The 53,499-nt window shown below is 34.3% G+C and overlaps 6 protein-coding genes across 10 annotated transcripts; 3 read left to right on the top strand and 3 right to left on the bottom strand.

Annotated features, from left to right (window-relative positions):
• Positions 1–3,342: 3,342 nt before the first annotated feature.
• Positions 3,343–20,473, bottom strand: Diap2 (Death-associated inhibitor of apoptosis 2). Of its 4 annotated transcripts, none has more exons than XM_090109661.1 (11): positions 19,918–20,473; positions 19,540–19,685; positions 18,332–18,457; positions 17,968–18,178; positions 17,227–17,394; positions 16,504–16,569; positions 11,845–11,947; positions 6,886–7,033; positions 6,106–6,352; positions 5,102–5,243; positions 3,343–3,585 (listed from the first exon to the last, which is right to left on the bottom strand). In XM_090109661.1, exons 1-10 carry the CDS (start codon positions 20,323–20,325, stop codon positions 5,121–5,123), a joined length of 1,746 nt encoding a protein of 581 aa, XP_089965787.1. In that variant the 5' UTR covers positions 20,326–20,473; the 3' UTR covers positions 3,343–3,585; positions 5,102–5,120. The 4 variants fall into 4 exon arrangements, with proteins under 4 accessions (XP_089965787.1, XP_089965786.1, XP_089965788.1 ...); XM_090109660.1 differs by having other exon boundaries at positions 5,111–5,243; XM_090109662.1 differs by having other exon boundaries at positions 5,111–5,243; positions 17,968–18,166.
• Positions 20,474–22,137: 1,664 nt separating this feature from the next.
• Positions 22,138–24,388, top strand: Kdsr (3-ketodihydrosphingosine reductase). Its single transcript, XM_090109399.1, has 3 exons — positions 22,138–22,805; positions 23,059–23,300; positions 23,942–24,388. The coding sequence occupies exons 1-3, from the start codon at positions 22,259–22,261 to the stop codon at positions 24,152–24,154; spliced, it is 1,002 nt and encodes a 333-aa protein (XP_089965525.1). The 5' UTR covers positions 22,138–22,258; the 3' UTR covers positions 24,155–24,388.
• A 1,977-nt stretch (positions 24,389–26,365) lies between these two features.
• Positions 26,366–30,771, bottom strand: LOC149902852 (uncharacterized). Its single transcript, XM_090109606.1, has 8 exons — positions 30,126–30,771; positions 29,885–30,042; positions 29,693–29,801; positions 29,196–29,281; positions 28,790–28,930; positions 28,500–28,599; positions 26,897–27,049; positions 26,366–26,536 (listed from the first exon to the last, which is right to left on the bottom strand). The coding sequence occupies exons 1-8, from the start codon at positions 30,679–30,681 to the stop codon at positions 26,430–26,432; spliced, it is 1,410 nt and encodes a 469-aa protein (XP_089965732.1). The 5' UTR covers positions 30,682–30,771; the 3' UTR covers positions 26,366–26,429.
• A 1,168-nt stretch (positions 30,772–31,939) lies between these two features.
• On the top strand, positions 31,940–33,899 carry LOC149902851 (cuticle protein 76-like). Its single transcript, XM_090109644.1, has 4 exons — positions 31,940–32,176; positions 32,493–32,672; positions 32,964–33,119; positions 33,633–33,899. The coding sequence occupies exons 1-4, from the start codon at positions 32,165–32,167 to the stop codon at positions 33,726–33,728; spliced, it is 444 nt and encodes a 147-aa protein (XP_089965770.1). The 5' UTR covers positions 31,940–32,164; the 3' UTR covers positions 33,729–33,899.
• A 5,408-nt stretch (positions 33,900–39,307) lies between these two features.
• Positions 39,308–45,328, top strand: SCCRO4 (DCN1-like protein SCCRO4). 2 transcript variants are annotated; one of them, XM_090109481.1, is made up of 9 exons: positions 39,308–39,574; positions 39,665–39,781; positions 40,593–40,708; positions 41,278–41,378; positions 41,535–41,663; positions 41,776–41,900; positions 42,802–43,009; positions 44,078–44,167; positions 44,526–45,328. In XM_090109481.1, the coding sequence occupies exons 3-8, from the start codon at positions 40,605–40,607 to the stop codon at positions 44,149–44,151; spliced, it is 741 nt and encodes a 246-aa protein (XP_089965607.1). In that variant the 5' UTR covers positions 39,308–39,574; positions 39,665–39,781; positions 40,593–40,604; the 3' UTR covers positions 44,152–44,167; positions 44,526–45,328. The 2 variants fall into 2 exon arrangements, with proteins under 2 accessions (XP_089965607.1, XP_089965608.1); XM_090109482.1 differs by having other exon boundaries at positions 39,665–39,785.
• A 4,540-nt stretch (positions 45,329–49,868) lies between these two features.
• Positions 49,869–51,407, bottom strand: FRG1 (FSHD region gene 1). The gene is made up of 4 exons (XM_090109450.1): positions 51,215–51,407; positions 50,619–50,989; positions 50,281–50,473; positions 49,869–50,070 (listed from the first exon to the last, which is right to left on the bottom strand). The coding sequence occupies exons 1-4, from the start codon at positions 51,274–51,276 to the stop codon at positions 50,058–50,060; spliced, it is 639 nt and encodes a 212-aa protein (XP_089965576.1). The 5' UTR covers positions 51,277–51,407; the 3' UTR covers positions 49,869–50,057.
• Positions 51,408–53,499: the final 2,092 nt, after the last annotated feature.

Raw genomic sequence — 53,499 nt, 5'->3', positions numbered from 1 at the left:
ATCGTGTACAAAGGTCTTATGTTGAGACCATGACGCATAATATAATAAATACATGCCCTATTTTGATAGCCTCTTTAGACTTTACAATGTTCATGTTTACTAAGAAGAAGACAACATTAATTTCATTTTGAAGAAATACTGAGTTCATTGGCTATTTTGAGAATTGCTAGTCATGCCAGAGCTTATCTCAACCAATTCGTGGTAAAATAAAATGTTGAAGTTTGAAAGAACTAGTTGTATTCACCGATTAGTAATAACTAATAATAATTAATTAGACGTGAGATCATTCCTAAAACTTATATTTTGTTACTAAGTATCAGAAACTTCCATTACATCAGGCATTCCATACAGCCATGAGTATTATACAATAGCCAATCCATCAACAAAATCTTCAATCCTAATTGTAAACAGAGGCAATAAAAATTCTTCCCATATGAATGAATGATTTTATTATCTTAGCGAAGTCTAGCTTTTCCGCGTGAAGCATTTGCATATAAATATGATTCCAAAAGTATCCCTGTGGGCGCCGACGTCTGAGATATTTCTGAAGTCGGCGTTCGTTTATTCTCGGCCAGACGGGGCGCCTCTATATAGCTGAGCTTACGACACACCACCTTTCCAAAATTCGCTTTGATCTAACGACTAACCAGCTATCGAAACCAATTTCCTTTAATCACTCACCTTTGATGATAAGTGTTTGAAGTTTCGTTTTTCCTAATTTAAGTACCTACCTATTACGTATTTTACAGGCATTTCACAAACGCTGATGGAATTTGTAGCTTATCTGTAAGCTTTTACCTGAACATTACACTTAAAATTGTCTTAAATTAATACATATTTGCTCAAATAAACAAAGCGTATATCAAAACATAGTTTTAATTGGATATTAAAGACGATCATGAGAATGAAGAGGTTCAAAAGCTATACATAAATTATTTATAGTTTTGAAATTAATACAATGTTACGTAATAACGTATTATACCAAATACATAATAACGTATTATTCAAAAAACAAACGCACCGTGTCAATATTCATAACGCACCACGGATCCTTTATACGTACAATGATAATCAAAGCAAGAGTGCACGACTTTTCCTTTTTACTTCCTGCGATGGTCACGACCTTATTCCATCCATATTCATTAACACTCACATTACTTTGACTCAATTTAACCGACATTATTTTAATAATGTCAAACGAAAAATATATTAAAAGTAAGGTAAATAAAACACCTGTTTAACTAAGTAAGCCATGGGCCTACCATAATATATTAGATCAAATCAGATCCAACTTATACACATAACAATTATATACTACACAGTACACACCTATTTGAAATTTTCGGCTTTGTTATGCCGTTATTTGTCAAAACAGACGGAAAAAAAGATGTGATATACATATAACAGCCAAGCCATTGTGATACTTGTATGATATTTTTTCATTATCTAATTTCGTTTCTTTTTTTTCAAAAGATCTTTGGAGTTCTGATTTCACGGTTAATATTTAAATTTAGACTAAATTCGAAATATTTAGACTAAATATTGCATTTTGAATAATTACTCTAAGTAGTATTAATCTAATAATGTACAAAATTCTGAAAGTATATAAACATATAATAAATAAGGCATTGTAATTAAGTCAGGCAATTCCGTACAATCTCAGAAGACGATCAGTTTCTTTCAGCCGAATAAGTTAACTTATAGTACAATCTCGTATTTTCAAATTCCAGATTTTAAATGAAATGCATATAACGGGAATGTATGAAAATTTTTACAAAATAACATAAAAAGTGCGCTTTGTTATTATTTCATAGGATGTCTTTAACTGTTTGTCACCAAGATTGTACCATAGTTTACATAAAAATAATTCTCATTCTCCATTTTAATTTCATTTAGCAAGATATTGTATCGTCTTTTATAAAATAATGGTGTTAAACAATATATTTGATTGGCCAAAATATTTCATTATTTATATTTTCTTTCATAAATTAAATGCAATAACTAATTCCTTTCAAACTATTAATTTTTTAAGCTTGTTTCTTTCCTTCCATCTTACCCATGATAGCTTATTCTATCCTTTTACTACTTAATTGTAGGTAAATATAGTTAAGCATATGTAATTAGATGATAAAAGTTGATCTTAGTTCTTACTTAGTTTATGGACATTTTGTTAATTGTATGGCATACTTACGAAATATTCGAAACTGACAACAATAAAGTTTATGAACAAACAAATAAACTATTAATTATCTCATAAATGAGTTCACTTCGATAATTAAATGGTCAATGTGCTAAACATTAATTATATTGCGAAGTAATAAATATTGAACGGAAATTTCCACAAAAAATCAATAACTTTTTATTTTCTTAGAATAACCGTTATTTTTTCTCGTTTCATTTCTCGAGTCACTCTTTGTGCAAATAATATCGGTGTATATTTAAAAATTACATCTATGATGCTTAACACTTCAATAAATTTAATCGTAATTAAAATTAACAATTTTCAAAGTCGAAATTGAATTAAAATACTTTTACAACACATGAACACGAATTTATAGGATAATAATTTAGAAAATATTAATACTTAATTAATGAATTCATTAAATAAATAATTAATATATTAGTATATACTCCATTTAAGGTATTAACGAAATAGGAATAAAAAAACTAAATTCAACCATTTGTGGATTGTGTGATTTTAAGAATCATAGACAGACATGTCTATGAGTACATTAATAAGTTTACCAAAAAGAGCACCTATTAACAAACCATAATTTTTTTAATACACCCCACTATCTGAAATTACCCCTGTGTACTACACACATTCACTTATTTTATTTAAAGAACACACGTTTTTAAAATTTTTAGTTTTTTTTTTTAATTAATTTATAAAGTCGTGGCAGGTAACTTAGCGTATGCGAAATTAGGTAAAGATTGTCTAATCTAAAAATGAACGCCCCTCCACTGTGTTTACGCTCACATTCAAAGTACGTGTATAGACGCAATACACACAAATTGGTCTGCCTCATTGGTCGTTCAGTCCTCCAGTCCCGTCCATGCCCGAACGACAGGACCAGTTGGCCAACTAGTGCATAAATGACGCGATGCAAGACAGAACGGACGTGTCATTCCGTACATAGCGCGCTCTCCCCGCCATACAATGCTAGGCACCTGAACTGATCGCCCGATTAGTTGACAAATCAGTGCGCGAGTGTCAAAGTTTGCAGTAGAATCGACGCGCGCACACATATAAAGTGGTTCAATAATTATTTGTCCTCACACATTGAAACAATTAAGTTTAGTGGAGGGGCGTTCATTTTTAGATTAGACAATCTCTACCTGCGCGACCTTCTTTTATATTTTTTATTCTTTTTCGTATTCCATAAGAGCAAAGAGTATAGAATGCCATTATTATATTAATTTGAAAGTAAATGTGTGTCATTGAAATAATAATAGTGTTAAGGCCTAAAGGATACTTCCGTATACCATATCTGTAACTATTTGTTATTTATAATAATATATTAATCATAGGAAGGTAGATGATGTTATCACTTTGTAGCTGATGACTGCAACGCGACGTAATTTCTGAAATAAAATATTTCATAAGATTTCATGATATAATACACATATAAGTAATATTAAACACAGAAAAAGATAATTTCAGAACAAAAAGGTAAGGACATACTTATATATCAATTCTAATTGAATCTAATTGCCAGTTATATCTTTGCAATACCTTACGGCTTACAATATTAATCAATCACAGGGATTTCATTTCACTTAGTCCATTGAAATGTTACATTTTTTAGGCCGGCGTTTCATAGAGAACGAAATTTTTTTGCTGGAAGTTTAGGGGGGTTAGTAGAAGCATAACTTCAAGTTTGCAAGAAAGAAAGAATTGTCTCGCGGCCGCCATTTTGAAAAAAAGCATTTCATCTCCTAACAGAAGAAAGAAGGAGGTTGCACTATTCAGCTTGTTTAAATTAAAGCAACCTCTTCTCTCTACGAGATACAGAAATGTATTTGTCTTTATTTTATTTTTATCTACCTGTATATTAGAAGCCAGTCTATTTTAATTTTTAGTCCCAGTGTAATGCATCACAGTCGGTTTACGGAGGTATGTTTAACCTTACCGTTCTTACTAGTATGTTGGTACTTGAGTAAGTATCACACGGCATCAGTTACATTGGATTTCACACCAGATTTTATGTCAGTCCTACTAATATTATAAATGCGAAAGTTTGTGAGGATGGATGTATGTGTATGTTTGTTACTCTTTCACGCAAATACTACTGAACCGATTACAATGAAATTAAGCACATATATAGAAGGTATCTTGGATTAACACATAGAATAAGTTTTATCCCGGCAATCCCAATTCCCACGGGAACGTGAACTATGCGTTTTTCTTTGAAAATGCGGTCGAAGACGAGGGCGGAAATCTAGTTAACTATAAAGTACAAAATATAATCCCACTTTATCGATTTCAAATATCTCCTTTATTTTTCTGCATCAAATCAATTGCTAGTGTATTCCCTAATTTAGCGACCCACTTAAAATAACAAGTATTTTCACCACAGAAACGTTTACCTGGCTGCTGGAGCGCCATAGCACTTTGCGAATTAGCCTTTATGCTTTGCTTTTGTCTTAACTCTTAACTTGTCTGGTACGAGAACTCCGCGCACACAGCAGGCTTTTTTTGTGTCGTGTCTTTCAATGTTAGCCAGAAGTTTTTAGGTTTAAGTTAAGGTTAAGTTTTAGGAAGGTTAGGGTTTCTACACCTTAACGCGGACGCGTGGGTGAACTGAAGGTTCACCCTGGTAGCGACAGTCGGACGAGGCACAGCAGGTGCCGCCCGCCTTCACGCCGCCATGAGGTTAAAGCTGGTTGGCTCACAGTTTGTTTTGACCTGGTGACGGGCAGCCGCTGATGGAGTCACGGACGAATTCTACCATACCCGTTGCCCCGTCTTTGATGCGGCTTGACGGAACACAGTGGGGTTTTAGTCGGTAAGAATCCGACATAACCCACGACCCTTTCCCGGAGGCCGTGGGTATCTATGCAATATTTCCCAACTTAATAAAAAAGGCACCGCACTCACCCCGCTCACCTGCGCGGCATCACGCGAAGTACGCGCGCACGAGCGCCTTGACGGCGGCGCGGCACAGCGGGCACGCCGCCAGCGCCGCGCTGCACTCCGCGCACGACACCAGGTGCCCGCACGGCAGGAACACCATGCTCACCTGCCACAACACCAAAAATTATTATTTTTGACGTGACAACGTCTTATAATTCGATAGAGACGGCTGCACGCACGAAAAAACATGACTCATGCGGCGTTACCTCCGATATATTAAAAATCAACAGCCTAATAAGGAAATTATACAAGACTAGCTGTGCCACGCGGTTTCACCCGCATTACTCCTCTCCTGTTGGTCTTAGCATGATGATATATCCCTACTTATATTATAAATGCGAAAGTAACTCTGTCTGTCTGTCTGTTACTCAATCACGCCTACACTATTGAACCAATTTGCATGAAATTTGGTATGGAGATATTTTGATACCCGAGAAAGGACATAGGCTACCTTTTATTGCGAAATATGTACCACAGGCGAAGCCGGGGCGGACCGCTAGTAGTCTATATATTACTCGTGGATAATGTAGCTTTCGAATGGTGAAAGAATTTTTAAAATCGGTCTAGTAGTTTATGCGCCTATTCATTACAATCAAACAAACAAAGTTTTCCTCTTTATAATAGTGTAGATTAATGATTAATTAGCGTAGCCCTTCGACAACTAATTATTTAGTGCTAGTTACTATGCGTTCATTGTGACTTGACACCATACCCAAAAGCGCGCTCAATGTCACATGTTATGAAATTATTTTAGAACATAAATCGAGCCATTATACTATACGATGCGATTTATATTGTACACCAATTTCGCCACTAAATAAATCATTTATTTGCACCATTATATCTTACAAAAATTTAATGACCCAGGCTCCTAATATAGTTGTAAACTGTTTTTCAAGAGCCTGAAATAAAATCAATCAAAAACAAAAAATGAAAAAAATACAATCATTAAAATAAAATATCCTCACCTCACTATCCATACACACTTTGCACAGTCTGGCCTCTTTCAACTGTCTATTCTCTTCTTCTAGCGTCAACTCTTTCTTCTCTACTGGTACGGGAGTCTTCGATTTCTCCGGTCTCTTGTCGGATTTCACCAAAGCAGTGCACACTTGAACACTTTGCCCGGTCGCTTCGGGCGGCATTGGTGATGAAGACTGACTATCTGAACTGGATATTCTATTGTCCGTGTTTTCGCTTGGTAACATAAATACCCTGAAAGAAAAATAGAGTTAAAAAATAACGTGTGTGCCGAGCACAAGTGTCAGAAGTGAAACTTTTTTGGCAAGATTCAAAGATATCAAAATCGTATCCTTACTCCATTAAGTAGAAGATATTGTCATGACGCGACCTAGAAATTTTACTCTTAACGCGCCCAAAGAAGTTTCACTTCAACAATTGCAGATTAAACGAACGACTTCGAAACATGGACCGACTCCACGAGAAAACTGCTGGCTAAATTTGGATATTAATACGAGTATAATTTGTCATATAACCTAGCAGGAAACTGTTTAGAACGTCTATCGGACCATAAAATAATGGCATTCAGTATTATTTCATGCTTATGTTTTCACTTTGCTTTTGTGCGGCATACCGTGTCATCGATAGATCGATGAAAAATAAATGTGCAAAATCACACAAAACTAAAGAGCACATTCAGTTTGTAAGCTACGAAGTAACAAATATAAATAACCATAAAACAGCCATTAACAAAATTTACAAACATAACTAGTCTAAAAAAATCTCACCCAGCGGTATTTTCAAATATCCTAAGCGTCTCGGTAAGTATGTCCCTCGCGTACCGGTGACTGCGCGGCGACATGCTCCACGGCTCTTCGTCTAGCTGCTCGTCCAATATGGCGTCTATTAACCCATCCGATGTGGGGTAGGGAAGACCTGGAATATGAAATTTATATGTTTGGTTTTATGGCATTCAAAATCTAATATTCTAATATATATTATAAAGGCGAAAGTTTGTAAGGATGTATGGATGTATGGATGTTTGTTACTCTTTCACGTAAAAACTACTGAACCGATTACAATGAAATTTAGCACACATATAGAGGGTAACTTGGATTAACACATAGGATAGTTTTTATCCCGGAAATCCCACGGGAACGGGAACTATGCGGGTTTTCCTTTGCAAACGCGGGCGAAGCCGCGGGCGGAAATCTAGTGCTTTATAAATATAAATTTATAAAGAATAGAAAAAATTCGATCACGAGGCGGGACTCGAACCCGCATCCTTTCGCGCCATTCCGGGGCCTGACCAATTCAGCCACTCGTGATCCGCCAGAGCAATCGAATTTATTCTATTCTTTCAGTTTTATGTGTCTAAGGGACACACCGCGCGCCGTATATTGAGACCTGGAATATGTTTGCATTGACTCTATAAAGTACAATGGCAGAATGGAAATAGGAGATTTTCAAAGCGAAATATCTTTTTTGTAGGCCTGCAAAGATATTTTTTTTCACAAAGTTTTTCACGAGACTATAGCGCAAAGATATTTTTGACGTATAGATGCTACAATTTTTTCTCAACTAATTTCGCATGAAAGTCTGTCTTTGTTCTTTCTAAGTATCAGACTGATATACAATGACGTGACTGAAGCGAAATCGCCATATGCCATCTCACTATTGACACTTTGAAACTCGATAAAGGCCATGGAACTATAGTCATACTGGAACCCAAACTCCTAAGAATAAATAAAAAACTGATAAAATGACCGCAAGTAACCCCTGTTTACCCCATAGGGTAGCCAGCGTGATTGTAAATTTTTCCCCTATTGACGTGCATTAAAAAATCGACTGTCAGTAATAATAGTCTATATGACATAAATCATTAATAAAATCCGCTAAAAAAATGAAATTTAAACGAGATTCATGCAGGTTTGCTTTTCCATTGAAATAACAAAGGTTTACAACTTTTAAAATGGACTGCTTATCGAACACGCTCATAATTTTTTTCCCATATTTTGAATTATGTTATGAAAATCGTTGCGCGGCAGCCCCAATTCTAGGTGTCAAATAATGTTTACTGCAAAATGGCGGATGTTTATGTTCATTTCGTGAGTTTGTTCTTGTATTTTGGAATTATTCTGAGCCAAAATTAATAGAAATGGTTGTAAATATATTGTGCGCGGTTGCAAAAGTGAATGGCATCCAGGATGTGATATTATATTTCATTCGTAAGTACAAAAAACCATGCATAAACTACGCTTCATGTAAAATTGTAGTTTAGTAATATTTCTACTTTAATTGTTGTTAAATCTGGAATAATAGATCGAAGTTGTGATTATAATGTTAATTTTGATTAGGTTTTTTTCATTTAACATCGTTATTTGCTTATTATTAAATGTTTCATGATTGTAATAAATATTAGACTAGGGTGTCCATACTTTATAAAATTGTGTACATATATTTCGGTATGGTATTTTATATGAGGAGAAGTCTTTCTCCACTTGAGTTAGTTCAATTGGCGTGAAAGTTAATGGTATAAAAACGTTGTTTACTACTTTTATATATAATGATATATTGTAAAATCAAAAACTCAAAGTACATACATATATGGTACCTACTGAAATAGAAGCACAAGACAACAGCACAAATTTTGTGTTATCTGTATCTAAATGACATTTTTTTTTTTATATTTTGCAAATAATCTTCTTTTCTCTTTACAGGTTTCCGTCCAATCTAGCGGAACGTAATACATGGCTAAATATAGTAGAATTAAAAATATCCTGTTTTGAAAAAGTGAAGATATGCAACATTCATTTTAAACCCGCACTTGGCCAGTGTGGTGGATGTGGCTGTAACCTCATAGGAGGCCATGTCCCAGCAGTGGGAACGTAATATATACGTTACGGGAAATAAAATGTATGGGAGGGTTTAAAGTTACATTTTTAGATATTTCTTGTTATATTTAAAAAAAGTTATTATTGTTATTTTACTCATTAGGTAAAGTATCATATCAGTATCATATCGATATCAGTTTAAAGTTTTTTGATACCTGCAATAGTTACGGAATAATCACCTGTGCACACTGCACACTTAACGATTACACCCTGAATATATTATATTTTGTTTTTTATTGTATGATAGGGAAGCGCTAGACCACGATCTCATATTTCAAGTACTCTTAAAACTATTTAAATACTTAAGGGTATGGAATGATAAAAATATTTTCAGTGAACCGATTTCGTTACTTTTTATTGTTATTATCTTATAATTTGCAAATTTGTAAAGGCAGTTGGCATTGTAATGATAAATAAATATTATAAAAACACATTGATATTTTACTTCATTAATTCCTCAAATGACTGGACGTAACGCCAAATTATACAGCAAAATGTTGTCATAATTTATAGCGGTCCTGTGTTCTGAAGATGCAAGACGGAAGACGCAAACATGAAAAAACGCTGAAAGGAACATTACAATTTTCCAATGTTAAATACTTGAACATCTATTTTTTATCTATTTGCAAAAATTCTACAGTAACTACATATATTAGAATAATAAATGCAATTGCGTAATTTATTTCCGCCGTAAATCATCAACCATCAATCAATCAATAAATATAAAACTCTCCCGTTACTTAGTGACTGACAGACAACGCACAGCCTAAAATCACTGGACCTAAAGACATGAAATTTGGCACACTCTGTATATCTAGAGTATCCTAAAGGTGCACTTAGAAAGGCTATTCCGAAATCCCCACGGGATAAATGGGATTTTATGTTTTATGACTTCAACGAGGACGAAGTCGCGGGCAAAATCTAGTATTATAGTAAAATTTTAATACGAATAAAATTGATGTATCCGTTATTTTTTTCCTTAATATCCTGAATTTTTTACATTTATACTCACCCCACGGAAATATAGACATACTATATATATTATGACTCACCGTAACTAGAAAGAGACGGAGGGGAAACGATAAGATTCAAGGTCAAATTTTTTGACTTTACTTTTTCTTAGGGAGTGTGGGTTCCACGTAGTATATATAGTTCCATGATAAAGGCTTTGTCAGACAGGACGCGTACTTAGCGCGCGTCAGAGCGTTAAGTTGACGCCGCGATATGACGCTAAGATGTGTTCTACTACCATCGTAGAATACCGTCAAACAGAGCGCCGGCGCTAGCAGTACGCAACGCTCTGTCGCGGCGTTAGGACGCTTTAACGTCGGGTGTTGTATTTTTTTACAAATTTTATTTTAGCGTCGGCGTTAATAGACGTAAAATAATAATAAAAAACTGCATAATGACCGAAAATTTGATAGAATTGGTTAGAAAATATCCATGCTTATATAATACGAAGGATAGTTCATATAAACTATAAAGATATATCAATGAAGGCAAAATTGTGGGCACAAATCGGAGAAGAAATTAATGAAACTGGTAAGTAAAAAATTCTTCCGACTCCGGAGTCAATATCGCTGTACCTTGTTTTGTTCGTAAGTAATAATTATTTAAACAACATGCAGCTTTAATAATATCAATTACTGTGTCCTAACGCGCGCTAAAGCGTTCTGTTTGACGAAGCCTCGCGCGACGTTAAAACAGGACGCTGCAGCGCTATTACGCAGCGCTAAAATACGCGTCCTATCTGACAAAGCCTTAAAGAATATTACTTTTCGTTTAAAGCCTTATACATTTTCAAGTTCAAATATCTCAGTTTAGTGGTTTAGGCGAGAAAACATAACATAAAAATAATATAAGTTAAATTACTTTTTTATAATATTCGTCTAAAGTCTAAACTAATATTATAATGATGTAAGTTTATAAGCCGGGTCCCCTGCAACGTGTTATCGTGTTAGCTAACACGATAACATGTTTTGCTAACCGAATAGGGGCGTGGCCTAACAGTTTTGTTAGCAAAATCACAATAACATGTTTGCCGAGACGAATGGATAACATCCCCCGCGTTCGCCTGCGGGGAGGGGAAGGAACGCATTTTATGTTCGCACTCACGAGAAGAAGACGTCCGTCCTAATTTATCTATGGTCCGTCCGCCTATATTCTCTTTGACGTCCGCCATAATTGTGTTGATTTTGTGTGACAATTCTCTTTGTTTTGTTTCTGTTGTGTGTGATGGAGTGGAATGGAGTGAAATCGCTTTCTGAACATCTAAAAAAATTTTTTATACCGAACCTATCATCAATTTTTAGTTCTTGATAAATATTGAAGGAACGAGGTTGCAGGTAGGGTCGGACCCGGAACCTATTTTTATTATTTCTTTGGAGAACTAAATCAACTATTGCTAAAACAACTTCCACGTCTTCTTCGTCGGAACTCATTTTTGAAATGAAATAAAAACAATAACAAAAATAGGCGCAGCGGACGAGCGGTTTTGCAAACATGTTTTGGTAACATGTTTCGATAACATGTTTTGTTAGAAAATTGTCGCTGCGGGCCCGGCTATATAAGCTCCAAATGTACTGGACCGTATTTTATAATTTTTAAGCTATTGCATAGCTTCTATCGGGGGCCTTGAGCGCGGGGACCGAATCGAGAAATTCCATTACGAAAAAACCTCACGCTCCCCACTCCGACGAGCTCGGAGGTGTGGCTTGAAGGCATGCTATGCAATAGCTTTACCGCGGCAGTCCCCGAGTGTCACACGTCTTTTTTTCACTTATAAAAAGGTACATTGATCGGAAGAACGGGTCGGTTTTAGTAATTTATATAGCAATTTTTCGGCACACATACCGGTAGAGCGCAGTCTGCGCAGTATGGCCCTCCGCACGCGCGCCACGTCGAGCCCCGCGCCCAGCGCCGCCACCGCCGCTTCACTCTCCATTGCTGCTTCTATCTATACATTAGATAAATAAAAAAATTAAGTCGGAACTGTTGATAAAAAAAAGACGGGTTGCACTCCGGGAGTGCCGGCAGAAGTGAAAACTTGATTATTAACGTTGAGCATGTTTGATATTTTGGAATGGTATCCGTCTTACGCTTTTTCGATCAGGTCACGTGTCCAGACGCGAGTTTAAGATTTTATACCCAACGCCGCGCCGCTAAAGAAGTTTTCACTTCAAAATTGGTTGTCTGTAAAGTCGGTTTACTGACGATAGTTGAACGTGACAACGTCCGATTGTGCTTCTTTGTCGTTCGTTCCGCGCTCTCGCTCGCACTTCAAGTCTTACATAGATCGCCTCAGAGCCAGGTAACGCCGCATGAGCCATGTTTTTTCGTACGTGCAGCCGGCTCTATCGAATTATAAGACGTTGTCACGTCAAAAATTAAGTCGGAACTGTTGATAAAAATAATGAAATTTTAGCATTAAACGAAATTACGAAATATTAGTTAATAGCATTCCAATGCTTTATAAATATAATTTTAAAGAATAGAAAAAATTCGATCACGAGGCGGGATTCGAACCCGCGTCTTTCCACCAATCCGGGGAGCACGCCTGACCAATTCAACCACCTGTGATCCCACCTGCACCTGCACCAGAGCAATCGAATTTATTCTACTCTTCAGTTTTATGTAACGAAGTCTAAAAATTAAAATGAATTTTAATTTTTAGATTTTTAGACTAATTTTTAGACCTCTATGAATACCACCTTGACTGCCTTGAGCGCCTTCAAAATTTTTGCATAAGATTTGTGTTTGGCTTGCGCAAATACGATCATGTCTCCGAATTTCGTTCTAAGCTCAAATGGCTTCCCATTCGTCTTCGCCGAAATACTCATATCCTTCACCTCCTGTACTGTGTTCTGTTTGATCCGAAAACACCGCAATATTTAAAAGTGAGATTTGAGTTCCTTGTGTCTAATTTACACCCAATTCGATCATCAAATAAGTCTCGCCTGGTCGTACCGGGGCATGTAAATCATATTTTTAATTCTTCCTTTACTGTGCGTGCCATCAGGCTATGGAATGATCTACCATTAGACATAAGAGAAGCTCAATCTCTACTCACATTCAAAACACTGCTGAAGCGATTTTACCTGTCCAAGTCATGAACTCTGATCTACCTGTTTCATTTAAGTTAAATATTGCTGTATTGGTGCTGTCACCGTATGTGTCTGTTTTTCAACTAGTAAGTAGCTTATTTCTATGTGTATGTATATATGTATGTGTATGTATGTGTATATATGTATGTATATAATAGGGATGTATATATGTACTTTGTATTTATATTATTTTATCTACGTATACTACTTTTATGTATGTATATATGTGTATGTAGGTTTATGTAAGTATATGTATGTAGGTATATTATGGATGTATATATGTTCGCTGTGTTTATACTATTTTATTTATGTATTTTAAACTTTATAAATGCACCTCTTGCCCATAAACTAATACTTACACTGTTTTTCCTTGACCACCAGGTTGTCTGGAAGAGATCGCTGTCTTAGCGATAAGACCGCCTGTTGTGCTCAACTGTGTCTTTTATTTTATATGTTTACTTTTGTAATTTTTATTTATTGGTGCACAATAAAGTATTTTTGTTTGTTGTTTGTTTGTTTGAATTATAAGTTTTTCTTCAACTAAAAATGCAGTTAGCGCTTGGTTAAGTTAGTTGGCGGTTTAAGTTTTCACTTCAATAGTTCAAAAAATAGTCAAATAATAAATCACTGATTGGCTTTGTTAAGAATGTTATTAAATGATTTTTTTCACACAATAATTAACTTTAGTAATTATTGTGTGAAAAAAAAACAAAAACAATATATGTAGTTTATGTAGTATGTAGGCATTTTTTAAATATGTATATTCTTTCTTTTATTTCTTTTTTGCGCTATCCTTAGACCTTATTCTTCTTACATTTTCTTTCCTACCAGGTTGCCTGGCAGAGATTGCTGTGTAGCAATAAGGCCGCCTATTGTGCAAAATTATTGTACCTCATTAATTTGTATCTACCACATTTCCTATATTGTTTTGTACAATGAAGTGTTATAAATAAATAAATAAATAAATGAACTTTTATTATAGCTAAACAGAACGTTTTATTATGATGTAAAGAAGAAGCCAAAGCAGTCAAAGCTTTGGTGCGTAACCTTATATATTCATATTGTCAATAATCGGAATGTTCTATTTATTATTTTTATTTAGGGCCGATTTTTCAATCCCGAGATAAACAGTCTAATAACTACCCCTCGAATAGATTTATTCAATTATTTATCTAACTCATAACGGCTCGCCTATTTTTCAATCGTGATTTATTTGATGAATAACTATCTGACCAAATATTTCCATATTGGCAGCTCTGCTCTCGGAGTGGCGAAACAAACATATTAAATTAGTCAGGTTAGAGCGGGATAGAGTAACTCTTGCAATTTGTCAACAACCGTCATTATGACTCACGTCAGGAGTGCATTTTAAGTTGGTCTTGTATTGCTCTTGTCTTCTATGATTGTTGATTGTTTTGATTCGAGTAAAGAGTTTGGTTAAATTTGTGTTTCAATTTATATATTTTACGATGGAAACGACATACTTACTTAAAGGCAGCATTCGGCAAATTTTCAATGGCATGGTCATCAGTACTATCAAAAACATCAATTTCAATATGATTTTAATGATAATAATTATATAGAAAGAGGTTTAATCTATATATATAAAAGAAAGTCTGTATGTTCCAACACTTATAACTCGAGTTCTACTGAACCAATTTTCATGGTTTTAGATTCGTTGGATTTGTCTCCGTCCAGAATAGAAGAATAAATCATAAAAACAACAAAAACTAGACGAATAAATATTTTCCCAAAATTTTGATTTTCGTACATGTCAATCATTAGTTGTCAATCCTGTCAAATACGGAAAATAATGTTTGACGTTCATGCGTTCAAAAATGTATTATGTGTAAAATAATAAAAAATTAAAAAGGGTGAATAAATATTGTTTGTATTTATTTTAAAATCAATTATTAAAAAGTGCAATAAAAGCAGATACATAAAAATTCCTCAAATGTTTGTGTTTACGCGTGTTTTCAGAAATTAATAAGGTATTTTTGGTGGGGAAACTAACCAAGACGTTTAGTTCGATTAATAATTATTAAAAAAATTCTATAAAAATGTAAAAATTCTGACAATTATTTGTTGCGATTTCGTCGACTGCGTCAACAATATTGCTATCAAATTGCTATAAACAAGCTAAATTGCGTTTTGAAGATGGATGTACCATTTATGCGATGCAATTAGCACAGAAGAAGGTGCAGAAAATGTTGGTCTATTGATTATTTTACCGGCGACATACACAGGTAGCCCAAGTGAATATGCGCAAGATGCAATGACATAATAATATGTTCGTCATTATGGTCGGCCAGATTTATTCATTATATTTATATGTAATCCGAAATGGATGGAAATTATTCAACTGCTGCTTCCCGGACAAATATCAAGTAATCGGCACGACATCACCACACGTGTTTTCAAGCAAAAAATCCGATCACTGATGAGTTACATTAATGGAACACATCTTTGGGATTATTCAATGATGGATGTATTCAATCGAATGACAACAATCTGGCTTGCAGCATGCACACATTTTAATTTAGTTAGTCGAAAGGATTCGGGCAGATAAAATATATGAGTGTGCGGGGATTGCTAATCCTGAAACCGATCTAGACCGACATAACGTTGTTATCACGAATTTATGATTCATGGACCGTGTGACACCATCAACCACCAATCACCATGCATGGTTGACAGTGAGTGTACCAAAAGGTATCCACGAAAATTGATGGCAGAGACCATCACAGGCAACGATGGTTACCCACTGTATCAGCGTCGATCGCCCAATGATAATGGTAAAATTATTTATCACAACTAAAGTGAATAGAAACGATGGCGTGGTCGATAACAGTTAAAGAATGAAAAGAGTTAATCCATGCTGCACAAATTATTAAAATTCAGTCATTTTTCTCTGAGACGTGTTTGAAGTAATAAAATAAAATACTATTACATATCAATCCATATAAATATTTATTTTGTATCATTGTATTACGTTCATCAAAGCCTAAATTAGTTCAGCTAAAAGGTAACACAACATTCATTGACAGGGCGGTACAAAGTTCGCCGGGACAGCTAGTTGTTAATAATTCTACGCTCTATGTTATGATATACGAAAATATCCCAAATTTGACGCGTCAGTTGTCAACTCAAACGCCTAACCGTCGAATAGCGCGCTATCTGGCCGTTGGAGCGGCAAATAGATTTATTCCTCAAATAACGTAGTTATTCGATAGATAAGTCCTATTCGTCTAATGAAAAATTGAATATTTTGTTAACTGAAGAATAAAGTCTATCTAGCTGTTTGTCTGGGCATTGAAAAATCGGCCCTTAGCTACATAGTTGAATAAAGTAAGTAGTCTTTATTTAAGACAATTATAGAATTAATCTAATAAATAAAATATCATTTTACCTGGGCTTCTGTAACTGGATAAGAATTAGACGAATTTCTAACTCTAGAATTTCGATCCGACGTGAGCTGCAATTGAGAAACGTACAAATTATAAACCATTTTGCTATAAAATCCTTTTTTTTCTGTATTATACCTTATTGTAACTTTTCGCCGCAAAGTTCCCGTTTCCGTGGGATTTCCGGGATAAAACCTGTCCTATGTGGTACCCGCTATATCATTGTAATCGCTTCAGTAGTATTTGCGTGAAAGAGTAACAAACAAATATACATCCATCCTCACAAACTTTCACATTTATAATATTAGTAGGAATGATAGGATAGGATAGGATAGGATAGCATAGCATAGAATAGCATAGCATAGTATAGTATAGGATAGTGTACTTATTTGGCAAGATTCAAAGATACCATAATCGTCGCATTACTCCATGACGTTTTTTTTTTTTTTTTGTTTGATAGGAAAGCGCTTGACCACTATCTCGCCTGATGGAAAGCTGAGATGTGGCCTAAGATGGAGCGCACTTTCCTAGAAGGTACCTATTCACTCTTTTCTTGAAGACCTGAGATTATTGTACTCGTCGGGGAACACAGACTCAGGAAGCATGTTCCAGTCCCTCGTGGTTCAAATGAAGAATGTCGATCCGACCCGCTTTGTCCTGGTACATGGAACGTCCATCATATGGCGGTATTGCCATGATCTCAACGTTTACAAAAAAAATGATCTCACCATCTTGTGTCCCAACAGTGGCGCTGGCCGCTGCGCCGAGTCGACGAACTGCTGGCCCTTCAGCAGCAGCACGTACCCGCACTGCGGGAACCAGCGCGCGTGCTCCCGCCACGGCACGTCGCCCGCCTCCCACTTGCCGAGACCGCCGTCGCAGTAGAAACACCGGACCTGGTAGTTACAATATACAGAAACGTGGCAAAAAAGGAGGGCTACGTTACGAATTAGTCCCATTTGTAAGAATGGTACATGAATAAAAGAATTATTTAGACTTTTTGGAGTGAAACTTCTTTATCGTGGGTGGAAAAAAATTTAGTGTAACATTTTTTCGTTACGCGTGACATTTTTCCGTTACGCGTGACATTTTTCCGTTACGCGCCATCTTTTTCTTATCCCTACCACGCGTGATTCGACGTATTGCTGTAAAGTTGCATATAGTAAATTATTTTTTGAAAAATAAATTTCACTTCTTACGTGTGTACAGTAGTACACGCACAAATTTTTTTAGTGGGAACGTATATGGGCTGATTATGAAATTGTTATTAAAACTTCATAATCAGACCATATACGTTCCCACTGCTGGAACACGGGCCTCTTTTGAGGATACAGGTCATAATAGTAAATAGAATAAGAACCATAACTTCTTATTCCTTCTTACTTTTACAAATGTTCATTACCATTTTTAACACAATATTTAAAAAGACTGTTCTATCCAAATACCGAAAAGTATTTTTTTTTACAAACCTGATCCTCAACGCCCGTATAAAAGAACCCCGCTTCAGCAAGCGACTGTGGTGCCTGCGGTCTATCATACGGCCATCTATCAAATGTAGCGAGTCTCGCTGGTAAAGAGGCCTTAGTGGGATGTCTCGCGCCCCCGCTAACCACGCCCAACTCTCGCCACGCACTACCAGCCGCGACCACTTGTTCATTCTGTCCATTTCTGGAAGATTCACTGATAATTGTTCACTCATTATTTCATGGTTTTTAAATGTGAATTACTCACTAAGTTGGGAATTAAAATATACAAATAATTCTCATATATTACCAATTAATTTATTTCAAAGCCACTCATAATTTTTCAAAGAATATTATAATATTGACTCACGTTTGTGGCGCAGCTTCGCTTGTTGGCGGCGGAGAATACGACGACGAATGACTGGGCGATAACGAATTAGTACTTTCATTATCTCGCCTCTCCACTTGTATAGCAAATTCACAATTTGGGAAGTACCTGTAAAAAAAGATTATTTTTCACATTTAATGCATTATTATAATGTAGCTTTTTCCACAATTTACAGACGACTCTCTAATTTATTTTATAATCACTATCAACATGGGTATCTTAAAAAATCAACCTAATTCTAGTAGAGATTGTCTAATCTAAAAATGAACGCCCCTCCACTGTGTTTACGCTCACATTCAAAGTACGTGTATAGATGCAATACACACAAATTGGTCTGCCTCATTGGTCGTTCAGTCCTCCAGTCCCGTCCATGCCCGAACGACAGGACCAGTTGGCCAACTAGTGCATAAATGACGCGATGCACGACAGAACGGACGTGTCATTCCGTACATAGCGCGCTCTCCCCGCCATACAATGCTAGGCACCTGAACTGATCGCCCGATTAGTTGACAAATCAGTGCGCGAGTGTCAAAGTTTGCAGTAGAATCGACGCGCGCACACATATAAAGTGGTTCAATAATTATTTGTCCTCACACATTGAAACAATTAAGTTTAGTGGAGGGGCGTTCATTTTTAGATTAGACAATCTCTACATATATATTTTTGTATAGATTATTCCACATACATAATATTAAATCAAAATGTATGAAGTTATTATTTTTTTCATGAATGTTAGTGATGTGTTGCAATCTTGTGTATACACATTTGACAGTTGTCATACACATTTATTTAGAAACCTGTTATCAAAATGGTATACAATATTATATTATGTCTTATTTGACTAGTGGAAGTGATAAATATATTACAATGAAAAGAAGTGTTACATTGAAAAGGGATTTTCCCTTGATAACCCTTTTTAATAATATCTTCCTTCTACGTACTAAAAAATGTTCTGATTTTAATATCTTAAATTACAAAAGTTATCTTTCTTGTCAAAGTATATTTATAGAAAAATTTATTTCTTGCTCAGAGTAGTTAGTAACTGTGTTTAAAAAAAATTCATTAAAAGTAAGTTTTGTACAAAAGAATTAAATAATTATGGCTAGTTTCATCATATTATGTTCTATTAATCTATGTTTCATTTAAAGGCATAAAATGTATAAAGATTGCTAAGATTTGTATACATTCACCTTCTATGAATTTCCAGAGGGGATCCCAAAGAACCCAAGTTTCTAAATGGAGCAAGTTCTCCACCACACCATGCACATCTCAAACGTCCTCCGCCTGCATGGTAAAACCCAGCATTTACTAATGCTTCTCGGGAAATTGAACTGTCCTGTAATATTGTATAATATTTTAAAACTATGCTATTGCTATGTTATCTATATATGGAAGATGTTAATAGATTTGACACTGACATATGACCAAAATATAGTATTGATACTTAAGGTCACGAAACATGTGCAAGCATCAACAAAGTAAATGATGTAATATTGTGTCAATTAAGGGAATTCATCTCTAAGTCTATTTCAAAGTTAAGTAAGTAAGACATTATGCACAAAACTTACATTCCAATTGTTCACATAAGAGAGTAATCTCAGTGCATCACTTCTATACATTTGGTCTTCGGTTGTAACTCCATACTCCTCTGGCACATATGACTGTTCGTCACCGCTTTCAGAGGCAACATGAGGCGCATCATTCACAGAAACACAGCCTTGATTAGGCACCGAAGGAATATTACCAGATAATTGAGGTGTCAAAACAAATGAGCAGTTAGGTGATAGCAAACGATGTCGCCACATAACTTGATCACCATAATTCCACTCCGATATCTTTCCTCTACAACTGAAACATTCAACTTCGCAACCGTTTCCTGTATAAAAAAACCCAGCTCGTGCAATTCGTATAGGATCAACTGGAGCTGAAGCGGGCCAGTTTGTAAAAGTATTCAGCCTATTGCTTTCTATATTCATAGTTATTATTACAATAACGGAATTGCGAATATATATTCGATAAATAGTTCAAATGCGCAGTGCACTATTGTTCAGAAATAATAAACATCTCGATTATTTGGAATAATACTAATCCCAATTCCCAGAAACTGAAATTCTGATTTCTGAATCAATATTGATATGTCAGATTGACAGCGATGAGCGATGGCCGAGGAGACAATTTTTTTTGGTTTGACAAGCACAGGCAAAAAATATTTGGCATGTGCATTTAAATGAAAATCATATTGTATATTCCTTATTGCTAATTTTATTACATCGATTGTGGATGTTATTGCAGAAGCCTGAAATGGAAGCATTGACGTGCCTACATTAAACTTGAACAACAGTGTACGTCAATAGCGGAACAACAAGACATACCTAAAGATGTTAAACGTTATGACGTACTAGGCCTGCCAAAAAATAATAATAATCCCCAAAATATAGGGAAAATAAGGGGAAAATGATTACAAACAAATATTATACGCGTTGCTGAAATAATTCTGCAAAGACAATATGGTCAACATAAAAGGGGTTTTCTTTATTTACCATTATGTCCAAACGTGTTTACTATCTTCACTACTATTCTAAAGAGTACGATTATTTTTGTGTGAAAAAAGGAAAAAAGGGGAAAATTCTTTAGCCGCTTTAATCACTTCGTTTCGTCAGGTTACGTCAGCGATTCCGTTGCTTATTTCTTCTTAATTGAAGTGAAACTTCTTTATCGGGGTTGGAAAAAAATTTAGTGTACCATTTTTTCGTTACGCGTGACATTTTTCCGTTATGCGCCATCTTTTTCTTATACCCTACCACGCGTGATTCGACGTATTTCTCTAAAGTTGCTTAAGTAATTAATAGTAAATTATTTTTTTTAAAATAAGGTCATAAAGAAGTTTCACTTCTTACGTGTGTACTAGTACATGCACACATTTTTTTTAGTTCTCCATTTTTTTCGAGTGAAAATTACCTCTCGTTGAAATAAAGTCAAGTCAGTATAAGTAAATAACAAAATTCAACGATCATCTTGCTCAAATATCAATGAGCTTAAACTACCTACAAACATCTGATAAAACATGTGAATCGCGCCATTTTTATTTCGAATTTTTATACATTCTTGCGATAAAGTCGCTTTCTCTGTCCTTATTTCCCTATGTCCCTTTGTATGCTTAAATCTTAGAAACTACGCAACGGATTTTGATGCGGTTTTTTTAATAGATAGAGTGATTCAAGAGGAAGGTTTATAAGTATAATAACATCCATTAAATAGTGGAGAAATACTGTTATTTTTGAGGTTCATAATGTGATGTCGTAAATAATTAAGTACATTTTTTCCGCTTACATTGCCAACGCAGGCTGAACCCTACGAGTTTTATCAAAATAATGTACAGTATTGTACACATTGAAAAGGTCAACAGAAAAGTCCGTGATGGTACCTATATATGTCTATCTCTTATGGATAATCCACAATAACTTTTTTTGTCATTTACTGTTTACGACAAATAATGGTTAATTTTCGAAGCGATTTTAACCAATACAGCATTAATCCTTAACTAATTAAATACCTTGAATACATTGTTCATTTAATATAGATCTATATGGCCCTTTACACCGTATGATTTAAGTGAATATTTTCGAAGATATTACAGATTTAAAAATTGCGGGACGTAGCGTTTGCGGAGGTACCGGGCACCGGCCGGCCGCCATTGCACCCGTGGGCCGTGAAAACAGGGCGGGTCGCTAGTTTTAAATATAAACTGGAAACCCAATCATTACTGTCATTGTCAGTTGACTGCAGACTGGCGTTGACTTGTGCACTGCTGTTTTGCTCTCAAAGTTTTGAATATATCTATGAACTTTAATTTCGGCTCGGAGCAATTAACTTTCGGAGTCTCGGAGTTCGGAGTAAATCACAGATAAAATGTTTTTAACTTTAAGTGGTGTTCTACTTGTTGTATTATGTATATTTCTATTAGTGTTACATTTCTATTTAGAGAAAAAAATAGTTTACAAGGACTTAAATCACAAACATGTTGTGGTCACCGGCGGGTCTAGTGGAATTGGCAAAGCGGTTGCTATAGAGGCCGCAAAATTAGGAGCGAATGTAACAATCATCGGTCGAGATGTTAACAAGCTTACTACGGTGGTAAATGAAATATCAAATGATCATGTTATTCGAAAAGATCAAAAAATACAATACGCATCATTGGACGTTACATCTGATTACGATTCGATAAAAAAATGCCTTTCCGAGTTAGAAGAAAAAATTAGCCCCATATTTATGCTTATCAATTGTGCTGGAATGTGCATTTGCGGACAGTTTGAGAAAATGAAAGTAGAAGATATAAAACAAATGATCGATCTCAATTATTTTGGAACAGCTTACCCAACTAGATACGTATTAGAAGGAATGAAAGAACGAAATGAAGGATTGATAGTTTTCGTTTCAACAGAAGCAGCACTTTTGGGTAAGTACTAATTATTACACAAGGTGCAAAGGAAGCTGGTTCTTTGCACCCACTTATTTCTTAAACGCTGACTTGTTCTAAAATTAAAAATAATATAGGTTCTAATAACTTTTTTGAGAACCATGCTATCCATTGGTAAAAATGGAATGAAAAACAGTGCAATAGTTTTTCATTTATAGACAGATTCAGTGGAAGACTTGTTTTTATAACATGTAATATAATGGTAAATCACATAAAATGTATGTTATTCCAGGTATTTATGGGTATAGTGCATACGGTGCAGCTAAGTGGGCAGTAAGAGGTCTTGCAGAATCAGTATTCATGGAATTAGTTGGAACAAATGTTCGACTCACACTAGCTTTTCCACCTGACACAGACACACCTGGCTTCAAATGTGAAGAACTTACTAAACCTAAGGAGACAAAACTAATATCTGGTTCAGGGGGACTCCATAGTCCTTCTGAAGTTGGAAAGAAAATGATTCAAGATGCTTTGGTAAGTTTCTATAAGCTATAAGGAACTGTTGATATCTAAATAAACAATATTGTTAATGTTGCACAATCTCGTCTTTGTCAAAAAATATGAAGCCCTAAAAATTATTTATCTCCAGACATAAATATATGAATGTCCAAAATGTATTAAAAATAACCAAAAATGATTACCTTACCTGAAGGTAAACCACTTTTGATTTAAAATAAATACTGAAATTCCAAGCATGCACAACATTATATTATTACATTTTCAAGGATTTTAAATGTCATTTGCGATTATAAAGTATGTTGTGTGTGAGATTTACCTATTTTATCCAATAGAAGTTCTCAATGGATAACTTTTTTTTTAAACAACTAGCGGTCCGCCCCGGCTTCGCCCGTGGTACATACTTACGTTTTCTCTACATAAGAACCATCCTCGTACTTCAAGGAATATAATAAAAAAAGAATTATCGAAATCGGTTCAGCCGTTCTCGAGTTATGCGCTTACCAACACATTTTGCGATTCATTATTATATATAAGAAGATTAATAATTTAACTGCAAAAGACCTGATAGCAAGTCATGAAATAATGTAAAGCATAATATGACTATTATTAACTAGAGAAGCCAGGATTTATTTAAATATGTTTTTTTTTCCTTTCAGCGTGGAAAATCATACTCAGTTTTTGGATTCACCGGTCATATACTTTCTCTTTTATACTGTGGAACAATAGACAGTGTGGGCCAAGTATTACTTCAATTATTAAGTATGGGGATTTTAAGAGCTATTTTTGTTGTTATAATATTGTCCTTCCATAAAATTGTTAAAGATGGTGTAAAAGAAAAATGTAATGAACAAAAACAGAAGGTGAAATAATTAAAAGTATTTCTTACTCATTCATTTTATTATACATGAATTTTAGAAAATAAACTTATTTTCTTTACTTTTCAAGTATAGGATTAGGAATTGCAGTTTTAATTTACTTCACGTTTAAACTTTTCTTTGTCTTAAACTAAGTGGATTTTTTGTAAATAAATCTTAATTATCTTTTTGCATTTATTGATTTAGTTGTACATATATTGTTATATGAAATACATTTTTTTAATGTTTTTTGATTAAATAAAGATGTAAGTACATAAGTGTAATGGTTATTTAATATTTTCTTAAATTTAAATTGTCTCTTGTCTATATTGGTATGGGGTCATTATAAGCGACGATTAGTAATTAGTTTACACTTTTCAAGAGCTGTCATTTTTTTTTATTAATAAATCGATCATAATATGTTGTACTGTCGATTTATTAATTAAAAAGATTGCGACACGCGAAACGTAAAAAGAATGCTGGAAGAAAGTCGTGGGTGTATGTTTGCGCTTGGGTAAAGTTTCGCATGAAAGTTAAGTGCCTATTATTTTATTTTTGAGCTAAGCTCATGAGCCGTGGCTTGCCACCTACTTATTTGTTATTTGTATACCACCTCATAGTCATACTTCTAAATAGAGCGATAAATCACCTTTGCGCAGCTTGAACGTCAGCGATCTTTTTACACGCGAGATGGCGTAGAATATCCAGGAACATATATGTTATTAATTTATTTACTAAAACATATCAAATATCCTGTGTCTACAGTAAATAAAAACAATAAAACCAAATTTCGGCAGTGTGCGTTATGGCTGGTTCACACTTTGATTAGTGCGAGTGCAGGTGATGAGTAGTACTACGTGTGGACAGCGACTGTTTAGTGCGAGTGTTTAGTAGGCTGTGTAGTAAAGTGAATAGAAGCGTATTCTATTTTTTTGCGAGTGGACTGCGAGTAGCCACGTCCCGCGCGCCCTCCCTTCCCCCTCACTCGCAGTGTGCCTGCCTAAACACGTCTGGACAGGAGTGTTTAGTGTTTAGTGTTTAGCGTAGTGTGTAGCGTCGCGAATTTCACCATTGTCCTGCACTCGCACTAATCACCTGCACTCGCAGTTGAATTGGACACTACTCGCACTACACACCTGCACTCGCAGTTGAATTGGACACTACTCGCACTACACACCTGCACTCGCACTAATCACCTGCACTCGCACTAATCAAAGTGTGAACCAGCCATTATGCTTAGCGTTATGAATTGAGAGGCGCGTATTATTTAAATATTCAGTATCGTTCTATGTTTTCGAATACTCAAGCGAATACTTATTGATTAAGTATAGTCTACTTGATAAGTTGAAAATGGCGTCTTAAAAATACGTGCGATAGCTCATTTGATTCGGAATGACGTCTAGAAAAATGTATCGGAAATGTGTATTAGCACACAAAAAATTGCAAAAGTTATAAACAAATTAAGTTGCAAAAAAAAGGTATTTCGTTTATTGTTAATAACTCCGAAATTATTAACATTTCAGAAATTTTGAAAAAAGATTCTTAAAGAGGAGGAAATTTCCAACGAAAATCTCCCGACTCCCGGCATTCTATCTCCATTTTATTTATAATTTTAATTTAACGCTGAAAGTAGGCCTCCGCGCGGCATTTTTTGTTAGCCCGCGCGGCTTCAAAACCGAGCACGTCACACTAATTATTTTTTTTAAGGTATTAAATATTAATTTAAAAATTTAAAAAAATTATGGTGTATTCCGAACACTTCAAAGAATTTGCTCCCGTTGGAAATTTTACTTAAAGTTAATTTTTCAACAAATTAGACAAATGTTAACTAACGAAATTTTTTCGAACTTCCGTCCTTATTGCACATTAAAAAAATGTTTAAATAATTGTCGGTAAAATTTTTCACTTCGTGGAGCCCTTCATATAAATATAAGTACTTAACAAGATCGCGCCATAAAAGTTTAAAAATGTTAATACTTTGTTTATAATAATTTTTTTCAAGATAAGTAACTTGAACAAAAAACTAGAAATTTCTAGTTATTAAAAGTTCATGGCCCATGAACATGAATCATGAGGATCTTTTAAAAGATTAATAAGAACAAAATTTATGGGAATGAACTGCGTATTATATTATTTAACATTACTGTATCCTGTACCGAAAAACTATAAAAATGTATAAATTACGAGATGAAGTAGTTAAGTAATAAAAACAAGGTGTTACAAAACATCATTAAATAGTTATATATTTATTATTTTCAATAATAATAATTATTATTTATTAGCTGCTGACTTATGAAGGAATTGAGCAAGAATTTTGTTGGAAATGCAGCTTGAAACCCCGGCCTGTATAAACACTGTCAGATCTAAACCATACGACGATTGGGCCCACTCCATCATCTGAAAGAGAAATTTTGTAAGCAGGAAATTTGTTTTGGCGTTAGCCCGAACCTGCGCAGAAGTCAATAATAAGGTATCTGAGTAATAATAGTATGATGGGCGCGACAGTAACCAAGCGCAGTAATATCCTCCACATTACACTTGCGGCTACAGTTACTTGTCGCTTATAGTTCATGACATTACCATACTTGCGTAGCGGCCGCCCCGTTTTCGCTCTCGGGAACTATACCGAGAAAACTCCGTGTATGAAAAAGAGGTTTCCCGTAAAAATAAGTAAGGATAGGTCCTTTGAAGCTAGATATAGAAGTGGTAAAAAGTGGCATTATGATGATACTATACGCATTAAAAATATTAACCAACCTGTCACAGGAGCGTCTAAAGAGAAATCCTGAAGTACGGAACCATCATTGAGTCGCTCTCCACACAACCTCACGGCTGATATAAGCAACCAATCCGATGGACAGTTAAATATTTCGACACCCGCTTGTCTGGGAGGAATAATTGGTAATCCATCTAAGAAATATTTTAGTTATTATTAATACTTACATTGATATTTAGGAGATCTATAGTAGATACATGACTAATATTATTACTAGAGATGAAACGGATATCCGGTAACTATCCGGTATCCGGCCTATCCTGCCCCCATAATACTATCCGGCCGAATGCCGGATAGCTACTATTCGGCCGGATATACATCCGGCCGATTAAAAAAAAATAGCTGGATAAAAGAAACATATTTTTGAGTAATTATTTGCTTTATTTAGCAAGAATCACATTTCCCCGAAATCAATAATTATTGAATATTTGAATATATTGAATATATATTATAAAGGCGAAAGTTTGTAAGGATGTATGGATGTATGGATGTTTGTTACTCTTTCACGTAAAAACTACTGAACCGATTACAATGAAATTTAGCACACATATATTAACTTGGATTAACACATAGGATAGGTTTTATCCCGGAAATCCCACGGGAACGGGAACTATGCGGGTTTTTCTTTGAAAACGCGGGCGAAGCCGCGGGCGGAAATCTAGTTATTGAATACGTTACGAAATTTGCAAGATATTATTTTACTTGATAGGTATTAAAATTATTGCAATTAGATTATTTATTATTAGATACATTACCTGCTTTTTTCGCTTCGCCGCCACGAGAAATATTAACATTGCATAATAAACAAAGAGCTAACTTTTTATTTTCACTGCTTATAGTAGGGGAGGCCAAGAGGGGATTTTGGGATTTACTCGAGCGCGTCAGATTACTATAAGGGACGGTACCTTAGCTATTCATTAGTACCTCTAGTCAATATGAGCAGTTATGGTTGGTGGGTGCGCTCAGGGGCCCCGCTGGAAAATTTGAATAATCCATAATTCCCTAAGGTTGAGCTCGAATCGTCAGATTAGCGAAATGGGGACTTCTAATATTGTAATTAACCCCCCCATATATTAATCTGACGCGCTCGAATAATATTACTTTAATTTTTTACCCTTTCTTCATAGCGATTAAATCGCCACTTAAATCGTCAGATTAACGTATACTTTTTTTCAGTGACGTCCTGGAGCATGCAAAATATCAATATCTAACGCGCTTGAGTATTTCCAAGCCAATTTTTTTCTTTTTTAAATTAAAAAAAATCAAAAAACCCTTCCCCACCGCTAAAAGTGAAAACATTATAGGACCTTTTTTTCTCGCTATGGTCTAATCTACCAATTCTAATAGGTTCCCGTGACGCTCGAGTAAATCCACATTTAGCATCCTGGGCTCCCCTACTATTATGTCAAAGTATTCCCATAAAGACGATCTATCGTTCGCGCGACGCCTACGCAAACGGCTAAGTTTCGCCGGATATTCGGCTATCCGGCCACTTGGTCGGCCGAATATCCGGTATCCGGCCAAACTGCTATCCGTTTCATCTCTAATTATTACCTACAAGAAATATTACGAGAAAGTACATACCAGTGTCATAATTTAAAATTTGCATTTTTCCTACGTTGGTATATGTTACGCTGCATGCATCTGGTTGTCGCTCTATGCACATGGCGTAATTAAGATTATTCTATAATCAAAATGGGTATCAAAATTTAAGCATTCAGTTAAATAAGTTGTGGCTTGGCTTAATTATTTTATTCTTTATCAAGATTATTGAGGTATACCTATTAATCCACACTAATGACAGAAGCAAAGTTGTGAGGATGGAACCTCGTGTATAAAAATCAATCATGCAACAAAATATAGTAACTATATACCAAATAACTAGGTGTGTTTCCAACCGCAATTTCATATCGGTCCCGATAGTTAAATGATTCCAAATGACCTTGACTGCCTTTAAAATATTGAAGACATCCTGTAGGTGCTGATAATTCATGATTTATTGTTATTTGGGTCACCTTAAAAGTAAAATATTTATTAACCTTACTTAATTATCTAAGAATTAACCAATGTAATATATATCTAATGCTTGGAAGACAGTCAGCCTATTTCGGTTTATTTAAGCTTCTCATAATTTTTTACCGTTTGATAGTAAAGTAACTATTCTCTTATCTGTGGTAAAGTGACCGGAAAACAAGATGTTAACTCTACAGGCAATGAACCAGGTTTGTTCTTATTGGGGAATTAATTATCTGCATTTACCTACATATATGTCCTTATTACCTTTATAGAAAACAGCCGACTGTCTGCTGTAACGGTTTGAAAAGACAGACTCACTGGGCCCTTTACATTACCAACTTCAATATAAACTGAAACAATTTCTCGTTTATTAAAAGCTATCTCAAGTCTAACTTTTATAATATTATTATATTTTGGTACAATTATGGAGCTGTATCTCGTGCGATCATGATATTACAGGCAGATAGATACAAATTAAAATAGTGTATTGACTGAGTAGCCTAGATTGTACAATAAACTACATATTGTAAACTCGTTTTAAAAATATTATTAACATATCGTATCGTTCCCACTGCACTGACAAATGCCTTCCATCATATGAGGGTTTTCGGTGAAAGTTTACAAATATGATTACTTAGTTAAGTACTTAATTTTCGTAAGATGTTCAAAGTAATGTATTTGGTTCTGGGACACAGATGAAAAAAATTCATTGTTTTTTTTTTTATAAATTTAGTGTTTATACAAATCGCCTTATTACCAACCATGTTGCCCTGTATTAATGCCGCATAATATTGGTATAACATTATTAACGTTTTGTCCCGTAACTATGAATTGGTCTTGCTCGCAATTTCCGGCCGTGGGTGGAAGAACCTGTTAAAATTTAATCGAGGAATCAGTCAGTCCATTCAGAACTTTAATCAACTTAATAACGAATATAATATAAAGTGGCTTACCTCAAAATTTAAAAAATCAAGTCTTATCTGTTGGATTTCCACTGACGATTTATGTAATGTGACTGTACATGATAATCGATCGGTATTTGGCAAAGGAAACTCGGAGTTAGTAAACCATCCAGACGGCGCCGCGGATTCCATGTCGCATCCAAATTGAACTGCATACATATTGTAAAATAATATGATAATAAAATCGTATATTAAGTACTAGATCTACATATTTATTTATATTTCTACATACCTATACAGCAAGTTCCATATCCATCAGCGCAGATACCCATATTTTTCCCACCTGTCTTATTACAGTCATATTCATGAAGGCAAGTTCCCTCCAATCCATTGATAGATGTGCAGGGTACATGATCAAACTCTACTACTTCAAAAACTTCTAAGAATCGACTCTGTGCTGATTTATTCGAATATGCGCCAACATGCTGCAAATTCTGTCCTGTTTTACACCTCCTGGATATCTTTCGCTTATGACGAAACTGTTTGAGACCAGCCGTTGTGGTGTTTCGTAATGTTGTATTTCTTACTCTCCATTGATTCAATGATGGATAGTCTTCAATTTTAACATTTACTCTCCTATTCTGAAGATCTGTTTTATTTTTTTCTGTATATTTCGGAGACTTTTCGATTTTATTGAATATTGCTCCACTATAATTAATTTCAAATAAAGGCATTTTCGTTGTATATTCTACTTTTAAATTTTTATCACTGAATTCAGAAGCAGGGTACCATCGCTCACCACTACTTAATGATATAAGAAAGTATATAAAGGGAGTATTTTGAATCATAGTAAAATATAAAAGATACAATTCAAATATGTGTAGTGCACAGTTAGTTGAAGTAGACTGAATAGAAAACGTTGTTTTAAATAATTATTGACTGCGTTCGCTCTTCCCTGGCAGGCTGACGGATCTAATTAAACGTTTACCTACGTTCTAGAAATCTGTATGCTTTTACTTCGTCGCTTCACTGACCTTATTTTTATAATATTACACTTACCTATGATTATTAAATTATCTCTATGCGTATAATGACGATTGAAGAAGTTTCGAATTCTATGTAGAATTGTAGATAGATGAGGGGTACCTAAAGATAGAGAGTAGAGACCAACATGCATCTTCATAAAAGATATTAAAAATAAGTTAAAATACTAGTCAACAATATATTATTGAATACATATACCCTCTAGGACCCTGGACCGAGGTAATATAGATAAGAACAAGGTGTCCGTGCGATAGGTATAAAGCGGATTTTGGAATGCATAATTTGTAATAGCACGCCCTTTCTCGACATATACATATTATAATAATATGATATCTAGGTACTATAACCATTGACCCAGTAAAAGCTAGATTATAGATTAATAATCCATACTAATATTATAAATGCGAAAGTAACTCTGTCTGTCTGTCTGTTACTCAATCACGCCTAAACTACTGAACCAATTTGCATGAAATTTGGTATGGAGATATTTTGATACCCGAGGAAGGACATATACTCTAGAGCTACCTTTTATTGCGAAATATGTACCACGGGCGAAGCCGGGGCGGACCTCTAGTAATAAATATAAATAACTATATAGTATTTTTATGTGAATAACTGGATAGTATCTACTCTTATATAAATTATCCGGTACCGCGGTAGGTATATTTTTATGTATGTCGTCCGCTTCTTAGTAAGTATTTCATGATTTTGTCAAGTTACTGAGTCTTCTTCATGTTTTATATTTTCGAGAAAAAAGAAATTATCTTCAACAAAAATGTAAGTCAAGACTTTATAAAAAATGAGATCTATAAAATCACCCATTTTCAAAACTGCCGGCAACATTACTTATCATCTTTTTACCTGATTAACTGATTTTTTTACCTGAAGAAAGATGACTGAATTAAAACGAGTTGCCGACTTACTGCGCATTTATAACAGTTTTCGTGAACTTGAGTTTGAGTTGGTTTTATAATTAAAAGCATGTGATGTCTCTGAATCAAACTCACCTATGATATAATTTGACACAAATGGAACAGAATGCATTTATTGTTATGCGTATACGCAGTAATGCAGTTTTATCATGACCCAATCATGCGTTGTCCTTGCACGACCACACCTGGGCTTTTAGAAGCTCTACACTCGTATACAATGACATGTTACCTACATTATGTTAAAATCAAGTTATATCAGGCTCCTTGTAGTAATACTTGAACAATAGTATAAAAGCCTGCCGCGGTTTATGTGACACCACACCACTATCAAACCTGGTAGCGTTAAAGACTCGCCATGATTGCAAAGGTAAGGGTGAATTCAAAACAATTTCATCTAATAAAGAGTTATATAAGGAATAATTGGTAAGAGGTATGCGCCTCATGATTTGCCTCTACAAATAGGCCTCTATTATAGGGGCTTTTTGATTCAAATTTCGTAGCGCCACCCCAAGCTCATGGCAACGATAAAACGGGATTTTTCGAAAGCTACAAGAATGCTGAATTTTTGTGTATTCTTTTCCTTAAACTTTTATTTATATATTTTTAATGTACTCACGTTATATTAAAATTTATTACTCTACTCTGTTTTTAAGGCAATATATGAAAATTAAATTTGTTTGCAGGTACTTTTATTTGTTTGTTTGGCGGCAACCGTCAAGGCTGGAGGGCTTCTTGCTCCCGCGGTTTATGGAGCACCTGCGTACTCCTATGGAGCATGGAACCCTTATAGCTCATACCCCGCTCAGCCAGCCATTTCTTCACAACATTCGAACATATTAAGATCGCCTTTTAATTTGGGACAGGTATGGTTAAAACAAATGCATTGGTATAATTACTAATGTACTTATATAATATAAGTATTCTTTCATAAAACATCTCTATATAATATTCATGTTTCATTTCTGTTTTTTTTTCACTTATAGAGTCATAGGCGATGAGCCTTTTAATTCAATATGTTTTACATTCCCGTATTTCTACTCTCGATTCACATATAGGTACCTACTGTTGGTTTTGCAATCACATTTAGTACCGGTAAATAGTTATGTAATATTTACGTTAATTTATTAATTATTCCTTTTTTTTCTTTATTATAGATCTCCACCTACAGCAAAGCGATCGATACTCCATTTTCAAGTGTGCGCAAAGCTGACATTCGTGTAAGCAACCCTGGCTTGGCCGTAGCACCTGCATACCACAGTTATGCTGCACCTATAGTATCGCATGTTGCTGCTCCTGTTGCTACAGCTAGAGTAAGAAGTTGTTTATGTAAAAAATATTAGATCTTTATTAGACAATAATATTATAATATTTCTCATGCGGATTCAATCTATCCAATCTTTGGATATTATCATGGATCCAATATATATTTGTCCTTGATTTTATTAAAGGGCAATTTATAAGTTCTAAGATAATTTTCCTAAGAACGTAACTAGTAAGTTTGGAATTCTGGGTGGTCATCAATGTAGCATGATATATAATTAAAAAAATGTGTGCGTGTACTAGTGTACACACGTAAGAAGTGAAACTTCTTTATGACCTTATTTTTCAAAAAATAATTTACTATATGCAACTTTACAGAAATACGTCAATCACGCGTGAAAAACAAGATGGCGCGTAACGAAAAAATATTACACTAAATTTTTTTCTAACCCCGATAAAGAAGTTTCACTTCAAAAATGTTAGCAGTGAATTATCAATTAGTCAGTTACTAGATGCTGTCTTGTAAATATTGACAAATATGTAATAATATTGCGTTTTTTCAGGTAGCTGGAGGTTTATTAGGTGTTGCCTACTCAGCAGCCCCTGCTGTGTCCCACATGACGTACACGAACGGTCTTGGCCTGGCTTACGCTTGGTAAAACGTCTTCAATTGTTGGACATTTTATGACGTTATATACTTCACCTCTTAGGTCTAGATACCGATCATGCCTTACGTTTAAGTATTTTGTAATATAATTCAGATTCCTCATCGTTTATTACCTTGTAAGTGTTGACATTATTTATTGTGTTTGTTTAATGAAATATACATCGAGAAGAAATGTTTGCATTCTTTATTTCAATCTCTTTACATCTCCAGTTAATACTTTCATTAATAAAATTGTTATTGTACGTCGTACGAACTGTCCTAGCAGGCGTTGTTCTGCCCAATTGCTTTTTTTTCTCTCTTTCTTTGTTGCCTTAGCAAAACGTAAAAAAATGAAACGTTAAAATCTTTACTATCGTAAACTAAGTCTATTACGTCTATTATCTCTTGTGCTACCTAAATCACTGATACTCAACGATCGTCACCAACCGACTAACGTCATAAAATTCCAGCTAGCAATTTAGCCGCACAGTTTGAACTTTAATATATTATGAAATGGATTATCCAAACACAACCCATTTTTTTTCGGTTAAGAACTCAAATTCACTGCCATGCCAGGTAAGTTGATTTTTTATTGCTCAATCCATACTAATATTATAAATGCGAAAGTAACTCTGTCTGTCTGTCTGTTACATGCTGTTACTCAATCACACCTTAACTACTGAACCAATTTGCATGAAATTTGGTATAGAGATATTTTGATACCCGAGAAAGGACATACACTACACACTACAGTGTAGTGTAGTGACTACACTATACACTTTTTACCCCGGGACATAGGATTGGTTTTATCACTGAAATCCCACGGGAACGGGAACTACGCGGGTATTTCTTTGACTGCACGGGCGAAGCCGCGGACGGAAAGCTAGTTTATAATAATTACCCTTGGAAAAATACGTTTTACTTCATTATGCATTTCAATCACTGGTAATTTTGTTTTGCCTTATGTCTATAAACCATTTTTTTTCTATGGTACTTAGATTATTAATTCTAACACTTTGGCGCCCTCAAAATGGCGCAGAATCGATCCTATTCTCGATTGGATGGCATACATTAAAAATTAAAATATTAGGAAAAAATATTCCGGACCCTTAAAATGTGTTGAAATGAACTAAAAGTGGTAAATATTGGACATAATTATATAAGAAACTAAATTACATTTTTTACATCGATGTTACGTAACAATGTGCCTAGATTACATATCCGACTCGAACCATAGCAGTCTGAACTCTGAATATGTTATGTTATGTTCATTGAGATATACATATGGAGACGACACTGCCTACATCACTTATGTTTTTTTAATGGTTTTAAAGTGAAACGCATCAAATATGCCTTCGTGTGTGTTACGATATTGCACAAATAATACAAATAATACGGAAAAGTGCAAAGGATAACTTTCATCGGTAAGTACCTAACTAGATTATAATAATTTTTAAAACTTAGTTAGAGCAAAAAAATGGCGCACAGATTTTGTTCGTGGTGTCTCCTCCATACGTAGTAATATTATCTCAATGGTTATGTTACATTATTATATACAGGGTTACTTATTGTAAAACACCAGCAACCGCGCAGGATAAGATAGCTAACATCATAAGTAACTACATTAATTGTCCTACGACTTTTGATCATTTGTTAGATTTTATATTCATACAAAAATAAATATTCTTTTAATTTTCCGTTTGAATATTATAAACTCTACGCGCATCCCAAAAATTACGTTATCAAGAAGCGAACGAGAGGGGGAAGGGGGCGTTGCGTCGTCCTTTCGATAATGAATAGAACATAGACTTACAAATGTTATGAGAGTACAATAAAAGTTTAAAAAAACAAATTAGAAATAATTTATTGCGTTATGCCAATAGTCGTAGAACAAATGTTGTTACATAGGAATTAGGATTAGCTTAGCTTAGGATTAGCTTAGCTATCTTGCCCTTTTTTTTGTAAGTGGGGAAATCTTGCATAGATATTAGATACCCACGTTGGATTTGTTGGATTTCTACCGACCGCGACCAAAACCCCACTGTGTTCCGTCAAGCAGTGTTGCCAACAGAACTGGCCCTAATGTCGCCGTTTTTCATGCATGAAGTAGCCTAATATCGCCGAATTTCAGTTGTAGTAGCCTAAAGTAGCCCAAACACCAAAATATCAATATGAATAAAATAAAATGTAGTTTTCATCAATTTATCTATACTTACTAATATTATAAAGCTGAAGAGTTTGTTTGTTTGAACGCGCTTATCTCAGAAACTACTGGTCCTATTTGAAAAATTCTTTCGGTGTTAGATAGCCCATTCATCGAGGAAGGCTATAGGCTATATATCATCACGCTAAAGCCTAACACTAACAGGAGCGGAGCCACGGGGGTGAAACCGCGGAGCGCAGCTAGTTTATAATATGTTTTAGTGTGATAAATAGACATAAGCCATCTTTAGAACACGCTATGAGCGTGGCGTTACTCCCGTTCAACGCGTACCTACCGGCCGCGGCCACAGACATGCGGACATGCCACAGAGCAAGAATAATATAGGTAGTACCAGCCGGCCGTTCGCGTCACTGAGCGCGAGCGCAGTATTATGATAATGTATATTGTAATACTGTGGCGCGAGTTCATTTTAAGCTTAAGTTCATTTTTTATCCGAACCGCGAGGGACTGTACTGCTTCCTGTGTTCTGTGTTCCCCGACGAGTACAATAAGGGGGTCTTGAAGTGAATAGTGAAGGTACCTTCTAGGGAAGCGCGTTCCATCTCAGACCACAACTCAGCTTAACATCAGGCGAGGTTGTGGTCAAGCGCTTCCCTAGTCCCAATAAAAAAAAAGCTGTATTTAGAGCAATTTAAAAAAAAATCTACAAAAATATGCGTGTTTGAGTGGATTGTTTTTGAATGAAAATTAAATATATTGGAGTATTTTTTTCAGCCAAGTACTAGTAAATTAATCGGAATTGAAATACAACGTCAAAATAGACGGGAGTCAAATAATTTTACTAATATCTGGCGTCTGCGTAAAGCTTCGACCATAAATTCCAAAATTCCAAAAACGGCCTGTGTCCGATTCTAGGACATGAACTCTCTTATTGAAATGAACGTAAACATTTTAAAAACTACATATTTTTTTTTATTTTTGAAGTGAAACTTCTTTATCGGGGTTGGAAAAAAATTTAGTGTAACATTTTTTCGTTACGCGTGACATTTTTCCGTTACGCGCCATCTTTTTCTTATCCCTACCACGCGTGATTCGACGTATTTCTGTAAAGTTGCATATAGTAAATTATTTTTTGAAAAATAAGGTCATAAAGAAGTTTCACTTCTTACGTGTGTACACTAGCACACGCACACATTTTTTTTAATTTGTTTATATAATAGACCTAACACGTACAATTTGTTTATATTAGGCCATCATTTTAAACGACGTATAATCTAGTTTCAAAATGAGTTAGTAAAAGTGAAGTCGAGGGCATAAATTTGTGGTAATAGAATTAAATTTCCAGAAAATCCGTCCAAAAAAAGTACAATTAAGTATTTTTTTTTATTATATTAAATTACTAGCGACCCGCCCCGGCTTCGCACGGGTGCAATGCTGATACTAAATACACTACAGAAAAATTGTGAACTTTGTATAGGTATAAAAATATAGCGGCCCGCTCCGGCCTCCGGCATCGCACGGGTATAAAATACATAGCCGGGCGGCCGCAAACGCTACGTCCTGCAATTTTTAAATCTGTAATATCTTCGAAAATATTCACTTAAATCATACGGTGTAAAGGGCCATATAGATCTATATTAAATGAACAATGTATCCATGGTATTTAATTGGTTAAGGATTAAGAGCTAGCGCGCACCACGACTTTATGCAGCGTGATTATTTTATCGCAGAAATACAACGTAGGAGTTACTATGACAATGCGCGCACATGCGAATAAATAATCGCAGCGATTTTAAAATTGTGATTTGTCACATTTTGCTGCGACTGCTCGCGACGCGATTGTCGCGAAAATGAAATGCAGAATATGAAATTGTATGGTACCGCGCGCACTGCGATCATAAAATCGTACACTCGGGCCCGGCCGGCACTTCACTTGTGTTTCGTCTGTCCAACAGTAAACATCATAGTGTTATAGGTATTGTTTGGTAAACATAAACTCAGTAATCTGTCAAAAGTTTGAATTTATTTATTTATTTAACACTTTATTATGCAAGAAACAAAATATACATAAAGGTTACAATAATAAAAAAAAAATAAAAAAAGCACAAAGGGTGGCCTTTTGGCGGAATTTTCATTCTATAATAGCCAAAGAATTTTTTGGGATACATCCATATCAGAAATATATACCATACATGGAAGTTCATTGTATTTCTGATAAAAGAAACCTTTGACAATTTTATCTGCTGTAAAAGGATGAGTCTAATATTGACGAATTTTCTTTTTTTTTCTTCTTATCCTCCGAAGTAGTAAATAAAGACAAGCAACTTGTACGAAATCCATGATGAAAATGAGTAATGATCACTATTAAATTATCGCTGTGCGCGCACCGTACTCTCTGCGATTTTCTACAGCGCGATTTTGAAATCGTGTCGCAAAAATTAAAATCGTGGTGCGCGCTTGGTCTAATGCTGTATTGGTTAAAATCGCTTCGAAAATTAGCCATTATTTGTCGTAAAAAGTAAATGACAAAAAAAGTTATTGTGGGTTATCCATAAGAGATAGACATATACCATCGCGGACTTTTCTGTAGACCTTTTCAATGTGTATAATACTTAGTACATTATTTTGATAAAACTCGTAGGGTTCAGCCTGCGTTTGCAATGTAAGCGGAATAAATGTAATTTTTTACGACATCACATTAGAAACCTCAAAAATAACAGTACTTCTCCACTACTTAATGGATCTTATTATACATATAAACCTTCCTCTTGAATCACTCCATCTATTAAAAAAAACCGCATCAAAAACCGTTGCGTAGTTTCAAAGATTTAAGCGTACAAAGGGACATAGGGACATAGGGACATAGGGACAGGGAAAGCGACTTTGTTTTATACTATGTATTGATAATAATAATAACCGTGCGGCGTGACCTGTCCCGATAAAAACGTTCTATTTAAAATCTAAATTTTTTTCTAACCCCGATAAAGAAGTTTCACTTCAAAAATTTTTCCCTAGAGTAGCCTGATCGGCGACCAGTCGCCTTTTAGATTTTTTCGTCGCCGATTCTCGTTCTGAGTAGCCTAAATGGCGAAAATTCGCCTACGTTGGCAACACTGCCGTCAAGCCGCATCAACGACAGGGCCACGGGTATCTAGCCCTGTGAGGTTGCTGGTGTTTTACAAGTAACCTTGTATATAAAATATAGAATATTTATAAAGTACATATTAAATATTACCCACTCATTCACAGCACTCATTAGTTTATTAAAAGGTTTTTACGTCATAAAAAGTTGAACGAGTTTTGCATTGGAAATATATTAAAAAATATATGGTAACCCTAAAAATTCTTTTTCTATCTGTGATTTAAGAAGTTAAATGTCTGTGTCTAAGGTCTGTGTTAAATGTAAATCTATATTATAATCTGTGGTTTGAAAAAAAGTTGCATCGAATTTGAGTTTTCCATTTCTCTGCCGCTGTGTTTGCACTTTAATTTTTTTATTATTACTATTATTTACTTAGATCAATATGTTTTATGTTCAATTGAATTATTAAAAAGAAACTTCTATTATTGTATACTTTAAATATTATCAGATAGATACCCATTACGTTGGTATAATACATACAATAAGTTAATAATATTTAGAACAAATCAAGTCGTTTATTTGTTCCTTGTGTTGTTATTCTTTATTTTTTAAGGTATAATACAAAGCCAAATATCTTCACAGTACTGACGTTCATTTCATTGCTCTATATATCATTATAAGCACATTGATTTTTTTATTTCAGGTTATTATCGACCTGTCAAGAGGACATTTTTTCGTCAAGCTGTCTCCGCAAATTCGCAAAATAGGAGACGAAAATCCGTTCAAGTTCCCTAATTTCTTGACAAATCTACCACCGATTGTACGTAAGCTTCTTATTTGCTAATAATTCTTCCAGCAATCGATCTGTATTGAGTGTTTTGAGTACTTTTAAAATGTTCGAATTCCTGCTTAGTATTCAATACTTATGTTGTTCTTCGACTTTACTTGCGTGGGTGTCAATATTCAGGCATTTAAATTGTTGTTAAATATAGATGAACTATTTGTGGTTGTAAGTACTAGTCTCATAATATGTAATATTATACAAAAGTAATAAGATTGTATCCACTGTTGAAATTGTCTATCTACTTAACTTATTTCGTTCATATAACGTTTTTAAATACCTTAGTGTATAGTTTATATTTACATTATTATATATTTACACTCTTATCTATACTTTTAATGTCTTTGAGGATAAAAATGTGTAGTTTAAACAAACATTTGTCATTAAGTTTGTCCATGTCATTATTTACATTTTACACCATTCAAATACATGCATCTATATGATTTACTAAACCAATACAGCTTCCATTTAGTTTCTTGTATGATGAATTTGCTTTTGTTTATATCCTAAACAAAATGACAACTTATTTAAAGTAAAACAAAACATTAACAATAAATCTAAATTGCGCTTTTATACACTTGAATATACATTAAAAATGATTTATTATTATGAATTATGTATTACTAGTGGTCCGCCCCGGCTTCGCCCGTGGTACATATTTCGCAATAAAAGGTAGCCTATGTCCTTTCTCGGGTAGCAAAATATCTTCATACCAAATTTCATGCAAATTGGTTCAGGATTATTCATTTAAAATATAATAATTTAGACACTATATGTTTACATATTCCAGGGTGGTAGAGCAATGCCGCGATGCAGCAAACGCACGCGTGGTGCAGCGGCAGACCTGCTGCCTGGCACCACAGCCCTCGAAGACCACCATCATCACAAGAGATCAAGAAATACTAGGTGAAATGTGCCTTCTATCAACATTTACACTTTTATAATGATAAAAAATAAAATAAAATAAAATTCATTAGCAACTTCAAATATAACAATACAATATTGCTCTGCCTTCTGAACTATCTCAGAAGGCTGAATGATGTTTTCTATAATTTGAGGTTTAAACTTACTTGTAACCAATTTTTAAGATCTATTACGCACTGTCGACCAGTCGCCGCGACTGGACTTACTCCTGGACGACTGACGACTAAGTGCGCAAGCCCCTATTTAAACTATAGTAAGTCACAGTCGCCGGCGACTGAGTCGCCAGCGACTGGTCGACAGTGCGTAATAGCTCTAAGTGTTTATTAATAGCAAGGCTAATTGTTTTAAATGTAATTAACTGTGCTTTGTTCATCGTAGATGGTGGTGGCTGTTATTTAAAAAATAAAGCAATAAAATTCTTAAATATGTACATTTTGATTGTAAAGAGAAGATTATCTGAATAAGCTAAACTAGTTGCGATTAATGTTAGATTGTTTGGGGACTTACTTTAAAGATAATTGTATATATCTATTAATTTTATTTTCTTCCAGTTCGAGAAGACATTCCAAATCAGAAGACACTAGTTTTAGTGCAAAGAAATGTTTAGCATGGTTTAAAGAATACACAACGGTTTCAGAGCCGGATGTTTTAGGTTAGTATTTAACATAATGAATGCTGAGTATTATTCTTTCATACATAAATCTAAAATGTATTTCATTCACATATTTAAAAAGGTACAGTAAATATGGTTGGTTGTATAAAAATTACAATATTTAAGGCAATATAATTAATTTTTTTTTTACCTTAGGTCCTGAAGGTATGGAAAAATTTTGTGAAGACTTAGGAGTAGATCCAGAAAATGTAGTAATGCTGGTCATTGCCTATAAAATGGGGGCTAAACAAATGGGATATTTTACACAAGAAGAATGGTTAAAAGGTAACTGATGTTTTAAATATTTTACCAAATTATAACCTACCTAATTTTTATTTTATTTCTTTGAGACATGAGGTCATAGCAATATTAATTTAAAACTTTTATTCTCAAACAGGTTTAACGGAGCTACAATGTGACAGTGTACACAAATTGCAGTCTAAATTAGAATACCTGCGCAGTTTACTCAATGATCCATATATGTTTAAGGCTATTTATAGATATTCATATGATTTTGCTAGGGTGAGTTATATTTTTTCTTTTTAATAAATGTGATTACTAAGATGCCATTCTATTGTGGTTCATATTTAAATGCACACTGTTGATAATACAGTTTCTTGGCTGACCTAACAGCGGGGGCACACGATGCGTTGCGGCGCCGCACCGCAAAGATTTCACCGTGTGTGGGCACACGAGTGGTGCGGCGCGGTAACGTTGTTATGTCGCAGCGGCATCGTAGCAGCGTTGCACAGCGTGTCCTTCCTTGTGATGCAAAACAACTGAGCGGTGCCGCTCCGACGTCGCACCGCATTCACCCCTCCCCGCCTCGTCTTGGTGGTTACAAGTCCGGTGCGGCGCCGGAGCGCATCGTGTGACATGCCACAGATATTTCTATGTAAGACGACGCAGCGACACCGCTCCGGCGCCGCACCGCCGCCGCAACGCATCGTGTGTCCCCGCCCTAACATATAAAACAAATTAAATTTTAAAACCCTTTTACCTATAAAATATGAAATAAATTGAACTAACATGTAAAACTTTCTCCTGTGGCATATTTCATGATGTAGAAATTATTCACTGTTTGTGATTACTGATTATAATAAAAATTAACTTGCATAAATATAGCCATTATAAAAATTTCTTTAAAAAATGTTTTTTTTCTCAAGTAAACAGCTAATTACTGTTATATGTATAATATAATAATAATTTTTTATCAAATAACAATTACCCCTTTAATTCTTGTTCACTATATCTATATCTACATCGAGTTGCTTGGAAGAAATCGCTCACGAGCGATAAAACCGCTCTTTGTACATCTCTATTATAAGCTATCTTAACTATGTATCAAATTTATTACTGTATATGTACAATAAAGAGTATTTCATTCATTCATTCATACCCCATGCATACCAACATCCCTCAGGATAAAGACCAGCGCTCACTAGACACGGGAACGGCGAGAGCGTTGCTCGGTGTACTCCTCCCTCGCTGGCCGCTCAGAATACCGCTGTCGAACTTTCTAGCCAACGAGCGACGTTACCGCGTCGTCAATAGAGACCAATGGTGCAATATACTGGAGTTCAGCCGCACTGTTGACGCGCAGCTCACGGCGTATGACGCGGATGGAGCTTGTGAGTTTTTTTTTTATAACTAACTAGCTTTCCGCCCGCGGCTTCGCCCGCGTTTTCAAAGAAAAACCCGTTCCCGTAGGATTTCCGGGATAAAACCTATCCTATGTCCTTTCTCGGGTATCAAAATATCTCTATACCAAATTTCATGCAAATTGGTTCAGTAGTTAAGGCGTGATTGAGTAACAGACAGACAGACAGACAGAGTTACTTTCGCATTTATAATATTAGTATGGATGACTTTTAGGGTAGGGTATCGAAATACGTGTATTGACGTGATAACGTTTTTAAAATCGTTTTAGTCGGGAGACATGTTCAGATACTTGTGTCACACCAAAACCTCACGAGCGCGATCGCAGGTATAACGAGAGAGAGAGACGGACCGATCTCCCGTCTCATCTCGAGCGCTGCCACCAATAACACGTTATCACGTAAACATCTCGATCGTAAACTTACTTTACAAACAACCAATTTTTTTTATAATAACTAATGACCTTTAGAGTAGGGTATAGAAATACGTGTATTTTTTAACAACTTTAGTACTTTATTTGTATTTAGTTTGAAATATAAGAATTATTTTTCTGTTTGTTTGTTTGTGGAAATAAATAGCAAAAAATTATATTGTAGAGTGATGATATTACATTAAAACGTTTATTTGAGCTTTCAGTGGGATATAATAAAAATTAAGTTATACCTTATCAGTATTTTAAGGTTCCATACTAAAAGGGTAAAATGGGACCCTACAAATGAAACATTGCTGTTGGTCTGTTTGTTTTTTTCTATGGTTCAGTAGTTAATAATACACAACAGAATGTTCATATTTATGAAGTGGGTTTATATACTGTAATTTTTGAAGTGAAACTTCTATATCGGGGTTGGAAAAAAATTTAGAGTAACATTTTTCCGTTACGCGCCATCTTGTTCTTATTCCTACCACGCGTGATTGACTTATTTCTGTAAAGTTGCATATAGTAAATTATTTTTTGAAAAATAAGGTGATAAAGAAGTTTCACTTCTTACGTGTGTACTAGTACACGCACACATTTTTTTTTAAGTTTGTTTTTTTACTAGGGCCAGTAATGTTGGATGAATTTGTGGAATGGCTAAGAGCAGAGCGCGGAGATTCAGCCATGCATGCCAGCTGAGACTCTACCGAGACAGGTTGGTTTCATCACAAACCAATATGGTTGAATATTTACGATAATATTATTACTTATTTATTAGAGGACTTTCAAAAATATATTATACTAGTGGTCCGCTCCGGCTTCGCCCGTGGTACAAATTTCGCAATAAAAGGTAGCCTATGTCCTTTCTCGGGTATCAAAATATCTCCATACCAAATTTCATGCAAATTGGTTCAGTAGTTTAGGCGTGATTGAGTAACAGACAGACAGAGTTACTTTCGCATTTATAATATTAGTGTGGATTGAAGTAAAATATCTATAGTATATATTATGTATTATTTTTGTAAACTATGGAACTGTTTTAAGATTATATTAATTTTATTCTTTATTTCCAGGAAGAGGCAGTGCTCACTCTTGGATGATTCAGTGTGGGCCTGCTTTGTAATAATTTTAAGTGTCATGTATATTATTAGTTATATCTATGTATATTATGATTTATACATCCATCCATACACTGTCACAATCGAAGAATTGGAACTGTGATTATTTGTCGGTCATTTGTATATTTATTCATTTTAAATGTCATGATGTATATAAATTATAAATATATTCAATAGATTTGAATTTCAACAACAGCTGTGCTAAATTAAAAGCTTAGGTGTAAATTTATTTGAAGACTGCTTTACTTTATTCTAAATCAATTGACTAATAAATTTTTATTTAAGCATTATTTTCCAATTATGACGATTTTCTTTCTAGAATCACAGTCCTAATTCTCTTAGTATGTAACTATTATATGTCTGTTTCTTTTCTTTCTTTCATGCACGCATTTCTTAATACTCCCGCAACTCATTGACACATTCGTATTAGCTAATTTATTATTAACGCCCACCGATCCATCGTTATTTTTGAAATAGTACAAGATTTGTTAATGTTCAGCAAAACATAGTAAATAATTTTATTATATTAATAACATTGGAACATTTTAAATTGTGTTTTTTATTAAATCCTGTAAAGTAGGACATTTAATTAACTTCTAATTTTGGTCCAATTAAAGTGTAGTAAATTGCATATGAACTAGTTATGTGATTGCAAGCATTCATATTTGTTTGTTACATGTAATTAACATTATTTTAAAATTATGAATATTATCGTTTTTAAGTTTTAAAATTTAGGTCATTGATTTATAATAATGTATGGGCCATTTAATTTTGTATAGTACAATTCATTTTCATTATAGTTTATACTTCTTGTATGTTTTCATATTGTAAACGATCACAATATTTATTTAATCAAATGCATGTAGGTACCATTTATGGCCAAGTACTACTGCCAAGTCTCATCATGTCAAATATAATCATTTTTACCTGAATGATTACAGAATGTTTAAAATATTTAACTGAATCGCACATTAGCCTTTAATCAGATATAAAATTGTTGTTGTATCTGTAATCTGCTATTTGACAACTTCTTTATTGTTATCTAGAATTGGTCATAGTGCAAAAAAGTGCATGTATTTAATAATTAAACATTCTGAAATTGTTTTCATGAAATACATTTCTTATATTTGTATGAATAAATAATGGCAAGTAGTAGTGTTGAAGAATTTGAATATGTTGAAATCGACTGAAAATGCTTTCGAATTTGCTTTAATTTCAGAGACTTATTTGCATTTTTTGTATTTAAGTAGTCAAGATACCCGTTTATACTGTTTATTTAAAAAAAATATTGGCATTTGCTGATCAGTATCAGGGCAAGCCAAAACTCATATATTGTTTTAAATTAACTATGTGATTGAATATAAATGGGTATCGTGACTGAAGGCGAATGCTCTGAAACAAGTTCCAATGGACTAGATGTCTAGTCTAATCCTAGGTTTAGGTGTAGATATGGTTTTGTATAAGCATGTAGGTAGTATATTCAAATTCTCTGTGGAAAATACAAAGTAACAGTCTCTATCGTAACGGTGTATCAAAATTTAATCTAAAATGTTTTAGGCCCCCATACCGATTGTCATTCAGGAGAAATAAATCATTTGAAAATTATTTTCATGTTTTGTTTTCCTTAGTCCAAAATATCCTTTTAGATCTGAACAAAGTTTTGTAAAATTTAACATAAATATATTTTGTAGGCTTCGCCCGCGTTTTCAAAGAAAAACCCATTCCCGTAGGATTTCCGGGATAAAACCTATCCTATGTCCTTTCTCGGGTATCAAAATATCTCTATACCAAATTTCATGCAAATTGGTTCAGTAGTTAAGGCGTGATTGAGAAACAGACAGACAGACAGAGTTACTTTCGCATTTATAATATTAGTATGGATGACACCAGAAATTGTAAACACCATTAGATAAGACAATTTGAAATCTCAGAAGCTTAGATCGGAAGTAAGATTATAATCTAACAGTTCTTACAATCTTATGGCGACATTTATTAATACAATTAATGACAGTGTACAGTGGGTTAACGTACTGTATTATCGTGTTCCTTCTCGTATCCCGTTGAAAAATATAGCTACTGGTTCAAATTAAAATTACTATTTTTATATTGAAATTTGGATAATTTATTTCTGGAGGAAAATAAAGGATATATCGAATCGGGATATAACTGAAAGGAATGGAGACCCCTTGAAAAATGTTGCTAAAATAGGATAAAGCAGCAATTTTCCTTTCGGGGGCAAAATAAGTTGCGCGCTCAGCATATAATTATAATTAAGATCTATAAAATGTCAATGCCTAGATATTATTTGATATTGTTCACTTTATTTTTATTATAATACTTACATGCATATTATAGGTAAATTAGGGAAAGCTGGCATGTTCACAGTACTCACACTTATGCAATTTCACTTACAGTATGTTCAAAAATAAATGCGACTCTAGTTTCATTTTAGACTTGAATTGTAAAATGGGTGCGTTGTAGATATATATATATGCAAATATAATTACTTATGAAAGCTCTCATAATTTACCTGTAAAATTATAATTTAAAATAAATCAATTGATGAAGTTAATTATTTATTCTAATAATAATCAATTGGATAAAAGTATTAATAATCATTCAATTATCAAATAATAATTAAATTCCTGACTTTGGTCGAGTAAAGATATCTAAGAAATATTATATTTGTAGTAAGTACGTAATACCTACCAATACGCGCTAACAAATATGTGTTACATGTTTATTGTATAATTTTCACACTATTGGTTTTAAACTCAAACTCAAACATTTATACAATTAGACTTCTTCTAAAGCACTTTTGAATCGTCATAACAGTTTAACAGTTTTAACAATTACCACCAATTCAGAAAGCAGTATCTATAGAGAAGAAGAAGAATCTATTTAATCATAATCGTAATCTTCTACTTCACTGTAACTTTCATCGCTCGAAGAACTCGATGTTTCGTTGTCGGAATTTCTTAATGTTATTATAAATGAGTCAGTGTAATTATTATCTACTTTTGGTTCTAATTGAATATATTTTTCCTCATGTTCTCCGTCTCGCGTCTTTCTCCAAACGTCACTAAACATATATCCAGACTAATAGCATTTGCTTCCTTCCTAAATAATTCTTCCACAGTTTTCAAGTTAAAGTTCACATTTTGTGATGCTACTTTCCCTTTAATTATGCCCCATAGTAACTCTATTGGGTTGAGTTCTGGATGGTATGGGGGAAGGCGCAATACACTATGTCCATGATCTTTGAGGATTGCATCAAGTAGGTAAAAATTGTGTATAGTTTGGCTTATTTTTTTTAATAATGTGATAACTCTGATTATTAATTATTAGTAATTTGATTTTTGAAAAAAAAAATGCCGATTTTAGTCAAAATTTATATTTTTCTAACAAGATCCTTATCATCCAAATTTCCACCTTGGTGAGAAAAATTGACATTTCTAATGAAAATGAACAAAAAATTAAATGATTTTATTAAATACTGTAAAATAGTCTATAATTCTTCCATTTACTGTATCACAAAATTCTTCATAGATTTTTAGATATTCGTACTACACCAATTACATCATCCTGTATTTATAAACAATTGCAAAATATGACACATACATAGGCCGGGAGATACTGACACAAAATTTCGGGTCATTTGTAACAGAATGGCGGTTCTACAGAGGTCTTATTACGCAATGACTAAAAGAAAATGATGGTCAGAACTCAGAACGCTGGTACCGGCGGACTAGTCGCGTGGGCGTTAGTCGAACTCGTCGGATAAATAGCGAAAGTCAAACAATTTGTAACACAAAAATTTTAGAATTCACCGATAGCCCATAAAAAAGATGTAGGCGGTAGTGTCATGCCATACTTTTCCGGTGTAACTTACAGCCCCCCATACCGACGCGATGCGTTGATTAAAAAAAAAACAATTCCAACATTTGTACCAGGCTAACTTTTGCACAGGTAATCATCATCGTGCAGACATTTACGAAAATCACCATGCCATACTTTTCGGACGATTCCAAATGGCCACCATACCGCCGAAAATCTGCAATAAAAATTTTTTTTCGCCAAACAATTTGTACCAGTATTGCATTTGGATTTTTGGAGAGTATTTGATAAAATGTGACCATTATTATATTTCCCATACTTCTAGTAGGGGGAAAAAGTGCTGCCATACTTGAAAATTAATTTATTCGTCACGTTTCAAAAATACGACTGTACAATACGTAAAATAATTTTTTACAGTATGGGATCATTATATTCTGTTTGTTTGTATACAATTCTACCTAGAAAAAAATATCGCAGATTGCAAACATGGGGCGGATGATTGAAAGACTTAAGCCAAGACGTAAAAAAAAATGAAAAGAATTGGCGATTTGTACCAGTAGGGCATTTTTGGAAAGTATATGATGCAACGTGACCATTATTATATTTGCCATACTTTTACTTTTTTAGAGGGAAAAATTAGTGCCATACTGCTACAAATCGTTCAAACTACGAATAAAATCTTACAATAAGAAAAAAAATCTTATACACATTCGCCACCTCCCACAGGTATGGCATTATCACACTTCTATTTATAATCATTCAGGAGTTGTTGAAAAAAAAATGTAGGGTGGTACAAATCGTTTGGCGAGAAAAAAAAATTCAAAAATTTGCAGATTTTCCGCGGTATGTCGACCATTTGGAATCGTCCGAAAAGTATGGCATGGCGATTTTAGTAAATGGCTGCACGACGATGGTTACCTGTGCAAAAGTGAGCCCGGTACAAATGGTTGAATTGTTTTTTTTAAATCAACGCATTCACGTCGGTATGGCGGACTGTAAGTCACATCGTAACTGTATGGCATGACACTACCGCCTACATCTTTTTTAAGGGCTATCGGTAAATTCTAAAATTTTGTGTTACAAATCGTTGGACTTTCGCTATTTATCCGACGAGTGTGACTAACGCCCACGCGACTAGTCCGCCGGTACCAGCGTTCTGACCATCATTTTTCTTTTTGTCATTGCGTACTAAGACCCCTCTAGACCGCCATCCTGTTACAAATGACCCGAAATTTTGTGTCAGTATCTCCCGGCCTAACTTGTGCAATGTGTAAATGTGTTGACGTTCCAGCTCTTCTTAATATACCTATACTACATATTATTTTAAAAATTTATCATAAACTGTTTAGTATATTAATTACCATTACATACATCCATGCATCCAGATATTAGAAATACACAAAAACAATTAAGAATAAATAAAGCTTGTCTACATGTTCAAAGCCGCAAAATGAAAACAAATTATTAAATCAATGATTTATTTATATCCCTTGACACTATACATATAAATAATTATTATTTACAATATCTGTCGGCTTTCATTTTACTTCGCCGATCTAATAATGTTTCATGTAAATTTCCATCCACTTTAGCTCTCTTCAACTCAATAACACCAGATTCATTTACGCGTAATTTCTTGTCTTGGAATTTCTAAAACTTCTTACTGAAAAAAAAGAAATATTTCTTCAGTATTCTGATTATTCTGATAGCTTGGAAATTCATTTTCCATCTTTACTTTTTGCCTTAGATACAGTGCAATAAAGGGCAAACATAAAAAAATATATAGATAATAAGAAAACATGCGTTCAATACACAACATTGTCAAGGAAAATGACTCCTATTAACTATTATGAATTTTATCAAAAGCACTTACACATAATTAACTTCAACTTCAGCCAAGTCACCTTCCTCCTCAGGGACGACAACTTTCTGCACCTCCCGACTCCTGTTAGAGCGAATATTACAAAACTCATGTTCCCCTGCTGTGCCACTGTTGGTCACTACTGAATCGTCTTCAGGGTTTACAGACATGAACTTATTTATTGAACTCAATATTGCTGTTTTACCTGTAAATTAATGCTTGTTGAATATTACAATTTATTTACATAATATGATAATTTGTTAAAGTTAAAACAATGCTTAAATTGTAATTTTAATAATAGCATTTTATCCATCATAAAAGATTTAAAATAGAAAAATATAATTGGGTACCATCTTGCCATACTGGTTCCCACTGTTCCATAGGGCCAACAGCATCAGATCTTCCAGTGACCACACAGTTCTTGGACACACCAACATATTTCCCGTAACCAGATTTTAGTGCAAATTTATTATCACCAGCTGGAAATGCTGTAAAAATTTCCTCAGGGGATGGACCCTCCCCTTCGTTATGTGGAGCGCCTAATGTAAATAAACCATTATCAAGAGCTGATATATACGAGTTCTTTCCAAATTCTATTGATATAGGTCCAGTTACGTCCTCTATTTTTTCCACTTTCCACCAATTACCATGTTTTACACAGTCTTCATCTATTTTTGAATCTTCACTTTTATCCTTATTTTTGTGTTTACGTTTCTTTGCTCTAAAAATAAATGTGATTAGTAAAATGATTAATACAGAATACTATTCTAAAAGTTTAAATAGACTGCTTTTGAACGAAGCTAACCTAGGCTACCTAGGTATCATGACTCCCCTCCATACAAGCAAAGCAGAGTTTATGGCATGTAGTTGAATAATATAGGCCAAAGATATTAAGAATATCAATAATAATGGCTAGGTATAAGATTTGAAAATAAAATAAACTTACTTTGGTTTATCTCCTTTTAAAACCAATTTGCCACGTTTAACCGCAGAATACTCATCGGTCATTGTTAAAAATTAAAAGATCTTATTTGTTTTATTCTTATATCTTTGTATTATACAGTATAATTTAAACTATTTTCAAAAGTAATTTTTATTTTATTTCAATAAATGCCAAATGTTTATTATTTTGACAACAGTCCACAGATTAATAATACCATAGATAAGGTCATCCATCGACATGACTGTGCGGCACAGAACATATTATATACAGGGGAGCTGCGCGGATGCAGATTAACTTGATTCGTTGGATCTTCATGAAAGAAGTCCCATACCTACGTGCGGCGCCAACGGCGCCGGCGCGGAGGCACAGCGTCTAAAATAAAAAATGTGTGCGTGTACTAAGTGTACACACGTAAGAAGTGAAACTTCTTTATGACCTTATTTTTCATAAAATAATTTACTATAGGTAAACCAGAATCTGATGGCAATGAGGGAAATCAAAATTTTGAGTGTGCAACCCTAGGGAAAATGGACTGAACGATCTTGATACTGCTTATTTTTTATTTTGTCCTCAACATCATTACTCACATTACATAAGTGGACAATACTGTACTTAATAATGAGATATCCACTTAATATTATGTAGGTACATACTTACATGTATAATATACAATTATACAAATTACTATTATACAGGTAATTACATAATATTATTTACACATACCTATACCTATTTGTATATTCATTACCAGTATGCCATGTGAAAATATCGTTATAATGATAATGTAGATCAAAACTGCTTATAATTTTTTATAAAATAAAATAAAAATAAAATAAAATTATGTTTATTTTCGTAAGTATTAACAGATACACATTATAAAATTGACTTGACTTGTCATGGAAGAAATATTAAAGCGTTTAAGTAGGAGTAAAAAAAAAGTTATAGTATGTGGTGATTTTAATATTGATATACTTTTACAAACACAAACGGCAACACGAATTGTTAATTTGTTTCAGTCATTTAATCTGTATAAACTTTTTAATGAACCCACACGAATTACACCTACTTCTGCAACCTGTATTGATAATATATACTGCGACTGCATCTGTTTAGAGAAAAATATTCTCAATACACTCACTTCGGATCACTGTGGCCAGAAAGTAGTTTTTGAATGGGATTGCTTACCTGAATTTAAAAGAATTAATGTTAGGCCTATAACTAAAAAAGGCATTAATAAATTTAGAGATAATATTAATAAAAACCTGCCCGTACTGAATGATCAATCCTGTCATAATAATCCTTGTGAAATGTTTAAAAATCTTTTTAATTTAGTTCATAATGAATTTGAAAAAATATTTAAAGTTAAATCTTTAAATATTACCAAGGATTTACCATTTAGTAAATGGGCGACACCTAGCATACATAGGTGTAGGATCGTTCTTTATGAGTTATATGGTATGAAGCAATATAATAAAGACCCATCTTTTCTTAGATATGTTAGAAATTACTCAAAAACTTTTAAAATTGTTTGTTTTACTGCGAAGCGTTTGTATATCAGAGATAAAATACGCGACTCGGATAATAAAGTTAAAACAGTTTGGTCTATTATTAATGGTGAAATGGGTAAAAGCAAATCAAGTAATACCATAAAACTTGTACATAATGGCATGGTTATTGACAAAAATGCTGATGTTGCGCTTGCTTTTGAAGATTTCTTTAGTAGTGTCCCTGCTAGCATTACTAATAATTTAAACTCGTCTTCAGTACTTGCAGAGACCTTTTTGAGGGACCATGTTGCGGGGTGCAGTACATTATTTCAATTGCGTCACGTAACTGCTAATGATATTGTTACAGCATTTAAGACACTTAATTTAAAAAACACTTGTGATCTTTGGGGAATGTCCGTAAATTTAGTTAATAATATAATAGAAAATATTGCAAAAAATTTAGCTTTCATATTTAATAAGTGTTGTGACTATGGTACATTTCCTAATTTACTAAAGCTTAGTAAAGTTATACCTCTATTTAAGAAAGGCGATCAAGAAGACTGTAACAACTATAGACCTATCTCGATTTTACCAACATTAAGTAAGGTATTCGAAAAGTTAATATTAAACCAATTGACTAGTCACTTTGCTTCTAATAATTTGCTGCACACCAAACAGTTTGGTTTCACAAAGGGGCGCTCAACCACAGATGCTGGAGTTGCACTACTAACACATATATATAAGGCATGGGAAAACTCAAAAAATGCTTTGGGGATATTTTGTGACCTCTCCAAGGCATTT

The sequence above is a fragment of the Colias eurytheme genome, chromosome 14 (assembly GCF_061535395.1).
Source record: "Colias eurytheme isolate Ceu_HAF_F1 chromosome 14, ilColEury1 Martin Lab GWU primary, whole genome shotgun sequence".
In the NCBI taxonomy this organism is placed as follows: Eukaryota; Metazoa; Arthropoda; class Insecta; order Lepidoptera; family Pieridae; genus Colias; species Colias eurytheme.
This window is presented reverse-complemented; position numbering and strand designations above follow the sequence as displayed.

Bases quoted from the DNA above. Each gene is read 5' to 3' on its own strand.
- LOC149902852 (XM_090109606.1), bottom strand. From the start codon at position 30,681: ATGATTCAAAATACTCCCTTTATATACTTTCTTATATCATTAAGTAGT. The intron at 29,282-29,692 runs GTTGGTAATAAG...AAATTGTTTCAG, and splicing joins CATTAATACAGGGCAACATG to TTTATATTGAAGTTGGTAAT. The intron at 27,050-28,499 runs GTATGTACTTTC...AATATTTCTTAG, and splicing joins AATTTTAAATTATGACACTG to ATGGATTACCAATTATTCCT.
- SCCRO4 (XM_090109481.1), top strand. From the start codon at position 40,605: ATGCCGCGATGCAGCAAACGCACGCGTGGTGCAGCGGCAGACCTGCTG. The intron at 41,664-41,775 runs GTAACTGATGTT...ATTCTCAAACAG, and splicing joins ACAAGAAGAATGGTTAAAAG to GTTTAACGGAGCTACAATGT. The intron at 43,010-44,077 runs GTGAGTTTTTTT...TTTTTTTACTAG, and splicing joins GTATGACGCGGATGGAGCTT to GGCCAGTAATGTTGGATGAA.
- LOC149902851 (XM_090109644.1), top strand. The intron at 32,673-32,963 runs GTATGGTTAAAA...TCTTTATTATAG, and splicing joins CGCCTTTTAATTTGGGACAG to ATCTCCACCTACAGCAAAGC. The intron at 33,120-33,632 runs GTAAGAAGTTGT...GCGTTTTTTCAG, and splicing joins CTCCTGTTGCTACAGCTAGA to GTAGCTGGAGGTTTATTAGG.
- FRG1 (XM_090109450.1), bottom strand. From the start codon at position 51,276: ATGACCGATGAGTATTCTGCGGTTAAACGTGGCAAATTGGTTTTAAAA. The intron at 50,990-51,214 runs GTAAGTTTATTT...ATTTATTTTTAG, and splicing joins TTAAAAGGAGATAAACCAAA to AGCAAAGAAACGTAAACACA. The intron at 50,474-50,618 runs GTACCCAATTAT...ATTAATTTACAG, and splicing joins GGAACCAGTATGGCAAGATG to GTAAAACAGCAATATTGAGT.
- Diap2 (XM_090109661.1), bottom strand. From the start codon at position 20,325: ATGAATATAGAAAGCAATAGGCTGAATACTTTTACAAACTGGCCCGCT. The intron at 19,686-19,917 runs GTAAGTTTTGTG...ACAATATTACAG, and splicing joins CTTATGTGAACAATTGGAAT to GACAGTTCAATTTCCCGAGA. The intron at 18,179-18,331 runs GTGAGTCAATAT...AACAATTATCAG, and splicing joins AGCGAAGCTGCGCCACAAAC to TGAATCTTCCAGAAATGGAC.
- Kdsr (XM_090109399.1), top strand. From the start codon at position 22,259: ATGTTTTTAACTTTAAGTGGTGTTCTACTTGTTGTATTATGTATATTT. The intron at 22,806-23,058 runs GTAAGTACTAAT...ATGTTATTCCAG, and splicing joins AACAGAAGCAGCACTTTTGG to GTATTTATGGGTATAGTGCA. The intron at 23,301-23,941 runs GTAAGTTTCTAT...TTTTCCTTTCAG, and splicing joins AAATGATTCAAGATGCTTTG to CGTGGAAAATCATACTCAGT.